The sequence below is a fragment of the Motacilla alba genome, chromosome 3, assembly GCF_015832195.1.
Source record: "Motacilla alba alba isolate MOTALB_02 chromosome 3, Motacilla_alba_V1.0_pri, whole genome shotgun sequence".
NCBI classification, from domain to species: domain Eukaryota; kingdom Metazoa; phylum Chordata; class Aves; order Passeriformes; family Motacillidae; genus Motacilla; species Motacilla alba.
Genome location: NC_052018.1, coordinates 96317679 through 96389767, shown reverse-complemented (window position 1 = coordinate 96389767; position 72089 = coordinate 96317679). Strand labels below are relative to the sequence as shown.

Below are 72089 nucleotides of genomic sequence, written 5' to 3'. Positions count from 1 at the left end.
CGTCAGCGCTCTGTCCACGGTGATCTGGCAAATGGTTGGGCTGTCCACCATGCCTTGGGGTAATACTTTCCACTGGAAACGCAAGTTAGGCCGCTTGCCGTTTGGGAAGACCACGGAAAAGGCGAATTGTTCTCTGTCCTCAGGATGCAAGGGTATTGAAAAGAAACAGTCTTTAATGTCCAACACTGCACATGGCTGTCCTTCAGGGATGGCTGAGTTCATGGGTAGCAACGTCTGAACTGGACCTATGGGTGGGATTGTTTTGTTCACTTCTCTCAGGTCGTGGACTAGGTGATAGACTAGGTGATAGCCTTCTCCAGACCTTTTGGGAATTACAAACACAGGGGTATTCCATGGGCTTATGGAGGGTTCTATGTGACCCTTTTGCAGTTCGAGTTCAACCAGTTCTAATAATGCTGCCACTTGAGGCTCTGACAGGGGCCACTGCTCGACCCATACAGGGTCTGATGATTTCCAAGTCAATTTGATTGGCAGCATAGGGTGTACGGCAGTGGCCCTCATTATAAATTTGTGATCCTGACTCCGAGCATGGCCAGGACATCCCTTCCTATTAGGGGTGGAGAATTTTGCAAAATGTAGGGGTAAATTGCTACTGTCTGTTCTGATCCCTTTTCCTGAATTGCTTTTACTACCGTCCGTACTTCTTTTGTATTTAGCGGGGTGTAAGTCTGCCTTTGATTACGCTGCGAGCCAGTAACTCGTACCGGGAACGCGTGGATTGTGGCTGCTGGTGTCCACTCCGCGCATGCAACCTTTATTTTACCCCAATCAGTGAGTTTGTACTGTGATTGTTTCCCTACATTGCTAAAAGCTTTGCTCGGTTTCGCTGAAAATCTCCTTAATTCTGTTTCTGAGTCCATGTCGGACTCAGAGTTCTCCGTAGAGCTAGCCGCGGAGCTATCACTCCACTCAGAGTCGGAAGCAGACTGCTGGTACACTTCTGGTTTGCTATGTCGTTTTGTTGGTCTCCGACTCCGCCCCGCCTTCCGGGGGTGGAGTCGCTCCTCCCCTCGAGTTCGGCCCCTCTCCGCCTCCCAGGTCTGGCCCTTCCCCTCCTCCCAGGGGTGGCGCCGTCCTGCCTCTCGGGGATGGTCCCATTCCCACCCCCTGGGCTCGCCCTGCCCCCCCCAGGGAGGAATCTCTCCCTTGTACGATAACATTGGGAGCGGTTCCCGATCGTGTGTCCGCCCCCTCTCGCTCCCCCGCGCGTGCGCGATCGCGGAGATCGGCAGGTCCGGACTGAGCATGTGCTCTCTGCCGGTCTCTCGCGCGTGCGCGTTCGCGCGGATTCGCACTTCCGCCATTTCCACGCCGCGTGGTTCCGGGCCCCGCCCCTCCCCTGGGTCGCTGGCGCCATTTTCAAACCCATACGGCGGCGGAAGGCCCGCTCCCGCCCACGCGTCCGCGCTGGCCGCTTTCTCGGCGTTCCTCGCGTCCTCCGCCAGCTCTCCCCAGAAGGACCGCGCGCGCCGCTCTGTCTCCCGCGTTGGCTCAGCGGTCGGGGAAGGGCGGCGGGCGGGCAGAGAAGCCGCGGTTTTTTCGGGAGGTTCCGCGGGGGGGCCAGGACTCGACGGGCTCCGCGGGAGGGTTTGGGGGTCCCCTGGGGGCTCTGGGGGGTTCAGGCACGGGTTTGGGGAGGGATGGAACGCGCCCGGTCCCCGCATGTCCCCGCTTTTGATCTGATTGTTCCTGGAGGTGGTTTGCGACGCGGTTCCCACCCCCGGCTGCGTAACGGTAAATAAACACGTACGCGCAGCATTCCAAGTTTCCTGCTCTTCTACTGCCTTGTGTAGGGCTTCCTCTACCTTCCCCCATGCTTTTAGGCTTTTTCCACTGCTGGAGGACTTAGTATCCTCTGCTAGAACGGCAGTACAGTTCTCCCACACCTCCGAGTTTAATATATCAACAGGATGCTGTATCGCGCCCAATTCCAGGAGCCTTGCAATAGCAAGATATAAATTCCTGGATTCACATTTAATTCCCCATTGTTCATGCATCAGACTTACGACCTTCGTTAGGGCGTTCATGCCTTTCACGGGTCCCAGGGGCGTCCCCCTTGTCTCACGGTAGTCGGTCCAGCCGCTGCCGCCGCTGTCCTCGTCCAGGCGAAACCCCGTCACCCGAGTTTTTTCTTTCCCTTTCCCGGGTTTCGGCACCACTTGTTGCCTTTCTGGTTGCAAAGGCGTGCAACCTGGTTCCGATTAAACAGCACGGCGACCTAATCCTCACGGTCGCTCGGGCCAGTAACAAGACGCTAACACCAATGTGGTGGACGGTTAAAGGCATTTATTGCTTCATCTCGTGGGGTTATATACTCTAGGGTACTTCACTACGTCAGGAGGGGGTCTTGCAACACTTCCTGGGTTAGTAGAGTGGAAAGTTACTGGCCATGTTAGTGGGGGCTACACATTCCAAGGGTGATGGCTTATCTTAGGGGATTAGGGAAGAGACATTCCTGTAACTTTCCGTAACAGCCCGAAATCTTCCGAGCGCCTTTCCCTACCTACTACAGGATATCAGCGGCCTGGATCATACAGCAGCCCAAAGAAAATATCTGGGTCACCCTCGCAAAATGTATACAACAGGACAGTTTCTGCATGGCCATGGGCAAAGTGGACGATCCCCTGTCCACATGCCTAGTGGGAATGCCCCTGTCCCCAAGAGACTACTCATATGCAGGTAAGGAACCCAACCCTGTAGACACCTGGGATGAATGGACAAGGATTCTCCCGCATGCACCACAAGAGCCCCAGGAAATGGACCTACTGGGCTCCTTCCCTGCCACCTATTGCGTTAACTTCTTTTACAAGCCTAAACAAGAACATTGGCAGATAATTGGACAGTCCCAAGGCAGCATGGGAAAAATAGAAAGGAAAGATGTTTCCCCTTTCTCTAGAAAGTACGTTAATTGGTGCAATTACACCAGCCACAAGATATCTGAGTCCACTTTTACTCCCAGGTTGCTCCCCAGAGGTGTGTTCCTTATCTGCGGGGACAGGGTGTGGGCTGGGATCCCATCCAAGATCCAAGGGGGTCCCTGCAGCCTTGGCCAGCTTACTATGCTCACCCCAAACAAAACACAGATTATTGATTGGAAAAAAGGTAAACAATTAGCAAGACAAAAACGTGCGTACACTGAATTTGACCCTAAATGTGACGACCAAATCTATGATTGGAATGAGGGCAAAAGAATTGCAGCATCCATCTTTCTGCCATGGTATGCCACTGCGAAAGCCCTCGGGGAGCTTTCCCATCTGGGGTGCTGGTTGAGTAAGCAGGCCAACGCTACTTCAGCCGCATTATCCGACCTGCTAGCTGATGAGGAAACCACCAGGCACGCGACCCTTCAAAACCGGGCCGCCATTGACTACCTTTTACTTGCCCATGGCCACGGGTGCAAGGACTTCAAAGGACTTTGCTGTTTTAATTTAACTTCAAGAAGCACATCGATTCACGAGAACATCAAGAAAATCCAAGACCAAGTCTCCAGCTTTCTGACGGAAACAAAAATTCATGACCCGATGGACCGAGTATTGGCGCAATGGGGTGTTCCTGGGTGGGCCGTTTCCATCATTAAAAGTCTGATTTGGGTAGCCGTCATCCTCATGATAGTTTTTACAGCTATCATGTGTTTTAAGAAGACCATAGATAAGACATTCAAAAATGTCTTTTTAATTAATAGAAAGGGGGGAGATGTGGGAGGTGGGCGGAGAGAGGCTTCGGGAATGCCTTGGGAAACAACATGTGTATAAAGTAGTCCCCACATGTCAATCATTGTGTCACTCACCCGCTCCCCACTCCCCCTTCCAGAAAGTTCTGTAGTTCTTTGTCTCCCATTGGTCCCCTGCCCAAAACCACTCCCTTCCCTTCCTCCCATTGGCCTGTGTTATGTCACCCCACCCTGACTCCTCCCCAAACTCCACCCCTTTCTCCTCTTGGTTATATACCCGAACCCCACCCGGGGTCGGGGCTTTTTTGCCTCTGCTGCCCTTCGGTGAGAGTTGTATCCCTGCGTTCTTCTACTTCTCCCCTTGAAATAAACTCCTCCGGATTTAGCAAGCAAGAAGCCCTCCTGCTTATTATTTTTGGTGAGGCATCAGCAATATCCAGGCTTGGGCGGAAGGTTGGCCGAGGGGCACCCAGCAAAGGGACCTAACAGGACCGGCCCAAGGACACGAAACCCCTGCAAGTTTTGGCCTCTTTTGGCCTTTTGCGCTGCACCTCATGTAATGGCAGACCAATTGCTTGTCGTCCCATCATGCCTGAAATTTCTGGGTTTTGGGTTCTATTTTTCAGTTGCACCACTTTTGATCATATCTCATTTCCTGAGTGTTTTGTGAGCCTTTCTCTTCTATTTTGCAATATTTTGTTTCCATTCCAGACAATATTTCCTTTTGGGAAGGGAATCGAAATCTTGCTTTTTCAAAGGGAATCTATTGGGCCAGCATTGCTCCATGCCCTTGCACTTCATGGCCTTCCATGCCATATAACGCCTTTCACTGCTGAGACGAAATATTTTTTTTTACTTTATCTCTGCCAAGTCCATCCTATCTTCTCCTCTGAGTTACGTCTTGCTCCTTGATTATTTCCCCCTGATTTTGCAGCATCTGACAGGTCAGTTCTGGCCTTGTTTGGCCCTCTGCACTGCACCTCCATTTATTGCAGACCAATTGCTTGTAGTCCTGACATGTCTGAAATGTCTGGCTTTTATTTTTCAGTTGCATTGCATTTGATCATATCTCCTTTCCTGACTGTTTTGTGAGCCTTTCTTTTTCCGTTCGCCAGATTTTCTTTCCCTTCCAGAAAAGTATTTCTACTGGGAAGGGAATCGAAATCTTGCGATTTCAAAGGGAATCAATTGGGCCAGATTTGCTCCATGACCCTGCACTTCATGGTGTCTCAAGCCTTTGGATGCCTTTCACTGTGGAGAAAAGTGTTTTTGTTTTCCTCTATCTAGGCCAAGTCCATTAGATCTTCCCCTTTACTTTGTGTTTAGCTCCATGATTATTTCCCCCTGATGTTGCAGCATCTCACAGGTCAGTTCTGGCCTTGTTTGGGCCTCTGCACTGCACCTCATGTAATGGCAGACCAATTGCTTGTCGTCCCATCATGCCTGAAATTTCTGGGTTCTATTTTTCAGTTGCATTGCATTTGATCATATCTCCTTTCCTGAGTGTTTTGCTAGTATCTTTTCACTTTCGCAAGTTTTTGTTTCCCTTCCAGACAAGATTTCCTTCTGGGAACGGAATTAAATCTTGCCATTTCAAAGGGAATCAATTGGGCCAGCTATGCTGCATGTCCCTGCACTTCATGGCATCTCATGCCTTTGGATTCCATTCCTTTGGGAGATGTTTCTTGTTCTTTTTTCCCAGTCTATGCCGTGTCTCTTATCTCTTACCCTCTCACTTTTTTCTTGCCCCTTGATGATTTCCCCTCCTTTTGCATTTTCTCTGAAGTCAGTTTTGGCCTCCTTTGGCCTTTTGCGCTGCACCTCATGTAATGGCAGACCAATTGCTTGTTGTCCCATCATGCCTGAAATGTCTGGGTTTTGGGTTTTATTTTTCAGTTGCTTTGCATTTGATCATATCTCATTTCCTGAGTGTTTTGCCTCTTTCATTTCCTTTTTGCAAGATTTTGTTCCCCTTCCAGACAATATTTCCTTTTGGGAAGGGAATCAAAATCTTGCTTTTTCAAAGGGAGTCAATTGGGCCAGCATTGCTCCATGTCCTTGCACTTCATGGCCTTCCATGCCATTTGATGCCTTTCACTGTGGAGAAGAAATATTTTTTTTCACTCTCTATGACAATGCCATCAGATCTTCTCCTCTGAGTTGTGTCTTACTCCTTGGTTATTTCCCCCTGATGTTGCAGCATCTCACAGGTCAGTTCTGGCCTTGTTTGGGCCTCTGCACTGCACCTCATGTAATGGCAGACCAATTGCTTGTCGTCCCATCATGCCTGAAATTTCTGGGTTTTATTTTTCAGTTGCATTGTATTTGATCATATCTCCTTTCCTGAGTGTTTTGCCTCTTTCATTTCCCTTTCGCAAGATTTTGTTTCCCTTCCAGAAAAGTTTTCTACTCGGAAGGGAATGGAAAACTTGCGATTTCAATGGGAATCAATTGGGCCAAGTATGCTGCCTGTCCCAGCACTTCGTGGTGTCCCAAGCCTTTGGTTGCCTTTCACTGTGGAGAAATAATTTTGGTTAATTTATTTTTTCACCATCTATGCTATGTCTCTCATGTCTTCCCCTCTAACTTGTGTCCGGCTCCTTGATTTTTCTCCCACTCATTGTTCAGACTCTGTGAGGTCAGTTTAATCTTCTTTTGGTCCTTTGACCTGCACCTCCATTACACGCAGACCGATTTCTTATCGTCACAATGTGTCCCAGATTTCTGGATTTTTTGGGGGTTATTTTCTAATTGCATTTAATTGGATCATATCTCCTTTCCAGAGTGTTTGTGAGTTTTCTTTTCTGCTTGGCAAGATTTTGTTTTCTTTCTGGAATGGATTTTTGTTTCGGAAGGGAAACCAAATCTTGCGATTTCACTGGGGATCTACTGGGCAAGCTTTGCTCCATGTCCCTGCTCTTTATGGCATCCCATGCCTTTTCATGCCCTTCAATTGAAAAAATATTTTTTTCCACCATCTCTGCCATGTCTCTCATATCTCCCCCTCTAACTTGTGTCCTGCTTCTTGATTTTTCTCCCCTGATTTTGTAGGATCTGTGAGGTAAATGTTGGCCTCTTTTGGTCCTTTGCACTGCAACACCTGTAATTGCAGACCGATTTCTTATTGTCACTACATGTCCCAGATTTCTGGGGTTTTTGGGGTTATTTTCAAATTGCATTTCATTGCATCATATCTCTTTTCCAGAGCATTTGTGAGTTTTTCTTTGCTGCTTGGCAAGGGTTTTATTCCATTCTGTATAGGATGTCCTTTTGGGAAGGGAAACGAAATCTTGCGAATTCAATGGGGATACACTGGGCAAGCTTTGTTCCATGTCCCTGCTCTTTATGGCATCCCATGCCTTTTGATACCTTTCACTTGGGAGAAGATTTTTTTTAGTTAATTTTTTTTCCACCATCTCTGCCATATCTCTCATATCTTCACCTCTAACTTATGACCTGCTCCTTGATTTTTTCCCCTCATTGTGCTGCATCTGTGAGGTCAGTTTAATCTTCTTTTGGTCCTTTGCACTATACTTCCAATATTCACAGACCAATTCCTTGTAGTCACTACATGTCCCAGATTTCTGGGGTTTGGGTTTTTTTTTCCAATTGCATTTCATTGGATCATATCTCTTTTCCAGAGTGTTTGTGAGTTTTTCTTTTCTGCTTGGCAAGATTTTGTTTTCTTTCTGGAATGGATTTCCGTTTGGGAAGGGAAACGAAATCTTGCGATTTCACTGGGGATCTACTGGGCAAGCTCTGCTCCATGTCCCTGCTCTTTATGGCATCCCATGCCTTTTCATGCCCTTCAATTGAAAAAAATATTTTTTTCCACCATCTCTGCCATGTCTCTCATATCTCCCCCTCTAACTTGTGTCCTGCTCTTGATTTCTCTCCCCTGATTTTGTAGGATCTGTGAGGTAAATGTTGGCCTCTTTTGATCCTGTGCTCTGCAACACCTGTAATTGCAGACCGATTTCTTATTGTCACTACATGTCCCAGATTTCTGGGGTTTTTGGGGTTATTTTCAAATTGCATTTCATTGCATCATATCTCTTTTCCAGAGCATTTGTGAGTTTTTCTTTGCTGCTTGGCAAAGGTTTTATTCCATTCTGTATTGGATGTCCTTTTGGGAAGGAAAACGAAATCTTGCGAATTCAATGGGGATACACTGGGCAAGCTTTGTTCCATGTCCCTGCTCTTTATGGCATCCCATGCCTTTTGATACCTTTCACTTGGGAGAAGATTTTTTTTAGTTAATTTTTTTTCCACCATCTCTGCCATATCTCTCATATCTTCACCTCTAACTTATGACCTGCTCCTTGATTTTTTCCCCTCATTGTGCTGCATCTGTGAGGTCAGTTTAATCTTCTTTTGGTCCTTTGACCTGCACCTCCATTACACGCAGACCAATTTCTTATCGTCACTACATGTCCCAGATTTCTGGGGTTTGGGGTTTTTTTCCAATTGCATTTCATTGGATCATATCTCTTTTCCAGAGTGTTTGTGAGTTTTTCTTTTCTGCTTGGCAAGATTTTGTTTTCTTTCTGGAATGGATTTCCATTTGGGAAGGGAAACGAAATCTTGCGATTTCACTGGGGATCTACTGGGCAAGCTCCGCTCCATGTCCCTGCTCTTTATGGCATCCCATGCCTTTTCATGCCCTTCAATTGAAAAAAATATTTTTTTCCACCATCTCTGCCATGTCTCTCATATCTCCCCCTCTAACTTGTGTCCTGCTCTTGATTTTTCTCCCCTGATTTTGTAGGATCTGTGAGGGCAGGTGTGGCCTCTATTCATCCTATGCACTGCACCTCCATTAATCACAGACCGATTTCTTGTAGTCACTACATGTCCCAGATTTCTGGGTTTTGGGGTTTTTTTCCAATTGCATTTCTTTGGATCATATCTCCTTTCCAGAAGTTTTCTGAGTCCTTCTTCTCTGCTTCGCAAAATTTCATCTCACTTCCTGAAAGAAAATGTTGTTGGGAAGGGAAACGAAATCTTGTGATTTAAGTCGGGATCAACTGGGCAAGCTTTGCTCCATGTCCCTGCTCTTTATGGCATCCCATGTCTTTTGATACCTTTCTCTTGGGAGAATTGGTCCTTTCCACCGTCTATGCCATGTCTCTCATACCTTTCCCTCTAGCTTGTGTCATGTGCCGTGATTTTTCCCCCTGATTGTGAAGCATTGTTGAGGGCAGTTTTGGACTGTTTTGGTCCATTGCACTGTACCTCCATTAATCACAGTCCAATTTCTTGTAGTCACTACGTTTCCCAAATTTCTGGGTTTTAGGCTCTATTTCCAATTGCATTTCATTGCATCATATCTCCTTTCCAGAATGTTTCTGAGTCTTTCTTTTCTGGTCAGCAATGTTTTGTTTCCCTTCTATAATGGAGTTGCTTTTGGAAAGGGAAAAGAAATGGTGCGATTTCTGTGAGGATCAGTTGGGCAGGCTTTGCTCCATGTCCCTGCTCTTTATGGCATCCCATGCTTTTTCATGCCTTTCTCTTAGGAGCAGACTTTTTTGGTTTTTTCCACTCTCTAAGCCTTGTCTCTCTTATCTTCCCCTCTACCTTGTGTCCTGCTCCTTGATTTTCTCCCCCTCACTGTGGAGCATCTGTGAGGTCAGTTGTGGCTTGTATTCCTCGTTTGCACTGGACCTCCATTAATCACGGACCAATTTCTTGTAGTCACTACATGTCCCAGATTTCTGGGTTATTGGGATTTTTTTCCCAATCGCATTTCATTGGATCATATCTCCTTTCCAGAAGGTTTGTGACTCCTTCATCTCTGTTTCGCAAGATTTCATCTCACTTCCTGAAAGAAGATCTTCTCGGGAAGGGAAACCAAATCTTGCAATTTCAGTGGGGATCGACTGGGCAAGCTTTGCTCCATGTCCCTGCTCTTTATGGCATCCCATGTCTTTTCATGCTTTTCACTTGGGTGAAGTTTTTTTTGGTTCTTTCCACTCTCTAAGCCACATCTCTCATATCTTCACTTCTAACTTGCGTCATGTCCTGTGATTTTTCCCCCTGATTGTGAAGCATCTGTGAGGTCAATTTTGGCCTGTGTTACTTGGTACATATCCAATAATTTCTTGTAAACTATATTTTACATTTTTTTCCAAATCCACTGAAATTAAACCTATAAATTACATTGATGAAAATTATTCCAGTTAAAGAGAAATAATTGGTCATGCTACTTTTATTTACATATCTTTTTTTTGTACAATTCACAGAAGCCTTTTTCACATATAAAGAAATATTTCCTGATGGTTTAGATTAGGAGCTCCAGCATGGCCATCCTGAGATTTTTTGTTTAGAAGGCTTTAAGCTGTTGTCAGTGTTTTGGGTATATTCTTTGCTGTGCCTTGCATATGTTTTGGATAGAAATCCAGTATAGATGATGTCCTTGCTGCAGTAGCGATGCTAAATAAAGCAGAGGGTCTCGCTGAAGTACTGGGGCTGTAGACTATTCAGCCCTCCCCCAGGGTGGTGAGGATCTCTAAAGGAATATAATATTGGCTATGCTCTGGAAGTTTTACAGAGAGAAAGATCCTCATAGCTGTAATGATTTGTCTCCTGGAGCTTTGAGGAATATGTTTTAAAGAGGAAGGCTGCTGTCTTTTCCAACAATCTTCCGTGCATTCAAGAGGATCATTTAACTTCTTGTCTGAGAATGAAAGAAATAATAGTAGTAATTAGTTTTTTTTCTCTGTCTGTGCATCAGTGATTGAGTTTGGATAGGTTATATTTTATTTCTTTTTTTTCTTTAAATATTACATCATTAGGTTTTCCAAATTCCCAAATTCTGCTTCACTTTATTTTGTAGGCCAGACTGGTTCATCTTCTCTCTGCTGTAATATTGCAGACCATATCTGAATGATTTTTTTTTTCATTTTGAACATTATTGCATTGAAACTGTATGAAGAGAACACTCCATTTTATCATTATTTTACGAGTTTGCGAGGAAATACACAATTTTGAAGACAAGTGGTGTGACTTCACTTGTGGTTTTAAATGGAAGAGCAGAATTACAATCTCCTACATTCACACCATTGTCTACAGTAATATTGCAGCTAGTTTCCAGCAACTTAGGTCAGGTTCTGGAAGCAGGCACCCATGATAGCATAGAAGTCTAAAGAGTTTCAGTTTGGCTGCTTTTTTTGAAAAATAGCTAATATGTCTCAACGTTGTAGTGAATCTTATTGTACAGATACTTTTTTTGACGTCTGAACTCCTTGCTGGACTTCTGTATCTCAGAATCAGACACAGTAAACCTGTGTTTCCTTATAGCTTTAAGAATTTGGTTCTAATCTATAAAAGCAAGAAAAGGTTGCCATATTAACACAAGATAAAGAATATGTTCAGAAAGCAGTTATTTGACTGCTTTTTTATACAAATTGGAACAGAGATTTAGTTGTTTGATGTGGGGTTTTTTTGCTTCTCAATAGAATTTTAGAAGAGGTGGGGTAAGAAAATGTGGATTTTTATAGATTTGCCTTAAAAGAAGAATTACAGGGGAAGCTGTTGAAAATAATTAATCCAGAACTCCATGCCTTTCATACACAGCTTCAGAACTAAAAACCAAGAGTCCAGACAAGATAATTTAATAGAATGAATTCAAAATAGCATTCTTTTGTCTCTGAATTACAGCTCTAAACCTCAGGGTATTAATAGGAAATACATAACAATCTCTAACGTTTAAAAATGGATGACGAAGTTTTATATCCAGTAAACTGTAAGGCTTCACATTTTAATCTGATTTGTATTTTGGTGAAAGCCTGGAATCTTTGCAAATTGCCAGATAACAAGAGATTTAGAACAGTAAGTATGCAAGTAATCTTTTGGACCCTTCATCTACGTTCTTATGACAATTAATACATTTATTATACTCCTATTTTTATTCCATCAGGAGATTTGATCATAAAAATGTCTAGTCATTCTTTTCTTGTTTTCAACCACTCAAAGAGCATTAATAAAAATTATTCAGAAGTTCTTGATCTGCAACAGTGACAAGCACTATACTGGTAAAGAGTCAGCAGATCTCCTATGACAGCAGATGGCGTGGGTGTACTGGCAGGACTGATGTTTGAGCGTTTCTAATTCTGTGAAATCTAACATTCTAGGGATGGGGAAAATGGAAACAGATTCTGAACTTTCAACCCAACACATGAAAAAGTAATAGGGCAGGTAATTTTCTGTGGAAATTTCTTTAGCCCCAGTGTTGTGGATGATGATTACTCGTCCTACCTCCTTTGGCCAGCTACCAATGCAGACACATGTTACTCTGCTTATGGACAGAAAACCAGAACAAGCAATTTTTGAACAAAAGACCTATCAGGACCTTAGAGTGTTTTTTGCTCCAAAATGTTTCAAGGGAGATAGAGAAACAATTCCATTTTAGAGAGTGTGTTGAGAAGACAAGGTTGAAAGTTAAAAACCATGGGTTCTGTTTCTATATATATGTTACTGATTTTGCTTATTATCTTAGTCATGTTATATATATATTTGGTGGTGTTGGTTTTGGGTTTTTTTTCTCTTTTTTTGCATGCTTCTTTGAGATTAAAGCATAACACAGAAAAGTACTGTAACGTTAAAATACTTTTGAGGTGCCTCGTGCTGAAAAACTTGTAGCTACTGCTAAGGCCCATTGGCTAATTCCTGTTTCACTTCTGAGAAGCTATAAAATTCCCACTGTATTTTAGTTCTAACGATCTGTTGTTATGGTGGAGATGCAAATTAATGACAACAATTTTTGAATCTGTAGGGGTGTATTTACCATTTTGTAGCATTTTCGGTCTCTGATCCATTAATGGAAAAAAGGAGAAGTATCTACACTGTTTTCAACTTGTGGACCGTACACTACTGTCCACATGCTCAGATTCAAAGGCAAATAATCCTCTCTGGCCTCATTGGAAGGAATTATTTGGATTCAAAATACTAAACTAGTATTTGATTTCCACCAGCACAGTCCATTTGGCAGCTTCAATCATCTGCATTTCAATATTTAACCCTCTCTATGTTTACTGTGCAAAGCTCTTTCTGAATTATGGTGTGCCCACAGTCTCACCAGCTGTGTTCTTTGCACCAAGTCTCCCACAGAAAGGAGCTGTAGAAAAGGCAAGCCATGGCAGTGATTTCTGTTGCTCACTTGCAATGCCCACAAATCAAAGATATTTAGCCTCATTTAAGTCTGAAAAACAAAATGCCTTCAAAGGATTCAAAAAAAATCATCATTCAATACTGCAGTTCAGTATTCAGGACTAGAGCACATCCCACAGGCTGAGAGAATTAGGGCTGTTTAGCCTGGTAAAGAGAAGGTTGCATGGAGACCTCACAACACCTTCTGGTATCTGAAGGAATGCAGGAGAGGGACTTTTCATTAGGTACTATGGAGACAGGACAATGGGGAATGGCTTCAAACTGAAAGAGGGAAGGTTTAAATTAGATACTAGGAAGAAATTCTTCCCTGTGAGGGTGGTGAGGCACTGGCACAGCTTGCCCAGAGAAGTTATGGATGCCCCAACCTGGTGTTCAAGACCAGGCTGGATGGTGCTCTGAGCAACCCAGGCAAATAAAAGGCATCCCTGCCCATGTCAGAGGGTTGGAACTTGATGTCTTTTAAGGTCTTTTTCAACTTGGGCCATTCTATGAGTCTATGATTCTGCTATGGTAATGTTCTGCATGTTGGCCATTTCCAATACACCATTGGTTCCAGGTGCCATACACTAGCTTGCTACCTGAAAATTCTGTCAGAATGAAGAACATCTATATCTATTACACACATAATAAATGAACAACTGGGTTTACTCATTTGTCCACTAAGTTTTTGATGAGATTGTTGAGAAGTTTCTTTTGGTTTTCTTGTTTGCTCATGAGGCCGACTGTCCTTGTGTCATCTGCCTCAAAGGCAGCTTGTGCCTCCTCCTCCCTCCTCCCACTTTCAATTTCTTTCTGTCAACAATTTAATGTCTTTTTCCCTTTCATATCTGAAAATCCCTGCATGCTTCTGGGTTTTCTCCCTTTTCATACAGATCTTCCATCCTTGACAATCCATACTTTTCATAACATAAGTGTATGTTTGCAGGCATAAAAGACTTTAATTCCTTATTATATCTATGGGAATTTAGTTATAGCTTCATGCCTTTTCATAGAAACAGTGGGGAATTGATAGCTTATTCTCTGAATAGAATGAAAAATTAATTATGTGGAGTGAAAAAGTTGCTATCTATTTTCTTCCAAGAACTACCCCAAAAGATGCAGGGGGTGATGAAGCCTGGCTAGATGAGTTTCTCTTCTAGTGGAAGGAAACTACCATGCAAATAAGGGCTCTTTGCTGAAGTCTCAGAAGAATAGGGAAGCTTATGTGTTTGTAAGTGGCATGTCTGTTAGGCACTTCCCTCTTCAAAGCATCATGGTCCATGCCAAGCACACAACAAAGAAAAAAAAGATGAGTGTGACTCTGCATTCAAATCATGCAACGTTCCCACAAGCTAATTTCTCTCTTCTATAGGACTGACTTGTATGAAGATACAGTGAAGTGTACCAAGCACCCACTTTTCATTTACATGTTTACCCTTTGTCTAATAATAACCTTAACTATAAAAATAATTATTGCTTTCTTCACTCAGACATCGACACTGCTGTGGTTTTAATCCAGCTGAAGCTACCCATCGTTGACAAGTTTGCTATTAGGTCTCTGACTACACAGATGCTTCTCATGCCAGTAACAAACCCATTGCAGTATCAGCTTCTAGATAACACCCTACCCATGCAAAGTCTTCTCTCTTCAACCATTCTACACTTGTTTCATTTGTGGAAAGATTAATACATAAAGCAAGAAACTGCTGTGCTATTGAAATGGGCCCTGTCAATACCTTTTCCTTCTCTCCAAGGCACTATAAATTTGTGGGAAAGGCAAAGTTATTCCAAAAAGGGGTTTGCCCCTATGAAGATTAATATTCTAATAAGGGTCCACTCTTTGCATAATCACAACTGTTCTGTTTCTTCCAAGAACTACCCCAAAAGATGCAGGGGTGATGAACTGCAGACTTTCCTTTTTTATGCGTCTCTGCCTTACTGAGGAAAACTTTTTATTCTTGGTTTTGATTGGTAGTTGCCATTACATTGCTCTGCATCAGTGGTTCCAGACTCTGCTCCGTGCCATTGGAGTCCCTGGGTTGATAGACAGGGACCTGCACCTATCACCTTCCAGCCTGGGCTGCAGGTATCTCATTAGTCAGGAGTTGGGCTGTGTGAGGGTCAGACCAAATGAGCTGTCTAGACCCAGGAGTTTTGAATTCCCTATGAAACTAAGTTCTGAACAATAAAACAGGCTGTTTGTCACAAGGACCTTTGGAGTGTGTGCCATCTCGGTCTCCAAGCCACACTCCTCACCATAACACCACTCTGCTCTCACTGCATATGTGTGTGAGCACACACATCTCATTGGTGACAGACAAACTTCTGTCTATATGTTCCATAGCTGGGACATTTGATTTTTCCTTAGACAGACAGTGTTTGCATGATCTAGCCAGAAAAAGCCCACTTATGAAGACACTGAAAAACACTGAGGTTGGAATTTCCTGAGACAGTTGGAAGACGTGTGGGAATCGGAAAGATAGAAATCTTCACAGACTCAAGAGGGTTTGATTAACAGCCTTAGAAGAAAGAAGCCTAGATTGATGTGAAAGCGAGGTACACAGACATTGAACAGAGAAATCATCAACTTATGTTTCTATAGTTACAAGTAAGAATAGGCCGTAAGTAAGAAACTGTATTAGATAAGATAATGAAGGGTTTTATAGTATAGTAATTTAGTCATGTGATTGTAATAGAATTAGCTGAGAGTTTAGATATTATAATAGAGACATATATGTGTACATGTAATGAGACCTTATAGGGCAAAAATATCCACTTTGCAGCAGAAAGAAGTAAAGGTGACAGGTTGGAAAAGCAAAACATACTGTCTGGCAACTGTCCATTGGATTAGAACGTTATGGCTACAAGTGTATTCTCACCTGACTCTGTGAATGAGCTCTTTCTCTACTTCTGCAATGAGGAACACTGAGCACAACATCCTGGTACTCTGCCACTTCATTCTGTGATCTGCACAGAACTGAAGCTCAAGGAAGGCATTCACCTTTGCCACTTTTCAGCGTCTGTGCTGCACGAATGCACTGTGACATCCCTCCGGATCTTTTGTCCTTGTGAGGCTGTAATGTGCGCATCAGTACTTCAAGTTAAGAAGGAATGGGCAAAGAGCACTGCCATCTGACAGTGGTTTGCAGGTTTTATAGGAAAGAGGACTGCCCCTTTAATGTGGTGAGAATACAAATTTCCACCAGTTTCAGGGGTACACTCCAGCCAAGCTGCTTGTCCTGGCACATTTTCTCTCTGTGAAATGCTTTCCAGTATGATTCAGATGTCAAGAGAGGCAGAATACAGGGCTACACAGTGCTGAGAATGTAAGTGCCTGGCTGAAGCATCTCTTGGCAGAAGCAGTGTGCTAGAGCCCTTTGCTGCTGCCACAATGATCTGTGAAAGAAATAGATGCCTATTCCTCTCCAGGAGATTAAAAGCAGGACAGGTTACAAGAGTCGAAGAACAAAGCCGCAGAGCACTAGGCTGGGGGCTGCAGCGTACCGGCTATAAAAGGAGCATGGCTAATTACTGGCCTACCAACCAAATTCACGGTGGCAGTCATAAGGATTAAAGTTCAGCGAGAGCTACTTGTGCTGCTCCCTATGCCTCTTCCAACCCCTCCGTGGAAACAACTGTGCCTACCTTTTTGTTCCGAGATCCAGAGAACACAATGGTAGACGCAGCGGAGAAGGGAAGGACAGAGTACACTGGTGAGTTTGATGTGGCTTATGTGGGGCACACAGAAGGTGCAGCCCAAGGCTCGCTTTTCTTTCTAGAGCCTTTTTCTATGCAAACAGCTGCTGGACGTTTTGCAACAAAGATGTGAGAGTAAAAAAGTGACAGCAGGTCTATCTGGGAAAGAAGACACAGAGCATTGTGCACAGTTTAAAAGCTGTTAAGAAGAGGAGGTACTTTAAGAACATCTTCTGTCTTGACAGTTCCACCATGTGTGACCGCTAGCTGCTTGGACACAGCGGCAATGAAAGAATGTGAAAATATTTGCACTGTGAATGTCAGTTTGCACAGGAAAGAGGGTAGGTGGGAAAATGCCTGTCTTGGCACATCTGTCAGTCAAAACTGCAGCTGAAAACACTTCACTATAACTATAGTCTGTGGCACTTTGAGAGAATGTGCTGATGCTATATATATTGTTGAGAAGGAACATGCGAATCACTAGTGTGTTTTGTTTAGTTGACAGACTGCAAAGGGACTGTTATGGCCAGCACTGCCTTTTTGTTGTAGGATTTTTTCTTTGAGAGCAGCTGCTGGACATTTTGAAGGGGTTTGGGATCTTCAAGAGTTAGAATACAAGATGGTACCTAGATCTTCAGGGAAAGTGCATATCTCCAGTGAGCTGGATGCAGTTCAGTGGGTACGAGTTACATGTTGAGCAGCTGATGGCGCAGAAAACATTCTAAAAGGAAGAGGCCCGTGCTGCAATTGCCTTTTATTTTGAAGCTTATAAACTGCACAGCCAACAATGAAATGATTCCTCTTCCTTCTCTGCTACATGCAGGATCACATTCTGTCACTGCCCAAGAGCCAGGATCCACAGCGAAGCTCTTGCCCCCACACTGCTCCCACACAAATAGGGCTGGGCTAGAAAAGCACTTGTCTTTTTCCTAGGCACTGATAGCGCTCATCAAAATAACCACACCATGGCATTGTCGACTCACAAAACAAGGACACGCACCAAGCCCAGCTCGATTATGAGCCATTCAGAAGCAGGAGGTGGAGCTTCCTTGTTCCTGAGTGACTCATTATAAAAGTGCTGCGCAAGTGAGGGGCTTGCATTGTGAGCCATTCAAGAGCAGGAGGTGGAAGTTCCTTGCTCCTGAGTGACTCATTATAAGAGGCCTCTACGGAGCATGGCGACCCAGAGCGAGCAAACAGGATCACAGCAGTTCGTGCAGGCAGGGCAAGCAGGCAGGGTTGCAGGTTCTTGCTAGTTAGGTGAGGTGTTTCTATTGGTTTCTTGATTTTGGGCTTTTTTCCTAGCAATGGTTTTGACCCGGTCGAAATCTGTGGTTGGTACAAGTGTACGTGACCAAGTGGTGCCCTCCAAAAAGGATGTGTCTATACAGACCCATTCCTGCCTGGAGTGTTTGAGCTTACCCATGGTTTCAGGGGGTGTTGTGGAGGAGGCCTGCCTACAGTGTGAACAAGTGAACGACCTCCTTTCGCTGGTGGCTGAGCTTAGGGAGGAAGTTGAAAGATTAAGGAGTACCAGGGATAGTGAAAGGGAAATAGACAGGTGGAGTTCAGCTCTTACATCTTTAAGGGAGGCCCCCCAAGAGCCAGAGGACTCATACACCTCTCACTCTCAGTCAATAGAGGGGCACCCAGTAGAGGAAGGGGAGTGGAAATGCATCCCTGCTTGGGGAGGTAATAACAAAAATCCCTCCTGCCCCCCGTTCCCTAGCCTGGTGCCACTTCAGAATAGATATGGTGCCCTGGATCTAGAGAGCCAGCCATATGATTTACAAGAAAATTATCTGCCCAGTGAGCCTCCCAGTTATGACTCGTCCAAAAAATGGATTACCACCTCGAACATCAAGAAGAAAAGAAGGGTAATTGTAGTGGGTGATTCCCTTCTGAGGGGGACAGAGGGCCCCACATGTAGACCAGACCCATCCCACAGGGAAGTCTGCTGCCTCCCTGGGGCCCAGGTATGAAATATCACTGAGAGACTTCCTAGGCTGATTCAGTCTTCTGATTATTACCCACTGCTGATATTCCATGCTGGCAGTGATGAGATTGAAAAGAGGAGTGTCAAGGCGAGTTTAGGGCACTGGGTCAAGCGGAAGGACAGGTGCTCAGGTAGTGTTTTGCTCCATCCCTTTGGTGGCAGAAAAAAATAATGAAAGAAAAAGGAGAACTCACATCATTAACAAGTGGCTCAAGGGTTGGTGTCATCAGCAAAATTTCAGATTCTTTGATCATGGGGCAACCTTTACAGCACCTGCTCTACTGGAATCAGACAGGATACATCTCTCTGTTAAGGGCAGGAGGGTTTTAGCTCATGAACTGGCAGACCTTGTTGAGAGGGTTAAACTAGGTCTGAAGGGGGAAGGGGATTCATCTGGGCTGTCTGGAAGCAGGCCCAAGAATGGTAAGACTGTGTTAGGGAAGAAATCGGTAGCCCAGCTGAGGTGCATGTACACCAATGCAGTGTGCATGGGTTACAAACAGGACGAGCTGGAGGCCATGGTGCAACAGCAGAACTATGATGTAGTCGCCATCACAGAAATGTGGTGGGATGACTCACATAGTTGGAGCACTGCACTGGATGGCTACAAGCTCTTCAGAAGAGACAGAAAAGGGAGAAGAGGTGGAGGGGTAGCCCTCTATATTAGGGGGGTTTTGGATGTCATAGGTATTGAAACTAATGACGATGAAGTTGAGTCCCTATGGGTAAGAATTAAGGGGAAGGCCAACAAGGCTGACATCCTACTGGGAGTCTGCTATCGTCCACCCAACCAGGATGGACGACTTATTCTATAAGCAACTGAACAAGGTTTCAGGATCATTAGCCCTTGTTCTTATAGGCGACTTCAACCTACCAGACATCTGCTGGGAACTTAATACAGCAAAAAAACAGCAGTCTAGAAAAGTGTGTGAAGGATAACTTTTTGTCACAACTGGTGGGCAAGCCTACCAGGGGAGGGACTATGTTAGACCTGTTGTTCACAAATAGAGATGGACTGGTGGGTGATGTGGAGGTTGGAGGCCACTTGGGGCACTGTGATCATGAAATTATAGAATTCTTGATAATTGGTGAAATAAGGAAGAATATAAATAAGATCTCTATGTTGGACTTCCAGAGGGCAGACTTTGGCCTATTTAAGAGACTTATTCAGAGAGTCCCCTGGGAAATAGTTCTTGAAAACAAAGGAGTCCAGGAGAGATGGGTGTGCTTCAAAGCAGAGATCTTGAGGGCACAAGAGCAGACTGTCGCTGTGTGCCGAAAGATGAGTCGACGAGGCAAACGTCCAGTCTGGATGAGCAACGAGACTTTGAAGGAACTTAGAAATAAAAAAAAAAAAAGTATCTTTTTTTAAGGAGGGACTGATTTCTCAGGAAGTATTTAAGGAAGCTGCTAGGGCATGTAGAAAAAAAATTAGGGAGGCCAAAACTCAGTTTGAACTTAACCTGGTAACTTCTGTTAAAAAAAAATAAAAAAAGCTTTTACAAATATATTAATTGTAAAAGGAAAGGTATAACATGTAATGAATGAATGAGGCCAGATTTTGAAGAAAAATGAAAAAGGGTCTTGTTTATTTAAAAATATGCCGTAAGGAACAGAGGGTCCAAGATAAGCTTGAACGTCCTCACAACAGCTCAAAGATATCAACGTGTTACGAACATGCTGGGTTCTCTCTCGCGCGAACTGATCCCACCGCCCACAAAATAGAAAGAACCCTGCCCATCTGAAAACTCCCCTTTTTATAACACCCCTTAGGTCCAGTATTGATGGGATTTGGATCCGTGCACTGATTGGTGGAATCTCGGTGCTCCAATTGGCCCTTAGCAATATTCATTCTGGGCCAATCATTTCTTCAGGGTGTCGAATGATTGGTTGGTGTCTTGGTCCAATCACCCTTTGCCTCGTCTGTCCATTGCCTCCACCAAATCCTGGACCCCCTCCCCTCTTACAACAAACAAATCCCTATTTTTCCAAAACCTATTGGACCAAATTCATAACATAACTGACCTCTGTTCCTTATTGGATGAGGCAGGCAACCTAGTAACTAAAGATGAGGAAAAAGCAGAAATGCTTAATGCCTTCTTTGCCTCAGTCTTTAGTGGTAAGACAGCTTGTCCTCAAGACAACTGTCCTCAGGGGTTGGTAGGTGGTGCCAGGGAGCAGAACGGTCCTCTTGTTATCCAAGAAGAGGCAGTCAGAGAACTGCTGGACACCTGGATATTTGTAAATCAATTGGACCAGAGGGGATCCACCCTAGGGTGATGAGGGAGCTGGCAGATGAGCTTGCGAAGCCACTCTCCATCATTTATCAAGATTCATGGCTCACTGGTGAGGTTCCAGACTATTGGAAACTGGCCATTGTGACACCCATTTACAAAAAAGGTAGGAAGGAGGATCCTGGTAATTACAGGCCACTTAGCCTGACCTCAGTACCAGGAAAAATAATGGAACAGTTCATACTGAGTGCTATCACACAACACTTAACGGGATGGCCAGGATATCAGACCCAGTCAGCATGGGTTTATGAAGGGTAGGTCATGTCTGACCAACCTGGTCTCCTTCTATGACCAGGTGACCCTCCTGGTGGATGCAGGAAAGGCTGTAGATGATGTCTGTTTAGACTTCAGCAAGGCCTTTGACATTGTCTCCCACAGCATACTCCTGGAGAAGCTGGCAGCCCACGTCTTGGACAGGAGCACTCTTCGCTGGGTTAGGAACTGGCTGGATGGCCAGGCCCAGAGAGTGGTGGTAAATAGTGCTGCATCCAGCTGGCAGCCAGTCATCAGTGGTGTCCCTCAGGGGTCTGTACTTGGACCAGTTCTATTTAATATATTTATAGATGACATGGATGAGGGCATCGAGTCCTTCATTAGTAAATTTGCAGACAACACTAAGCTGGGATCTTGTGTTGATCAATTGGAAGGAAGGAGGGCTCTGCAGAGAGACTTAGATCGGTTGGATGGATGGGCAGAGTCCAACAGCATGAAGTTTAATAAGTCTAAGTGCCGAGTTCTACATTTTGGCCACAAATATCCCCTACAACATTACAAGCTGGGGACAGTGTGGCTTGACAGTGTTCAGGTGGAAAGGGACCTGGGGGCACTGGTCGACAGCTGGTTGAATATGAGCCAGCAATGTGCCCTGGTGGCCAAGAAGGCCAATGGCATCCTGGCCTGCATTAGGAATTGTGTGACCAGCAGGAGCAGGAAGGTAATTCTTCCCCTGTACTCGGTGCTGGTGAGACCGCATCTTGAGTACTGTGTCCAGTTCTGGGCCCCTCAGTTTAGGAAGGATGTTGAGATGCTTGAGCATGTCCAGAGGAGGGCAACAAGGCTGGTGAGGGGCTTGGAACACAAGCCCTATGAGGAACGTTTAAAAGAGCAGGGGTTGTTTAGCCTGGAGAAGAGAGGAGGCTTAGAGGTGACCTTATTGCTCTCTACAACTTCCTGAAGGGAGGTTGTAGACAGGTGGAGGTCGGTCTCTTCCACCGGGCAGCAAGTGACAGAACACAAGGACACAGTCTCAAGCTAGCTAGGTCAGGGAAGGTACAGATTGGATATTAGGAAAAATTTTTCACTGAAAGAATAATAAAATACTGGAATTGTCTTCCCAGAGAGGTGGTAGAATCACCATCTCTGGATGTGTTTAAAAAAAGACTGGACATGGCACTTGGCGCTATAGTCTAGTTGAGGTGTGAGGGCATAGGTTGGACTTGATGATCTTAGAGGTCTCTTCCAAACTCATTATTCTGTGATTCTGTGAATCTATGAAACCACCTCCAGGACACAACCAAATCCAGAAACATCCCTGCTTTCAGATCAGATATGTCAGGACAAAAAGTTTTCGCCGATCTTCCCGTTACAAGTGGATGCTCTTCTTTGCACCACACTCAAAGGCCAACACCAACTCCTCTGCCCTAATAAACTTTTTTACTCTTGTAGAGTCTTGTAACAAACTTAAAAACATCTGCCAAAAACAGAGTTCACAAAACTGTTAGTGGAGAAAGCTCTTTGCTGCCTACAATTTCAATTGCACCCACCGAACTACAAACACACCCCCTGCTATCGCCACTTTCCTTCTCAGCTCTAGGTATCACTGTAAGCCTTCAATCTCACAGAGTCAGTATCCAAATGGGATGGCACCAGGGACTGGTCAAAAACTAAAGCTACAAAAGCCTCTCCTGCAGAGGCTTGGCCTCTGCATTCCCACTGAAAGTTCAACAACTCTAACCCAGAGAACTGCCTATTGGGAAAAGCCTTTAAATTCACTGAGACCACCCAAAGTGCCCATCCAAACTTGCTTTCTTTGCCAAAGAGAGGAACTAGGAACTGCCCATCTCAAAAGAAGCCATGGCCTCCTCCAAAATCCAAAACATCCAGGAACTGATCCTATACAAAGGTGTCAGAACACTGGTATTGGGCATTACCTGTGCAGGGCACTAGATCCACTGCACACCAAGACCCAGTGCAGCTGTTTATGTTGTCCAAAAGAAGTGTGCTGGCAGAATTTCAAGAAGGCTGCCTTGAGGAAGTGGAAAACACATGCCAAATGGATTCTTTCGGGAGGGAGACCACCTTCCAAAGATGGATACCAACTCCATGATTGTACAAATTGAGTCAGTGCTTCCAAACCAAATATGCCAAGATAGAAAGTTGCCGCTGCCCTTAAGCTGCAGGACACAGCTTCTTATCTGCACCTTCAACACTGGGGCTAAGTTCTTTCCTTCCCATGAGAAAGCATTGCTGTTCTTGTTCAGCAACTTACCAAGCAAAAGTTGCACACTACATCTGGTACTGACTTTGTCCAACAATGGTTCCTACACAGAATGGGCCAGGACAGAAATGTCTTGTTGGACTATACCTCCCCACGGTACCTTATCAGCTGCCCTACCAATATTGCCACCATATCTTTTACTTCCCAAGGAAAGGCACTCCAAGTCACTTGGCTTTGCGATGCATGCAGTACCATCCCTAGCTTTCCTAGCCTACCCTCACTTTGCATGATTACCTATATCTGCCTTGCCTAGCCCTACTAATAACTACCTGGCCTTGCCTACCGCTCTTTGCCTTGCCTTCCATGCAGGTAAGGCAATGCAAAGCAAGTGTAGGCAGTTGTAGGCAATTCAAGGGAGAGGTTGACAAGGCTGGAGCCGTAAAGGGAAAGCAAATGGAGTGGTAGGTGAGAGAAGGCCCAGAAGTTAAAAGCAAGGCTGGGCATAGGAAGTAATGGCAACAGGAAGGGCTAGGCAAGGCAAAGCCCTGGAGGAAAACTGTAGGCAGGTCAAATGTGGGGCATGAGCATGCAAGGGAATGCAAAGCAATGAAGGAGCAGCAGGTCAAGGCAAGGAAATTATTGGGTTGCCAAAGGAAGGCAAGTGGCAGGTACATTCAAAGATTGCTGGTACGCAAAAGCGGCCAGGACAGACCGCTCTGTCCAGCCTTGATCTTGCATCGGCCATCTCTGATCTGCACCTAAGACACTTGAGTTGCCTGCTTTCCTTTGTATCCAAAAGAACTGTCATTCTGGTCCTGAAGCCCAAGAGTGAAACATGAATTTTGTGTCCAAAATTCAACACATGTAAGGATAGATGTCAGAAGAAAGCTGTCAGGGCAGATAGGTGTGCTTGCACATGACCTCCTCCAGGCTTCCTCTCACATGCTTCTGAAACACTGGGGTCTTGTGAAGAAAAAGCCAATGAAAGCCAGTAGAGTCCTAGGAGAAGCAGACAGGGCAATGCAAGTTGAATAAATTCCACAAAAAGAGAGGTGTTGAATTCCAGGTGGGGGATGGATGAGCAAGGTGAAGCAAGGCAAGGAAGGGGTTCAAGGGCAAGGCAAAACAAGTGGTGGCTTTGCAAGGCAACGCAAAGGAGAGGGAGGCAAGGCAATAAGAGTCCTAGAAGGAGAAGGAAATGAAGGATTGGAGCTGGACAAATGGGAAGGAAAAGCAGGATAGGTGAGCACATCAATGCAAGGTACTGGGTTGGTACGAAGGGCAAGGGAAGGATGTGCATGGGTCAGGAAGGCAAAGGAAAGGAAAGGAATGGTCAGGAATGACAAGGAAATGCAAGGTTGGGTAGGAAAGGCAAGGCAAGGCAATGTAGGGGACAGATAGGCAACACAATGGGTATCTTAAGAGGAAATGTCCATGCACGGCAAGGCCAAGAGAAAAGTGGTAGAGAAGTCAAGGTGAGGAATAGGTTAGTGAAGCTGAGAAAGAAAGAAAGTGCATAGCTCTCTAGTGTGTGTATGTGTGTGTGTGTGTGTGTGAAGTTTGCAGGATATAAAGCAAAGAAAGCTGTCTCTTGATTGTGGAGTGAACGAATGTTTTCGAATGTAAGTGGCAAGGTCCAAGCAACCTTTTCATCCTGGCACATCTGTATGTGTGAGACATAGCCAGAAACTTCTCCGTTTAGATTCAGACTGCAAGCGGGACACAGAATGTGACAGTGTGAATAGCTGAGCAGGAAAGCACATAACATCAGCATGTTTCAACAGAAGCAGTTTGTGCAAGAAAGAGATGGATGTGTGGGACAATACACCCAGCTGAGAAGCAAAGTGCAATGCCTCAGTGCGTGCTCTGAAAGTAAAAGGCTGCAAGGAAAAGGCAAGGGGAAAGGACAGTGAAAGCTTTCTGTCCTGGAGCTGTTTGAAGGTGAACCGCTGTGCAGTTTCACTAAGGACTCGGTGACACTGAGAGGGTGTGCTTTTCCATGGAGCTGAGAAGGAAAGTTAGAATCACCAGTATGTTTGGAAGAGTTTGTAGGCTGCGAGGAGGAGGTGTCAGCCAGGCCTGGCTTTTGGCCGTGGCACTTGCTGCATGGAAGAAGCTGCTGGATGTTTTAAGCTTTTGGGGATCTGTGAGAGTGAAAGATTACACTGGTACCTCATTGAACTAATGATTGTTGATCATCTGGCTGAATCTATGACATAAACCAGAAGTGAGATTTTCCCCCATTCACCCCAGTTTTTTCACCTTTTCATCGAGCAGCCTGAGCCGTTTTGAGGATACTGTCAAATGCCTTGCCTTGAAAGCTAGATGTGTCTCAGTTCACCCACTTAGAAACATGGAAAACAGCTAAAGTCAATTGCAGAATTGCCCTGAGCAGAGCTAGTGTTTCAGTACCTGAAATTACCATTGCAAATATTTGCAAGAATCACCATTTTATTACACAAACATTTGAAATACAGCAGCAGCTTCATCTTCCTGTCATTGGAGTCCTTGGAAGTTTTGCTATTTACTGAAACAGGAAACAGATCAAACATGAGAAGCTTAATAATCCAAGCTCACTGGCCTTTGTGCAAATAGCACTTGATTAATTCTAGGTACCATTGTAACATACAGAATGGCTCTGTGCAGGAAAATGGAAGTGTCCTTCTTCACGGGGGCAGAAAACCTTTCTACCCCATGAACTCTGGGAGTAATCCATCATGCCTCTGTGTGCTGCGGCTGGTCAGAGAGCTACACGATGGGTCTCTGTGTCCATGGCACTCTCAGGGCTCAAGGCCCCACATAAACTCCCCACCTTACAGACACACAAGTAAAGCCCACGAAAATGCAGTTCTCCACATATCTTACTGAAACCAGCCTAGGAGTTTCCAGCATCATGCTGGGCAATTCTGTCCACAGATAGCTTTTGTTTTAATGAATCCAGAACAAAGTTGCATTTTCCTAGTCTTTAGCTCTACTAAGGTATGTTATGTAACATGGTAAGAATAAATTTGTTTAGACAATGATAAATAAGAGAGGGGGTCATGTATGTTTTGCTGCTATCTTCTTTTGCTGCTACATTTTGCCTAATTTGCTATCACTTTCTGTCGAATAAATACTAGTGAAATACCTCATCATGTCTTGCTGTGAAGACAGACTGCCAGAAAGGTAGAGAAACTTTGAACCTTTACAAGACCCTTGCAGCATATGTCTTGGTCAATTTGTATGCACATGTTTTCTTCCAGCAGGACTTTTTTGCACTGTTAATGCACATTGAACTGAATCCAGTACAAAAGCAGTGAATATAGGAACTGTTCTCTTTTAATTTGAATGGTGATAAAAATGCACATCAAATAAAAGCATTTTAGAGCAGCAGGAAGATTTTATATGTAGCTAGCAAATCATAAAAAGATGCATGTTTACAGGTTGGGTTCCTTTTAAATTTTACAAGAATTCCAGACAAAAAACGTAGCTTATTAAACTGCAAATCTAAATCACGGTATCTAGAAAGGTGACATGAAAAAGAGCAAGAGGAAGAAAACCGAAAAGAAAACCAAAGGAAGCCAGAAATAAGGCACAACCTCTCCTCCTTTTCTGCTTACTACAGTACCTTAGAAGTGCCTTCGAGTGTCCTAACAGTCATGTAAGTCGAAAACTGTGCCAAAAACAATTGTGGAAAACTGTGGATAACTGTGCTATCCGAACAGAAAGATTCAGTTTGCTTTCATGACTATTAAATCTGCATGCAATGCGTAAGGTAAGGGTATGTTTTGTATATTCAAAATATTTCCAAATTGAAGAGACTACTTTTTATTTGTTTTGAATTACTTGGCTAAATATGGTGCACGTTAAAATACTGCAGACATGTCATTCGTTTTAGAGTTGCCAAGTACAAAGGAGGGAAGCATTTTGTGTGCTTAAAAAGTAAAGTTTTTTAGAGTACTTTTGTTACTTGTTTAGAAGTTTAGAATATGCATAAAAGATGCTATCTGGGGACTTACAATTAATGAATTATTTGCTGTAAGTAGGTCAAATTACATTAGCTTTCAAAAAGAAAAAGTAGTGTTATTCCACGTGCCAATTCTGAAGTAGATTAATAATCCTTAAGCACAATATGGATATGAAGAGGGATATGACATAAAAGGTTAGGCAACACCCGTGACAGCAAAAGGCTTACCTACTTCACACAAATACAGGAGATAAAATACTATTTTTACACAAACATTGCTATTTAGAACTTTCCTTGGAAAGTTTCAATGACAATCATGACAGTACAATTCTGAGTGACGGTAAAATTTACTCAATCATGACAGTACAATTTACTCAGTCATGAGTAAAGTTCTTACTGTGAGCTAAGTACCTTAAGCAAAGAGTAGCTCAAGCATGACTTGTATTTGATGTAAAAGAAGGCAACTTGTGATATGAGCTCTTGGAGATCTATATCACACCCAAGATAGCTCAGCTACCTTAAAAGGCATAAAATCAGCAGAATGGCTTCTGTGGTAGTTTTGGAAACAAAAAAGTTTTAAAGAAAGGCAAAATAACAAAACTCTTCACAATAAAAAACCGAGCCAAGAGGTTCTTGCTCCTGGTAAAATACCTCATGAAAGCTATGAGTTTCTTTGTTCTCTTCTTTCTCTAGTAAATTGCTTAGGTGGGACTTTTTGGCTTCTGTCCAATTGGCTATCCTTAAGTTTGAAGTAAAGTCCCCCAGGTCCTATGAGGTGTCTTTTTCGCTAATTGAGGAAAGAAACTTCTGGGCTTTTTTCCTTTTTAAGGAGAGAAAGAATAGTTTTGTCACTCCGTCAACAGGGGGCACATTGCTACAAACTTGGCCTGCCTTTGTCACATCTACTCCATTAAAAAGCTTACTCTGTCTCAGATTCCTTTTCAGAGATACCAACTCAAGCCATGAAACTGCATGAAAATGATGATTTAAAGAAGGATGTAGTAGAAGGATGGAATAATGGTTAATGTTCTTTTCCTTCCAACTGCTTTGTTTGTCCTTATTAATATTTTAATACCTTTCTGTTATCACCATGGTAACACTGCAGCAAGTGTTCAGTTCTAAGCTGTCCATATTGCCAGCTTCTGGACTACCTTCAGAAAATTTCCCACTGGTTTCTTATAGAAATCATAAGCAGTAGAGATGAGTAAGACTGCAAAAATCTTCTTATCTTGTTCTAGAGCAGGACCACATCTTCGACCCACTCTTAACTAGACAACTTTCATCAGTCATGAGGGAGTCTCATGTTCAAGAGCTAAGTAATGACAGCCATAAATGACAAAAGGCACACTGAAATTCTCTTTGGACCCCAGCGCAGAGGAATGAAGGAGCTTGAATTCACCTTATTGGGAAGTTTTAAAATGGACATTAACTTTAGGATGGGAGCTAAGCCATTGTAACCTTTGTTGAGTATGTCTGCGTAGACAGAGTTTCCATCACTGTAGAAAGAATGTCATTTAACCCACGTTATCATCACAAGTTGCTAAGCTGCAGTTACTGCAGAGTATCACCAACATATTTTACAGGGGGGCTTTTATGTGTAAACCCTGAGTAACATTTCAGAGAGAAATATTTTGGGGGGGGGCAAAACACCCAACTCTTAAATATTTCAAATAATGGTTACGTTTAAAAGTAAAAAAATATCTAAACCCTTGTATTGCTAGATGCATTACCAGCAGAAATTGTACATTTCCTTTCAGGAAAGGAAATAAAATCTTGCAGTTTCAGTGAGGACCAATTTTGGCAAGCTTTGGTCCATATCCCTGCACTTCATGGCATCCCATGTCTTTTGATGGTTTTCATTTTGGCGAAGGTTTTTTTTTCAGTATTGTAATAAATATTAGGATAAATTTGTGCTTATAAAAAGGGTATGTATGAAATAAATTATATTTGTAGAATGCCTGTCAGAAATAGCACCAGGGTTTAGCAATCACACACAGGGGCTGGAAAGAAGATTTTCTCACTACATTGTGAAATCTCAGGTGGTCACTGAATAGAGTTTCAAATTAGCAAGTGAAGGAACTAGCGCTGGGGAAATGTTGGGCGATCTCGGAACACCCAAACCATCAATGGCCAATAACGACTCAAGATCGAGATAACCCAGAACTTGTATCCCAATGTCTAGTTCCCCACAACTTGAAATTTAACATTCATCTTTTCCCGGAGACTATTTTGCCCACCCAGAAACTGCTTTGTCCACCTGGAAACAGGTTTCCTCTAACTCCTGTCATAGAAAAGAGACTGCATGAATATTCGAAGGAGAAGAAAAGAACAAGAACTTTGCTCTAGGCAACAACAATAGTTCACCAGACGGACTTCGTGAACATTGGGAGTTCCGATGCAATAGAGGTTGGAATGAGGTTCACCCAGCGCTGAGACCCGGGCTCAACACTGTCCTTTTGATTGTGGCTGTCGGAAATTGTATTTCAATTTGCGAAATAAATTCTGTTTCTTTAATTTTAATTTGGCTCTCTCAATTACCAATCTGGACTTATCATTTACTACCTATAACTATAAAAATCAGGGAAAACATCAAGGAGGAAGACAGAACATTAAGGGGAAGATATGAATGAAATGGCATGGATATTGAAAAAAATATTTTAAATTTCACTGAAATGAAAACCATCAAAAGGCATGGGATGCCACGAAGTGCAGGGATAAGGACCAAAGCTTGCCAAAACTGATCCTCATTGAAGTCTTGGAAACAGAAAAGAAGGACTTACAAACACTCTGGAAAGAAGATATGATCAAATGAAACGCAATTGAAAAAAAAAAAAAAAAGAAAACTGGGAAATTTAGTGACTACAAGGAATTGGTGTGGGAGGAAATGAGGTGCAGTAGAAAGGACCAAAACATGCCAAAACTAACCTCACAGACTTTGCAAAATCAGGGGGAAAAAAATCAATGAGGAAGACAGAATATTGAGGGGAAGATATGAATTAAATGGCATGGATACTGGAAAAAAAAATCTTTGCCAAAGTGAAAGTTATCAAAAGGCATGGGATACCACGAAGTGCAGGAATAAGGACCAAAGCTTGCCAAATTGATCCTCACTGAAATCACAAGATATCATTTCCTTTCCTGAAAGGGGCATCTGGAGTTACAGATCACACAGCATATCAAGTGTATGTCTCAAAAAGTGCATGGAACACAGAATATTCCATTTGTTCAAAATGACCTTTTCCAGTTGCTGGGGCACCATTCTTTTCCATGAACAACGTTGCCAAACTTGCAGCTTACAGCAATCAAAGCAAAGTGAAAGCATTCCTCCAGACAACAGGAAGAGTGGACATTTCAGCACAAGACATTGATGGGGGGTGGGGGAAGAAAGCAGTATTCTGCATCATGAGCAAGGAAAGTGGGTACCCCTAAATGGATCTTTTTGACAGGAAAACAAATCCACTACGGAAAGAAAAAACCCTCCCCTCAACCTTTTGTTATTCCATTCCTCACTTTGTTTTAGTACACACACATGCCCGGAAGTAATGAAATGCAACAGGGATAAAATGCTGGCCACTCTTTTTCTTTACTCAATTTCAACAGAATTAGTTTTATTTTGGGGTACTGATATATTAATCTCCTCAGCCCAGCCTTCACTGCCTGGAACTGACCAAGTAATCCTCTGTATTCATTCTCTTCAAATATTTGCAGACAAGCAACCCGGCTAGCCTCTATTTGGATTCCTTATCTCACCAGTTTCATTCCTTAAAAATTTGCTCTTCCCTTCCCCACATCTTCTGTCTAAATTTACCTAGAGGTAGTCATCAAACATGCTGCCTGGCAAACAAAGTTACTGTTTACCCAGCTTTCAGCTGGACACATGGTGGCTTTGCTGGGGAATCCCAGCCATTACACAGGATGACAGCAGAGAGCAGCTGTGTACCATGGAAAATATTTCCTCTTTCAGTTCCTAAACCTACAAAGGCAGCCACCTTGCCAGGGAGGTATGGACTCCTGTGTCAGTACAAAATGGGGTTGCTGGGTAGAAATGGAACTTTTCTCCTACAAGAACAGGAATCACTATTTCCTAAGGTCTACAAAACCTTTTGCACCCAAGGCTTTCCTTGTTTTCTGTCTGTAAACTTTTTATACGCAGGAAAGACCACCAGAAGACTGTAAATATGATGGGCAATCTCTCACTAGCTGAGACTACGCCATGTTTTTATAGATTTGGACATTTTAGTGACTTCTGCCCAAGGTGACACCGCAGAGGGGTAGCAGGGCTTAGCAGCTTCACTCCTATCTGGTGAAAAAATTTCCCGTTTTTGGCCTAGGTCATGCTCCTGGGTTGTATCCTTGCCCTCTGCAAGTGGCCAGCTCTAGCTCTCTCAACGTCAAATCTCTTGTTGCTTATATATGAAATCATAAATTCATACTGCTTTGAGAGTACAAAAGAGAGAGTCTTTTTAAGAAAACTTATCATTAAAGCCAGAAGTGGGTTTCATTTTCCCTAGCTTTAAAACTCCATGGCATCTCCATAGCCATGTAAACTGTAGCAACAGATATCCAGCTCCAGGTTTTGTGGCTGTACGACCCTCCAACAGCATAGAGTCTGATTTCAGAAGGAGGAAAGGAGTTTTGAACCATCTTCACCTGAATTTTTAAAGGGCTGATCCTTAAACCTCACTTTCAGCCCTCAGAATGCACACAGTCTCTTTCCATCTATTAACAGGTGTGCCTGCAAAAAGTTCTCCCTGGCTTCTTGCTAATAAAGTATTTTAAAAAGGGATAGCAAAATGAGCAAATACCATGGGAGTAGCAGCAGCAGTGCCCATGATCCCAGCCTTTGTGGGGTGGCTGTGGCTTCCATCTTCCATCTCCATGGTACATATTTGCTCTGCTGGTGCCTCCTCCCACCACGGCTGCCAGAGTACTTGGGGAAGTCCTTGGCTCCACCTGAGCCTGCTGCCTGCCCATATTCACCTCCTTTCTTTGCCCTGGGGGCAAAGACAGAGCTGCAGGCCACGCTGGGAGGGTCGGCAGCATGTCCAGGGTCACGGTGAGACTCTGCCAAAAACAAGCGGCAGCAGATAGGCTCGGATCCAACAGGAATGCTGTCAGGTATTTGAAGCAGGACTATGAAGCCCTGAAGCAGCAATGCCTGCAGACTGGAATACTGTTCAAGGATGAAGAGTTCCCAGCCTGCCCTTCTGCTCTGAGCTACCAGGACCTGGGACCATATTCCTTCAAAACTCGGGGGATAATCTGGAAGCCCCCCACAGTAAGAGTGCTCTCTTATTTCATTGGGTTCAAACCTAACCAAAGCCCAGCTATACATCCAGGTTAAATCACTGGTGAGCTGAATATCCACTGTACCTTTAAGTCTTTTTCTTGTTGTGTTGTGTTTTTGCATTGTGTTTTTATAGATTTTTGATCAACTAAGTTGTATTTTGGACTGTTCTGTTACACCCTTGTTTTGATGGTTCTGTCCTGGTTGTCTCCTCCTTCCCTGGCAATGTCAATCTTCTAACCCCCTCGCCTGTTCCCGTGGAAACTATTATATGTGTCCCCGGTCCCTCGCTGGTACCCTGTCTGTCACTTGGCGACCCATACCGTCTCTCCAGAAACTTCTACACAGGCCGTCAAGTGATTGATTCCAGGGCCAGGGCCCCGCCCCTAAGTTATCCCTACTGGTCTCTCCATTGTCAATCTTTCTCTTTCCCCACGCCCCTCTGTTTCACTATTGGCCAGTGATCAACCCCCTCCTCTGTTTCCTCCCCTCCTTATAATCCTCTCCACGCCCCAGATTGTGGTCTTTCGTTGGTTGGCCTCCCTGTGTCAACAGTGTCATTGTTGGATTCTAATAAACCTGGATTTGCCCCCCCCCGGAGTCCGCTCTCTTTCCTTCTGCCGGTGCTGCTTCAGAGTCTCGGCTAGTTAAGGCAAAAGCCTTAGATAGCTCTCCTGATCCTGTGTGGACTAGGAGGGTGTGCCTCTGCTGCTAGTAGTGTTGGCGCTAGCTGGCACACACCACAAAGAGGTGTGGACAGACACCACTTCATTTCTCTTAATTCTATCTTGCTTTGCTTACACGGCAGAAACAAAGTTGGACAGGGAGTGGGAAAAGGAATGACTGTCTTCTAAGCCCATTATAAAGCAGGGAATCCATAACTCCTTCATGGGCATCTGCTTCTTGGCAACCTGCTTTCTTACTGTACATCCCAACTCCAGAGAGCTACAAGTCCAGGTATAAATCCAGAGGTGGATGCAAAAGCTCCAACAGACCATGGGCCACCCCAGGAGCCACTGACTATCATTTGTAACAGCACCTACACTGAGGTCTTGCCACTACTGTGCCCCTCAGGAAATCAGGCTAATACCTAAATAAAATCCTCTGCCTCTCTTCAAGCTGCCTGTAACAGTTAAATAGCAAGTGACTGGAAATGTTATTACCTAAAAACATATATCCTAGAAATGCCCTGTGAATCTAAGAAAGTAATTTTCATCGGTAAAGATTGGATGATTTTTTTTTTAAGTTACAAAATCATGATTTCAGAGATTTTTCTGCACTCTCATTTTTCAGTCATTTATTTCTGTCCCCTTTTACTTCTCCTTTGTCATTTTGCAACATCAAGAATATTTTTTTTTCAATGGGGATTCCTCTCCCCCAAATTAATTACCTTCATCTGGTGGAGGAAGGGAGAATGAGAAGAACAGAAAATTTCAAGGCTTTGAACTTTATTATTTTTTCACCTGATAAGTGAGAAACAGAAACCTGCAGTTTTAGTAACTCCAGGTTTAATAACCCTGGCAACCCCATTTATCCGTCAGCACCTCAGTCTGGCACCTGGATGTTACCTCAACTAATACCATGGATGTGTTTTTTGGCTTTGCCTGTCCTTGGGGAAGATTAACCTTAGAAAACTCATTAAATTAGACTTTGGTTTCTCATACAAGAGCAATGTTGAGCCTGCTGCAGGCAGACACACAGCCTCAAGCATTGCAGGGTAAGGAATAACTGAGAGCTGAGATCCAACAGGGTTAAATGTTCCACCCCTGCCTGCAAGAGACCAGCCTGTGGGACCCCTGAGGGGAAACTCAGCTGTGTGAAAGCTGCATGTAACACTTGGGACTGGCTCAGGAAGGACAGGTGTCTGGGTGAATAGTAAATCATATGCAGCTGACTGACACCAGGTGCAGCACTTTGGAAGGAGAAGAGAAAAAATTACACAGAATTACACAAAACCTTCTTCTGTGCAGGGGTAAGCTGCTGCTGGGACCTTCTCCACTGGACAGAAGCAAAAGGATGTAGCTGAGATGATTCCTATTGGAGGGAAGATTCACAAACTGGCTCTCCATCATACGTAAGAAGTCCTGGGTTGTCTCTGTCTCTCCAATGGATGCTCAGACCTCACAACTGCTGCTCTCAAGGAGAGCCAGTGACTGCCTAAATTGTCTTCAATTTTGCTTGCCAAGTGAGGCTTCCTATAAACTGTTCCTTGCTGCCATCCAGAAGCTCATGGAAAATTCTCAGAAAAACAGGAAACGCTTTTGTCTCTAGAGAGACAATAATGACTTACTAATATAGGCCTTGAGTTGTTGGAAAGCTCAGAGCTGGGATAGGAGTGACAGTCATTGCCTTAACCCACTTGACTGGCCCCAAAGGGCCAAGAAGAAAGGGGGGCTGTTGATAATAAAAGCATTTGTGTGGTTGGCCTCCCAAGAAGCAGGGTCAGGGCATGGGAACATCCTCCACACTGTTGGCACTGGAAACTCAGCACAGTTCCAGTGGCACAAGCAGCAGCTAGAGTCACAAACTCATTTGTGCTGCTTGAACCAAAGTCTCAGCAAGATGAAATAAGATGTAAACACGAGGTGAATTTTCACCTCTGTCTCCATTGTAGCAAAAATTCTCAGTAGTATCAGTGACAGTGCCTAGTAGCAAAGGGTGTCAGGATTTGACTCAAAAAAAAAAATACATGCAGCCCTCAATTTAAAAAAGAAATTTTGTCCTGGGACCATGTTAATCAGACACAGGAGAAAGGATATATTTTTAAAGAAATGTTCAAAGTGTTTAACAGTTTTTGAATATTGAAACAAGGAACAAAAGAAGGGAACTTTTCAGACCAAAAAGGGTGATGCAAACTTTGAAATCATGTCTTTTCAGGAGTTATATGCCAACTCTCACTTTGTAATTGGAGGAGCTACCCAAAAAGATGTCTGCCAAGGAGAGCTGAGTATGTATTGTGCTTCTGAATTTTGCTTTGGAAGAAGGAAAAGAAAGGAAGCTTCATTTAAAAACTCCTGATACCATTTTATTTGCTATCTCCCAGACATAGTATGGAGGGACAGATACCCAAGAGAGGACTCACATACCAGCACTGCTGCCTGAGACAGGGTATATGTGGGCTTGTAAGAGCTATGTCAAAATTGGAAGACACCAAACTGTCTCCTGTAGGAAGGAAGTAATTATGTAGAACAGAAAACTGGTTTGCTTTTGACCTCTTAAAACAGAGATTGATGCCAGCCTAATCATGGGAGCACTTGCCCTGAGGCAAGAGAGTGAGATTTGTGCCTATATGAGCAAGAGCAGCTCCAAAGACTCAGGGACAAGGGACACCAGGGAAGTTTTCTGCTGTAGCCTAATCCTTAGGTGTTTATTGGGAAGCAGAGCAAGTTCCTGCCTCAGTTTCACACAAAACAAATACACAACTACCCTGGAACAGAGCAGGAACTGGTTTAGTAGAGGGGCTGGATCTGTGATGTGCCATTTTATGTGAAGCAGGATGGTCCAAGTATGAGTTAGAAACAAGGACCACATCAGAAAGAAATGAAGAGAGAATGTCAACTTTGTAATACCATCCACAGCAAACAAATTGTTCTGAGCCCTTCATGCTGAACCCTCCTTTCTTGAACTGCATTCATGTAGAGCTGTGAGCAGGGACAGGAGCAACCAGGAACCAGCCACACAGACAAAAAGGCAGTGCTGCTCAGCTCCCTGAATCAGGGCCTGATGCCAAGGAAGTATCTCTCAGGCATCCTCTCCCAGACATCCATCATAAAAAACCTTCTTTACCCATTTTTCTGCAGTTTTTGCCTTTGGCTAAACAGAACTGCTGTGCAAGTGGCCAGAAGGGATCTGTAGGGGGACTTTATTCCCCCTCGGAGTAGCTGCTGATGCAACTGCCTTCCCTGCCTCCTCGCTGAAAAAATCCAGCTGCAGAGGACAGCCGCAGCAAACCCTTGACTGCATAGAGAGGCGAGAAGGCTGAAACTCTTGTAATGAGAATTTAATAGATTAGACACACAGAAATCAGCCTTTTTCTCTCCTGTGCTGCTAACTGTGGTACTCCTGACCTCACTGGTCTTCCAGCACATCCATTGTGCAAATGAGATTGAAACAATTTCTGCAAGTCATTGGCGATAAATAACACCAGTGCTACTCTTGTAAACACAGCACTATTACAGCAATTGCCAAAAAATTCCCTGGTGTGTGGGCTTGTGCTCCAAATGCTAAAAATAAGATGCCCAATACTTGCTCCAGGATATTTATTTGGCAGATGCTAGAGCAGAGTATGGGGAAATCACTTACTGTATTTCAGGAGAATGACTCAAACAAGTAGTAAAAGCGACATTTCTTGTCACCTCCTATTTGGAAAGTTTCTATAATGGCATAAAAAAATTTAAGAAGACACTCCTGAAGTAAAACCTCATTTTCCCAGACAGTTTACAAGCTATAGGACTGAAAAATATTATCTATTCTTAAACTAGAAGAGGCCAGTGCATTGTGTTAACCTAGAAACTGAATACAAATACTCTCAGTTCTTTTCTGTTTCTGTCAACTGCTGAATATTTCTGTGGAGTCCCAGTCCCTTGTGCTAAATGGGCTTTCATTAGAGATCAGTGTCAAAATTCATCACATAGTGGTAACAGCAGAACTGGACCCCAAAACCTGGACCCCACCATCTGGGGATGGTGCCTTGCTCTGGGTTTTCTCAAGACTTCTTTTGGCAGGCAGTAACCCAAAGGCTGGTTCTGAAAACTATCCCAAACCTAGGAAAAAAGCCCCAAAATCTGATTCTCTTGTTATTAGGAGCTTCATTTTCTCTCTTTCTCTCTCTATCTCTCCCTCTCTCTCACAAACACACACACACACACACACACACAGACTAAAAACAAAAAAAAAAAAAAAAAAAAAAGAGAAAAAGAGAAAATAATGAAAGGTAATCAAATTTGTTTCTTCAAGGCTGCTTACAATTGCCTCTACACAAACTGACCCTTCACAGAAATAAACTGCAGGCATGGGACTTTCTTTCTACCTTACAGGTATTTGCTTTACATTTTTGAGGCACACTAAGCTTTTTTAGTATTTGATCCAATACCTTGAATATCAAAGTCCTCATTACTAAAACCCTAATGTAAAACACTTCTATTGAAACAGACCCTGATTACATATTTACACAAGCTACATATGTGACTGGGTAACACATCCTTTAGGGAAATAGAGTCTATTTTAATAATATTCTCTGACGTGTCTCTTTTCTTTTAAAAATTACACTGCAGGTCTGGATTAATGTGAACAAAAGGAGCAAGAAAATCCAGAGTTGATCTCAGTCCATTAAACTTATTTCTTTGACAACAGTGTAAGCTAGATGAATATCAGCTTGGGAAGTTTGATGGGGACTTGAAAGTCTTGAAATGTTTTAAATGTTCTTTGAACCATGTCTTTTTGATACCCTAGTAACAACTGGAAATGTAGTCACACAGTCTTAGTTATCAAATGTGACTTATGAAGTTTTCTTGCTGCTATCTGAATAAGTGAACCTGAGGACTGTTTGCAGAAGTTCTCAAGAAGTAAGTGGCATAAATGTATCTAAATAATATAAAACACACTGAAACCCCTTCAGTTTAATATTAGCTTTCCAGATCCATACTATTTGTATTCATGAGTTGCCTTTTGTTCTGAATGCCCAGAGGCCACTTCAGGCACAACAGCTCCCTGGGCCTGGGCTGGCAACTGGAGGAGCTCCCTGAAGCCAAGGCAAATGCACCAGTTCACAATGAGCCCGCCCCACATGTGCATGCCTTGTGCTACAGGCAGGTTTGGAGAGATTAGTGGTATCCTGGAGAACAAACCAAAGCCTGACAGCTCTGAGATAAATCTGCTGAGGGAGCTGATAGATCAGATGCCTGCTGAGGGAGCCTTTGAAGTGGTTGTAGGCATGAGAGAACTTAATAGTACTGGGCTTGTTCACTTATTTTGCTGTAGACATTAATACATGGCCCTTCTGACATTCAATCCCATGGGCTCAGGGATATTGGAGATCCTGGTTCTAGCAAATATATCACATTGATATTAAAAAAAATACATTCACTAACAACTCAGAGACCCCCAAGGAGAAGAAAGCCTTTTCCTTTGCTGGATTCTTCTTCGCCTTTCTGTACACATCTACAGCACAAAATTAATTTCCATACAAAACCTAAGAAAGTCTTTAGAACTCTCAAAGCAGAGGTAACCTGCACTGCCATAAATTATAAGCTAGTGGGTCAGTGCTTCCTTGTTGTCTGGTGTGATGCCGCAGGTACTACAAGCTCTGAACAAGGGCTTCTAGCAGAGACTAAAGCTGAGAATCAGAACTGCTTGGCAAGTCAGGAAGCCACAGCAATTGTTTTTGGATCCTTTCTGAACACCAGGCATTGCTGAAACAGCAACAAGCCAGAACAGACTCAGGACAGAAATGCCTCTGTGCTGTCCAGTTGCATCCTGGAACCAGACACTTGGACATTTGGCTGAAACTCACCATCTCTAGGTCAGAGGAGTGTTTAGATGCTTTGTGTCTAGACACTTTGATGGCAGCTAAACAGAAAGTGAGAACAGCTCTGGAGCAACTGAAACGAATAATTTTTCATTTGTTTTATGTCCTCTGCCAGTGGAGCATGCTTGGGTAAACATCAATACAGAAGAGTTGCTGAGCTGCCAGGTCACAAGGATTCATTATTCGCTGCAGCAATTTGATTATCTCTCTAAACCCCAGGAGCTGCCTGGGTAGCATGGAGAACACAAGCCAACTCAGGACATCTCTGAGCAGCAAGGGATTCTATTTCAAGTGCACTAACAGTCAAATTATCTAATCACATATGTCTATCTATCTATCTATCTATCTATCTATATGTATGTGTGTGTGTGTATATATATATATATATATATATATATATATACACACACATACACACACGCAGGAGATAGGCATCCTAAAAGTTTTAAAAAACCAAAAAAAAAACAACAGCAAAAAACCCCTCAATTAATATTTCACTTTACTACCATTTCAAATTACTTCAGATCCAGAAATCAAGCTGGCTTCTTTATAGGACATTCTGCATCAGCAATAAATGCTGTCATGGGCATTTGTCTGAAACTTTTGTTAATGAAATATGAGACTGAACAGAAGAAGTGATATATGTCCATAGGTGATTGCAGGGCTACTATTGAGAAGGCTTTAAAAAAAAAAAGTTATTTTTAAAAGCTATATTGCTGCAACTTTAAACCCATATGGTGAGCAGAAATGCTTTTTGATATTGTCATTTTTTCTGACTGTGAGCCTATTTGAAATACATTCTAATTAATTGGTCAATTGGCCTTTTTTTCTCTCCCTTGAAAAAATTCCCTTTTTAGGACTGGAATAAAATAGTTTCCTCACAGTGTGAAAGATGACTCATAACCTGCAGCTGAATCAGAACAAGTCTGATGCCCTACATAAGGTGCCTTTCTGGGAAGCTTGTGCTCTTGTGCTGTCCTGTAGACACAACGACAAACTAAACTGTGAAACTAGCTACTGGCAAAATGATGTTGAACTTTGAAAAAGGGAAACTTTGAAAAAGGGAACAGGAAATGCCAATTTGTACTCTTTTAGAACAAGTCATATATTATCCAGTAGGGCTGAGAATGCTTATTAATAGGCCAGGATCCAATTACGGTGTACAAGAAGGTAAGAGGTCAACTGCACAGTTTAGGCCCTGTCATGGAAGCTCCTTGATATGGACAGATTCCTGCATCCTCTGAAAGTCAATATCACAGGAGCCTGCATGTCGTGCATCTCTGCTATCCAAAGATGCCCCCAAACCATCAACATTCAGAAACACTTCCATATTATCAAGTTACTAACCAATTCCCAGCTGGTTCCTTTTGGTTAGCACAAGCTTAGTCAAAGATATTAGGCGCCAGAAAGTAAGGTTTGGAAATGGGACTCTGAAGTGCTCTAGGGAGGCATGGCTGCTTTTAAGGCCAAGTCCACCACTGCAATTCGTCCAACACAGTTCTTCCCAGGCGTGCTTTGAGCAGGCATGCCCTGAAATGCTTCCTTGGGAGGTTAGACTGCATTGGTGTGTTGGAGACAGGCAGCAGCACCCACCTTGCTCACTCTCCCATGTGCTAAGAAATTAATTCACATTGTAAGAGAGGTGCCTTGAAGGATTTCACACTGCATTTGGCATCCTCTGGGCTGAGATTCTGAAAATGTTTAGTTCTGAGACAGGAAGTAAACAATGTATTTAAGGAACCCCCCCTCATTTCACCAAATCTTCTGCCTAATTGTTCATCCAACATAACACCATCCTCAGCAAAACCTGGAGTAGTTTCTCACTTACTGGCTTTAAAACCCTGGCCAAGATTTTAGGGGAAACCGTTCCAGATGTTGCACATTGAGAGAGCAGCAATTTTTTACTGCTGCAGACCTTCTTTGGTCTCATGGGGTAGAGGGACACAACAGGAACACCAGGGACACCCACCCACCTTGCCGCCTTCTCAGAAACAATCTTCTGCACTTCACAGCACACCAGGGACAGCCAGAGCATCAGAAAAATGTGATTTCAGTTCTGATTTGATATGGCTTTTCATCTTCCTCCTCTGAAAATCCATTCCCCAGACTTATTATCATTATTTCTACCTCTTCAAGGAAAACAGAAATTATAACAGCTTAAGGCATACACTGTACCAAGGAAAGCCTCCAAGAAATAGCTACAAAGCAGATCTGAGTGTTCTCAGCCTGATATTTTTCCTGCATCTACATTTCCTGGGGAGAGAAGGTTCTTAAAGCCTTTTTTTCCCCCACACCTTGTGCTCTTATAATTTTGCTTATTTTATATGTAAGTACCTAAGGCTGGGAGGAAACTTCCAGGCCAGCAAGTTGATTCCTTCTTGAGAAGGTTTTTGCTCATAGATGTTCTATAGTCTATGGCTTATGGACTTTATTTTCTATATGCAGAGCATCAACTTTTCCCTATTTCCACTTCAAACATGTCACAATCCTTTTATTTTATTTTCTTCTCTGCAAAGAAAATATTATCTTTCAACTAAGAGCTCTTGCCTCAAACAGCTTTTCTGCAAAGTAGCATTTAACCTGCCTCACACTTTCTCTTCAAAATTCCCTTGTATAGGATGAGCACGACAAAATTTTTCAACCTCTTCTCATAAAAATGCAGGTGCATGGGGAGAAGCTGGTAATCCAACCATTTGTCTGTCCCCTTCCAGCTTGAATGCTCTTCTCTGAATGTGGCAGCCAAGATATGGCAGAGAATCCTGGGGGAAGGCTCAAGCAGTACTTCACATACTAAGAATGGATTTTTCCTCCTCTTTAGAAAGGCATGAACTTCCACAACAGGTAGAAATATATCATATTGCATATCATGGGTTTGGACCCATAGTGTGATCAGCCAGCTCAGGTGGTTACGCCAGGGAACACTCCTTTATAGAGGTTTCTCAAAGCAGAGCTCGCAGGAGCCATCTGGGTACCTCCCTGTGGGGTATAGGCAGCAGAGAGTACCTGGAAAGTCCCTTCATCCTACTTTTACACTTGGATTCACCATGGCATTAAATCATAAATCTCAAGTCAATATAAAGAGTTAACTGCTGCTCTAGGATGTTCAGTCTTGCTGCAGATTAAACTCTTTCCATGGTTTCTCAATTCACTTATTTCCTCTGAAGCAAGAGCTGCAATGCCAATTCCTTCTGCAGAATATGCACCTGCCAAAGGAACTGTGTCTTGGCACAGATGATCCTCTGGAAACCAGGAAAATGTTAGTACCTTCAGAGCAGTTTTGTTTTGCTAGGCTTTCTGCCCACCTCAGAAATAAAGCAGAATCACACAAGTTCTTCCTACTGTTTGCAGTGTGCAAACACCATGAGTCACCGTGTTTCTCAGGGCCACCGCCTTTGGTGTGACAGAGGCTTCTGCTTACCCAGTCCAATCCTCAATAAACTGGTAACCAACCCAGCAAACAGCTCCAGCTGCAAGGCACACAGCCTCCAGGGAGGGCTGGGCAAGCCCAGTCTTTCAAGAATAAGGAATGGGCCAAAGAAAGGACTCGCCTCCTCACAAAGGTCCCAGGAGACTTCATCTTCCATGAGACTGCTGGGCAAATCTCTGACAATAGCTCTAAGTTCAAGCTCAGACCTTCAAAGAAAGGGCTGAGGAGGAATAGGCCCACTAATGTTCCGGCTGTCGATTGAATCTTCTCCAAAAGATAGGAAGTCCCACCATCCTTCTATCAACCCAGAGCTTTTGCCCTCTACTGGACATCTCCTGAGCCCTTGTCTGCCCCAGATGTGGTGGCTTGAGTCTACTTAAAGTACCACAGTTCATTAACTCTGTCCTGCCAAGCAACTTTGCAACCAACAAACCTCAAATGCCTTCTTCTGGCTGTGTTCTTGATCTCCTGAGGGCATTAACCAGCTTAGGTGAAGCAGCCTGTTTTCACAGTTTCATTACAAAATCAAAGCACAAACTGGACCATTGGAATTACTACCATGGTCAGCCTCAGAGGCCCCAGGACACCTGTGTGGTTTGGGTAGTGGAAAATGAGCAAAAGAGAGAAATAACAGAACAAGAATGGATTGCTGAACCAAGACTGAGTCTGGCATAGCTTTTACTGCTGGCATTTTAGTCCAGGTGAGAGTGTGATTTAATGGAGTTATTAAAGAACTTTTCTGCCTTGTAATGTGTTTTTAGGTGATTGATGGCTCCTAGTTGACACTGCATCTCTCACTTTGAATCCAGATATTCTGTTCCGTGTTGTTTCCAAGCTCAGAGTTTCCAGATGGACCATGCTAGAATCTTTTATTTCCAGGTACCCTATGATGAGGGGATTGAGAATAAAAAGGGTAAGTGCTAGTGTTTAACTGGAAGTAGCTTTTTTTTCCTGTGGGTTTTTGTTTTTGTTTTGTTTTGTTTGGAACACGTGACATAATCAACAGTTACTGTGTGTATGTGAAATTGATGGAGAAGAGAGAAAGAAAATAAGAACAGAGTTAAATAATGTTGAATGAGACCTGCTCACTGGTGAGGTTCTGCTGATGGGGCTCTGGGAGTTACACAGATTTTGTAAACTGAGCTGAACCATCAGGTCGCATGAGCCCAAACCAAGCTCTGCTGCTGCCAGCTACTGAGAGTGAATTCAGGGTGGTGTGGTTCCTTCTGCTTCCTCCCTTTCCCTCCCTGCTTTGCCTTTATTTCCTTCCCTGTGGAGCCAGTGTTGGGATTTAGCCAACCTGCTTTGACTGGAGGTTAGGCTCAGGTGAGTGCAGTGTGGATTCACCCTGCTAAAGGAGCTGTTCTGGTGAGGAGAGAAGTTTTAGAACACATACCTAGCCTTTCCACTAGCTCAGCTTTGAGTGTTTTGGTGTGAATTATCATCTCTCCTTTCAGGAATGCAGCAAATCCTGGAGTAAACATTTCCAGCTTTGAGGCCAAAATTTAGCACTAGCACATTTCACACATTTCCTAGTATTTGCAGAAGGGATTAGCACTATTGAGTGCTTCCCCTTTAGATGACCTCTACTTACAGGCATTTTTACTGGCATATTGTTTTGGGTTTTTTTTCTTAAGGTTTGAATCTAGAGATATTTCAGAGTATCCTATCTCCATGCTGGCTTTCTGGGCTGTCCACCATGTAAACTCAGTTTACATGTTCAGTTTTTGATGCTATGTACAACAAGATGCTGTTAATATTTCCTATCAGCAAAATTTAATAGAGCATGAAGAAGCCTGCTGAATGATCCACAGAGCTGGGAGGAGTTTGTCTTTATTAGAAAGGAGAGTGATCCAGCACGGAAGTAACCCTACAGTGGCTTATGCAGGGGGAAGTGATGACAGGTGAAGGGGTAGGAGGATGGTAGTGTGGAGCTTTTTTGGGCTCCACACCACCAGCCTCCATCATCTTTTCTCTTTCTTCTTTCCCTCAGTTCTGGCAGTATGGGGAGTGGGTGGACATGGTGGTGGATGACAGGCTGCCCACCAAGAATGGGAAGATGCTCTTCGTGCACTCCAAGGAAGGCAACAAGTTCTGGAGCGCACTGCTGGAGAAGGCCTACGCCAAGTACGGGGCTGGGCAGGAGCTGTACCCCTGGCTGTGCCCCTGGTGGTGGCCCAGACCAGGGATGTCAGTCACAACACACTTCATTCTAAGGCAGCCTCCCTCCCACTCAGCATCTACAGTTCCCTCTGGATCCATAAAGGGTGTTGCCAACTGTATTTCAAGGGGCTTGAATTTTCTTGCCCCAGGTCACATTGATGACCAAGCAACTTAAGAGATACTAAATGACAACCCGTTCTTTCTGTGGTACCTTGTGCTTGCCGGTGGAGATGAACCCTTGTATAGCTCTTATCCTTTCTCCCCCCAGGTTGAATGGCTCTTATGAAGCTCTAGCAGGAGGCTCCACTGTGGAGGGCTTCAAGGATTTTACTGGAGGCATCTCTGAGTCCTATGAGCTGTGGAGGGCTCCTTCAAACCTCTACTAAATCATCCAGAAGGCCCTGAGAGCTTGGTCAGTGCTTGGCTGCTGCATCAATGTAAGAGGCTGACAAGGCTTTACTCTCCCTGCTCCTCTTCTCAGGGCTCTGTCCCACACTGTGACAAAAGCCCAGACCAATGTAAGATATAGGTAGGAAGGTCTGATACAAGAGCAAACTGAATTAATGTGAGATCTTTATTGATTTCAGTATCAAAAAAATTGGACAAGGTTCTAAATTACCAATGCTTATCATGTCTCCCTATTTACATGACAGCATGTGATAATACTTAGAGCTGTGAACAACCTGCTGGTCTTCAGGAACTCCATTCTCTGAATATAATTTCTTACTCAAATTTTGTGTAATTTCAGCTCCAGACACTTGACTGCCTGAGACATATTCGCTGAGACACTTTGTTTTAGCCTGTAGTCTGATTCTGGCTTTGGTTTTCATTCCTAAAGATTACTGACACCTGTAATATAAACACTCTAAAGTTACAGATGTTTGAACAAGTTTTGAAAACTTCACACATTTCACATTCTGTTTCATTATCTCATTTGCATTGTAGCATACAGAATTACCAGAGTTCCAATTTTGCTGTACTGGGTCTCGTCTGAGACAGGCTAGAGCTAAGTTCATGTGAACATGTCTTAGCAGGTGGCTGGGTCTGTCACCTGAGCTGGGAAATGGATTTAGATTTAGATTTCACTGTACATTCTTGAATTTCTTCTGTGCTTGGACTGCATATTGAGGGGCGTGAAACTGCAACTTTTGCTGTGGATCTCACCTTAATTTATTATACTCTGCATCAAGAATATTGGTATTCGTTGTGCACACCACTTTGCATATCTTCCCCTGTATTAATTTGCTTGTGAAAGCTCGGTTCATACACAATATATAATCATAAATGTGCATACTTTATTGCTCCAGATAACTGCTGCAGCTGAAATAGGAGCAATCACAAGTTTGAAGCTGGTAAATGGACATGCTTATTCTATCACTGGAGCAGAGGAAGTAAGCCAGCCTCTCTGGGGCCAGCATGTAAACTGGCTTGGGGCTGCAACACTGCAGTGCCTTCAACTTTCTGATATCTTTCAGTGACTGACCATAAAAATGTTCTGAACTTACATACATTGATACAGAAAAAGGAAGTACCTGTAGCACTCAGCCAGGTCAGAAGCTCTGTCTGTACAGGTAGTGGTGGGGAGCATACCGCAGTCTGCCACTTGTATGGTACCAACAGGCTGGAGTGCAAAGTGTAAAGGTGGGCCAAGCTGTTACTAAAATTCAGGGTACAAGGGAAGAGCAGGAGAGGAGGCAGCCATTCCCCACATGTTTATATTGTGTGAGGTGGGAACGAGCACTTTCTCAGTCAGAGCTGATAGGAAAAGAGTAAAAGCCTCTTTGATGAACTCTGCTGTGAGTCTCATCTTCAGACTGAGCCCCAGATATTCCTGCTCCTCTGAAGCTAGAATCATTACACAGATGTCCGTGCCAGATAACCTCCTTCCAACTTTGCTGTGTTGTGCAATGCTTCCTGCTTTTGAGGATATATATATTTTGCTGGTTTGTAGGTGAGGATTTTCCCTGCAGGTTGCTGTTTTTATATGAAATGGTGAGTGCTGCAGCCAATGACTCACTTGGTGGTGCAGGATAATGTAAAAGAAGGGTGGAATGCATCTAGGTGTTTTTTAACTATTGCAAATTGTAATGGACTGCATCAATCAAGTACAAATCATGTTTTATCCTATCTGAAAAGCAATTGGCCTCTCATGATTGGAATAATGGAAATGCTCTGGCTCTGTTTGTTGTGGATCTTTCAGGTATATTGCTGAGCATGGCCAGAGAAACTACTGAGGCTTAGGAATCCCTGCGTGAAGTAGAATGAACTGGATCTTGAAGTGATAAGTAGGTTTTTATATGCCCCTGATTCTCTCTCTTTGGTGTATTTTAGAATCTATTAAAAATTAAACTGGGACAATGCAGTTAATCCAATCACAAAATGTATTTAGGAGAGATACTAAATCAGTTGGAAAAAAACATTATTCATTTATTACCAAGGTTGAATATTCTTTCCAGTGGGCATTAGTATCTGCCTCAGGAGGAGCTTTCTCATCAGAGACAACAGCCCTTGGTTTGACTCTGAGCAGCCCAATGTAAGCCACATCCACATCATTCTGCAAGACAGTTTTTCTCAAACTGATCCTACCAATGAGTTCCAGGACCTAAGTAAAATATACAAACCAGTCCTGTTCCTGGGAGTTAAAGCAGAGATAAACCATTATACCTCTGCTTTGACTCTGAGGTTGCTCAGCTCTAAATCACACCAGAATTTGGTACCTATCTGAGAATCTTGAAAAAATTGGGATGCTGACTAAGATAAGGACACAAAAGTTTCAAAATCTCTCAGAAACTGTCTGGGCTTCAAGTATCTTGGGAGCATGGTAGTGACAACATCTCTTTTATTTTTATATTTAGAATGGCATAAATATTACTGTCATTTGGGCCACAATATATTTTTTCATGCAGCACTTAGAGATTTCAGTTTCCTGTCCTGACTGACTGTAGCCTGGGTGCTGATGTGTTATAATTAAGGATAGAGATAACCTTACAAATAATTTTACTTTTATCAGAGCTGCTTTGCTGCTGAGGCCCCAAGGTAAGGGGCCTCAGGCACACACATATGCCATATCCTGGTTTTGTCACACCTGTTTTACCATGGGACAACCTTGCTGAGGCAGGTGCAGCACTGCATTGTCACATGGGAGTAGATCAGAGCAGAATCCATTCTGAGCACATTAATATCAGAATGGCAAAGGAGCAATGCTGTTTTCTGCAGTAAATTTTCTGATTTCACCTTTTTGCTTTCCTGTTCCTTCAGGATCCCCAATGATGGAGGTTGTACCATTTCCCTAGGGAGGATATCAGGCACCCCAATAAATCTTAAAATGCAGAAGCTCTGACTGACTTTCAGACTGTGAATTTCCTAATCCAACCAGTCTGTTTGTACCTTCTGGCACCTGGCAGGGGAGATTCAATTCAAGGCTTAGTTGCAAATACTGTTACAGTCTAATTCCATCTTGGTACAGTGAGGTTGCAGGTTGTGCTGTCATTTGGAGGGGCACAAGATCTATTTGTTGAAGAAATATGTACTCCTTTATCAGCTCAAGATAGAAACTAACTCAGATCTCACTGTAGAATAAAATGCAAGAGCTGAGCAGTGTGCCTTTGTGCTTTGTCTGCAGTGCTCCTGAGTGGAATTATGTTGATCCCAAATAAAAATAGGCTCTGGATAAGCAAGTAGATGATGGAGAATTTTGGTGAGAATTGTTCATTTAGCTTACTCTTTTGGACATTTTATGTGCCTTAAGCAATCCTTTCAATTCGATAGAGAAAAACTGCCATCACCGAGGTGGTTAATAATGGCATGCATGCATGCATGCATTGTTAGACTCTTATTTATCTCCTTTCCTATTCAAATATTACCTTTTATTAGAGCTTGCGTAACTCGGCACTAATCCAAAATATAGAGACCAGATGGTAATAAAATTAATGATGTGGCAAGAATGAACCTCAGCTGCTCTACATTTTGAGATTTGTTTTTTTGCCTAAATGCTACACACTAATGAATAAGTTCAGATTACCATCTTGGGAAGAGTCTGTTTACTCAGACCTAATACAAACCCTGTCCTAACCCTGATATGATTATATATGAATCAGTGCTGAACTGATGTCGCTCTGTCCTAGCCTGGAAAGATAAACAGCCACTCTCCTCCAGTGCAATCAGCTGCATGGGCCAGCAGGGACTAGGAAATGGGAGCAGACCTTGCTAGCAGCACGGAGCAATCATGGTCTGTCACTCAGGCAAACATACCAGGAATGGTAAAACCAAACATCAATGATAGGAATGAAGAATACACCAAACTGAGACTGTTTCCCTACAGAGTGATGCTTTCACAAGAGCCAGATCTTACTCCCTTTAAATGGGATGTCCTCACACATATTGTTTCACCAGTTCCAGTGAATTTGCTTGTGAAGCATGAACCATGGAGGATTGCCCATAGCTGGGGATGACAGAAAATGGTTTGACTGAGCTCAAAATGTGTAACAGCCATTGACAGAGGCTGTCTCCAGAAAATACAGCTCATTCAGGCAGTGGGCAATTTTGTTTCCCAAAAAGGCAGTTCCAAGTTTCAGAATTCAATTAAATGCAGCTTTGGACAGCTCTGCAACACCATTGGGAGAAGTATCCAGCCTCAGCCACCTCATCTGTTGCAGGCTGATGGATTAACCTGTCTCTTTGTGTGCCAGGATGGCATTTTCAGATTTCCAAAGGCAGTGTAGCCGCCTTGAGATCTGCAATTTGACTTCTGACACACTGACAAGCCACAAGGTCAACAAATGGGACATGACCCGACCCTGTTTAATGGACAGTGGAGACGGGGTTCATCTTCTGGGGGCTGCCAGAACTACCAAGGTAAGGACCTAACCAAATGGACCTCTAGTGAAATACCAAACAAAACATTCAAGAACTGCTTGTGGACTGGAGGGGGCTTTGGTGGGAAAAAAAGAGCTTGGAGGTGCAACAATATCTGTGGAGTTTAGACAGTAAGCAAAAGCCTGTGAGTTTAAATGAAGATCTAATTCACACTTATTTCCTTGTGGGGGATTACCAGCCCACCAAGCAGTTAATTTGTGGCAATATTATTTTTTTCTCTCTCTCTGCTTTTCCTGCTTACATGGCTTTTGCTACTGGCTGGAGTAATCCTCTGAAGGGTTGGGTAGGCCAGGAAACTGTCACAGTTCAGTGGCACTGTTATTTTCAATTTGTTTTCAGGGTAGACCTCTAGAGAGGCTGTCTGGCCTTTGGTCCTCTTGCAACAATAACAGCCTCATTTACCTAAGGACATTTCCTGGAGGTACATGACTGGCTGGAATTAACAGTATCAGCTCCTCCCTGTTGGTATTTAGTCCCAGGAAACACTCTGGTGCTTTGGTTTCTCATGACTCCAGTTGATACTCAGCATAGCTGTGAAAACATAAACCCATACAACTCAATGGAAAGAACTGGAAAAACTCCAGGCAAAAGTCCTTCCAGGGAGATAGTCTCTGTAGATCTGGTGACAGCCATCTTGATTGCAATGACAAATGCAATGACAGCAAAGCCTCCTCCTTTTTGTCTCCTGTTGGACATTTTTAGCAACATACTGGACCAATCCCCAGTTTAAAATCCGATAGGATGAACCAGACAATGACCATGAAGGGAGTTTTGAATGAGCCATGCTGTACCATTCTGGTGGGCTTGGTGCAGAAGGACTTCAGGAGACAGAAGAGAATGGGAGAAGGTCTGCTTAGTATTGGTTATTCACTCTATCAGGTAAACTTTTTTCCTCATTTTAAAGACTGTTTTCCTTGTCCTGTTAAGCTGGAAAAAATTAGCCATGTGCTACATCTTGACATTCAGCACTACACTTCAATAAGATCTGGATTTTGCAAAATGATTCAATTACTTCTCTCGTTTCTTCCTGACCTCCATAATATGGGAAGACTCAGATAAATTGAGGCTCAGATTTTTCCCACTTCAACAGGATGGCAGTGTAAATGATTGAGCCAGTAATTTAGTAACAGTCTCATTGAGAATCATCTTTTACAAAATCTGAATAGAGGCAGGCTTGTGGTACCTGGCAATTCCAGATAAGTGTTTCCGATTACAGCCTATCATTAACTCTCAGTTTTCACTTTCTTTTTTGTTATTATTTCTCCCTTGTATTTTAAACTTTTTTTTTTAATCCATTGTCTGCCATATGCTCCTGTTCTGATTCAGTAAATTTGGGGCTTTGTTTTCCCTGTTTTTCCTAGTGTTTCCAAAAATATAATGTAAGGAAAAACCCTACAGTGTAATCTCTAATTTCTGTGGTGTGAGGGGACAGAAGCAAATGTAAAAATTTCCAACCATTATCATCATGACCAATATCATATATGAAGAAAAACAATTAAATGCTGTACAGACTCCACTGGATGAAGATCATTAGCCAGCACAGGTAGAGCAGATGGGAACAGATGACTTCTGCTAATAGATCTTGTGTGGTTTGGCTCGAAATTACAGGTGGTTTTCCTGAGTGCCCAAGTGTGTGCATGCACACACTGAGCGCATTTCTGAGCTGCCTTCTCTGTGGTACCAGACACCCTCACCTATCAGCATCCCAAATTCATGCATTATGGACATCTGTCTGCTCCCATCATTGAGTACAACAGTGGAGAACTACTTGTGCTTTACATCTATTCCATCCCATCTGTGTCCTCTGTGGCCTTACCGACAGTAGGGTAGACTTGGTGACTCTTAAGTCACTTAAGTGACTTATAAGGTGTTAATTTTTTGGAAAAACCTGGCTGCTAAGTCATCTCAGGTACGCTATGACCCAGCTATGATCCCAGCTCCCTTGGATCACACACTGTAGTAGGTTTACTTCATCGCAGCTGATGCTGTGGCTGGGGGGCTCCAGTTAGGACTGCGGAGATGATGACGTAAAGCAGATCTCTCTGCAGGAGAAGGTGAAAAGATGTGTGTTCAAGTCTGTCTACCTGCTCTGCAGAGCTTTTGTAAGTCATGTAGCTGCCTGCTGACAACAACTGTGTGTCCATCACCCAGCTCTTGTCCTTGCTGCCCCAGTGTGCTGGTTATAGGCAATCACAGACCCTGAAGTCTCAAGGGGCCACTCAGGCTCCAGAAATGTTGTATGGGTGATGTTTGTAAAAGCTCTTTTGGGAATTGGGAGAACACTCTCTTTGGCTCTCACTGGAATCTGTGGTCTCATGACAACTCATTGCTTTTGGAAAATTTGTCTTGTATTTGGAGGTACAAGTTACCATAGTAATTCAGTTAATTTAGGAAGAGCCAAATATTGAAACTTTCTACTTGTTCTAGTTGCCTCACAACAATCTCATCATCCCCAGGCTGACTGCTAGTGACAGTAACCTTATATTTTCATCATATTCAGTAGCAGTAAACTAGTGGAGTTTGGGTCTGCTGTAATAAATTCTCTGGTTTCAGTTAGCAAAGTAGGACTAACTTGTTGACTTTTCCTGACTGGGCATTTAAAGACTTACTCAAATGTTTCCAGCCAACAGTATCGTTTGCAATACCACATCGGGGAAAAGCAATTCGATATGCCACGGATTTCTCTGGATGAAGATACAGTTTTTTCTTTGGAACAGCTCCAGGACAAGACAGAATTTCATGTGTATTTGATACTATTACATGTGGTTGTAAGTGATTTTTTTTTCAAAAAGTGTCTGAAGGAGGCTTTGTCTGATTTTTTTTTCCTACTGGTAGGTGCAGGTATATAGCAGCACTTTAACATTATCTCTTTCTCTTCCTTCCAGATTCCTCAGGAGGTATGTAGTCTCTGCTGAAGACTTCCAGCCACTATATGGGCACCTTCTCTTGCACTGCAGAATTTAGCTGCCACAATGACTTCTTTCTTATGAATGATAATCTCTTATGGAGAGCTTTGCCCTTGAATCACTGGACCAAAATCTCAAGTTCTGAATAATCATTTTCAAGGGACTGGGGCACAAGGATTTATTACAAATGTCTGACTCCTAGTCTTGATCTCATTTATACTTGTTGAAATTTGGCTTCCAGGAAGTTTGTTACAACCGAGGTCAGAATTTGTCTGTTTAGTTCAGGTGAAGGCAGAACAGGATCTCTGCACTCTAAAACTGCAAAAATGTAGCTAATATTGTTTAGAAGAAATGCCAAGCTCTGTGGATCTGTTCCTTTTACAGTTCTGAGCTGAGGCTCCTGTAAATGAACGAGCCCTGCTCAACCTACCCTAATCCTCCCAAATGTCAATACTGGGGCAAAGAGACTTTTTATTGCTGAAGAGAGAGACCCCAATGGTATCTGGCAGTAGGAATATTCTATACTCATTACTGAGGTCCAGCAGCCTATGCTGCTAATTTTTCCTTGGTTTTTCAATCCTTTTCCTCTCTCAGTAAATGAACATGTGGCCACGTAGATATTAACTGTGCTCTTTTAGCAGCCTTGCAAATGCAAAGGGAAAATTACCTTTATATATTGGGGAAGATATGGATTTGTCTTCTTAACCTTTGAAGTCCCACTTAGCTTAATATTGAGTGAGGGGAAAGGATGGGGCTTTTGAATAAATACCAAATTCAATCTTATCTCAGAACAAAATAGGAAAAACATGCATATGCATATTTTTCTACAGTTTACAACAGAAAACCTGAATTATTATACAATGTTTGGTAAGATTTTTTTGTGTGCTCCGGTCTTAGACAGACAGAAGCCTTATCCCTAAATGATGCTTCCCATCCTGCATCAGCCACACAGCATTTTTTGTGTGTCACTGAATCATACTTTTTGAAAGACATCTGTGTGGACCAAAAGTCATGAATAGGGGTTTTATAGCAGGGATGTTGTTCTTACAGTACTGTTCCTTCTTGTGTGTTTTATTTTATGAAATAAAATGTGCAATGTTTAACTTCCTAAGAGTATAAGTATTAAGGAAAATTTAAGTACTGTTTTCTACAAAATCCAAATTAATATCCTTAGTATTATTAATAGAAGTTAGGTAAATCACCTCATGTGGCCCCAAAAGTCTCACCCTTGTGACTACTACTTTGTTCTGTTTACTATTTTTTTCTGTCTATTTAAAGAAATCAGAGACTACAATTCCTATGCAATTAGGATATTTATTTGATACCGTAAATTGCTCCAAAATATTCTGAAAATTAAATTTGTCCACAAGCTAGCAAAAAAATGCTCAATGCACAGAAAATTTACAGTGTGGTAATTTGATCGGGTATGAGCACACATGATGATACTTTATTTATTTTATGGTACCAAGTGTAAAGAGGCATGTGAAAAGATAATCTTTATAGATGAAGATCCTTGCCCCTTTGTTATGGTTTGGTGCTGGCGCAACGCCAGTGCCCCCATGAAAACACACTCTCCCTTGGTATCTGCTGTGAGATGTGACCAGAAATAGAGCAAAGCAGGCCTCAACTTAGGAATAAAGGAGAAAAAAAACTTTATTAACTTACAACTATATGAACACACAGAATTCAAAATGGAAACCTTTCAAAAACATTTCTCCTCTCCCCACTCAATTTCCATCACAGCATAAAATAAAACTTTAGATTTTCATCCAGTCACCACGCCTCAGATATTCAATTCTCAGTCCATCAAGGAGAGAGGAGTCCCTCTTGCACCACAGGCTTCCCCTGGGAACATAGTTGAAACCTCTTGTGTTTCCATGTCACTCATGGCACTGCCTGGAGAATATCTGCCTTCGTGACCTCTTCCTCTCATGTCCAGTGCTCTCACCACTGCACATGGACCAGAGCTGCTTCTTGGGTTCCCCTTTCAAAGATGCTTTGCCCAGTTCCAAAAAAGTAACAGTCTCTCACTTTCGGGACACCAGTCCCCCCCAAATTCACCCCCTGGAGCTGAGGGGTCTCGAGAACAAAGATCTTCCTCTTCACTGAAGATCGAGGGCACCACCACCCTCCTCACCCATTGTCTCTGTTCACACCACTCCTTCACTGCTCTCTCTTGGCTCCAAGCTATGGCCTCCCTCTAAATGCAGTCTCTGTATCACAGGAAAAATGGTTCTGTCCATGGCTATACAAGAAAAGTCCAGCCAAAGGCCACTCCATCATCTCCTCCCACCTAGGATTCTTCTCAACTTCTCTCGGTCATCCTTCACTTGTACAACTTTACATCACACTTGTCCATTTCCTCCTATTTCATCCCTATCTCTCTTCTCATTCAGCTCTAGGAGGATAAGCATTTGTAAGGTTTCCATCATCCCAGAAAAGGGTTAAAATCACAGGCTCTGTCTGCCCAGAACTCCCACAGCTTCCAGCTGCAGCACCCGTCTTGCTGCACCACCCCCCCCCCCCCCCCCCCCCCCTTTCCTTTGGCCTTGTTGCCAGCACAGGATATTAAGTTTCAAGGTGGCACAGGCATGCTCTCTCTCTCTCTCTCTCCCGGGGTGGGGCGCTGCCTGATGTCTCTCAATGCTCCTCCACCCTTCCATCTTGCAGGGGTCTTCACCCCCCCTTCTCTGTGCATCTGTCCAAGGCTCCAGCCTACCTCACCCAGACCTCGTGGCTTCCCCTTCCCACCCAGCCCACAGCTGGGCAGGGGAGGTCTAACCTCTTTCACTGCCCAGAACCAAAAGGGCGTTCCCCTGAGAGTCCTCTGCTTTTAACCCCTGTGTTCTCGGAAGCGTATTCATATCCTCAGTGGCCACTCCAGGTGCCAATATTCACATCTGAGCACCCATTGGTTTGACCACTGCCTCTCAAAAAACTCCCTTCCTCTTCAAACCACAACACCCTTCTAATCATCTGCCTGTTTCCCATTACAGAACTGTGGTGGTTGTCTTTTGTGCCATCCCTCACGGATTTATTATGTTACGAAATGAAAAGCTTGAGATGGCTTTGAAGCACTGAAATTGAAATCAGGTGGCTGGTTTACCAGGGAACTGCCAAAGGGTTTCTGACAAAACCACGTGCACAGCTGTAAAGCAGCTGTGAACCTGCATGAGGCCTCCAGCCACATGACGCTGCCCCAGGGACAGTACCTCATTGTACCCTCCACCTTTGAGCCCTACAAGAATGGGGAGTTCTGCCTTAGAGTTTTTGCTAAGAATCAGGCTAAATCACAATGAGTACCTTCCCTGAAAAGCCCCCCTTCTGCTGGGGAGGCAAGCAAAGGAGAAGGTCGCATGCTGCATCCATACCCTGGTCTTGATCTTTTGTCTTAACCAGCAAAATAGGCCCATTTCCACAATGAATTTTTTCCACAGTCTACCATAGTGACCATACATCCATGGCAGATGGTTCTTCAGAGTCATGGCTCTTCTGAGGGGTCCCCTAAGCACTCAGCTTGGAACAAGGTCCCTCAGCTCTGTGAAGGAGAAGTTCCCACAATGAAAGTGTGCAGGATTTGAGACTATGATGATGATGAGATGGTTTTAAAAGGGGTAGTATCAATAGCATCCATTGGATGAAAAAGCCGGAGTCTGGATGGAAGACAAGAACAGCAAGGCTGCATTTCCCATGGGAAATATCTTCAAAGAGTTGGGGCAGGCAGAGGTGGGATGCGGAGCATGGGAAGCAGGAAACATGGGGGCTTGTTTTGCTAGTTATTAACACCTTATAGTTAAACAGCTTTTTTTTCCCCTGCAATTATTTTAAAGGCAAGACTTTAAAGTAGAGTCATAATTTCTGGTTTAACAGTTTTCTTTTTTTTTCTTTTTTTTTTTTTTAGCATGATGGGTGATAAGGTGTCTGCAAAGCCATATGAGGTTAGACAACCTAACTGGGCAGAGTTTTCCTTCATAATGTGGAACTAAAACAGGGGCATGATTTTTATTTCTCATTCTAGCTGGGATTATAGAATGTTTTTGTGCTGAGGAGAAATATTTTTTGCCTGTGGGGATTTTTTACATATGTCCATGTCTTAGTTTCACATTCATTTTTAGGTACCTGGGCCATGTGGCACAGAGACTTCACCCTTGTAGACTGAACTGGAACATGTTTGGTTGTCTTTACCTCCTGCATGGGTAGGAGAAGGTGGAAAAGGCACATTTCCATAGAAATAAATAGTCTTCCTGAAGCCTGGGAGAAGCTGCAAAAGGCTTTCAATGAGCTGCTGAATTGCTCTGGCCAAGTGCAGCAACATTTTCACTGTGGCTATTTTCTAATGCTGTCTTGGTAACAGAAGAAAACTTTCTCAACAGCCTTAGAAAGTACTTGCTCTCAAACTGAGCCAGCCCCTGGCTGGTCATGACTAAGGTAGTGCCTCTGTTTTGCCATTGCTGGAGAGCACATGCTCATTTTCTGTTGCTGTAAATAAGCCTCTGTACATCATCTTTACAATATCCACAGCTCACTTCTTAGAACCTTGTTGTTATAAACGTGTCAAAATTCATAGGCAAATAAAGTGATATACTGAATGTAATATCGTTATAAATATGAATATACTGTAATAAGCTAAGGTTGGTTATGAGAAGATTGAGGGGTTTTTACTATTAAAGGAGGTTTGCCCAGGCAAGTTCCCAAAGCTAAAGAAAAGTGGCTTTCAGGAGTTGGGAAACCCACTGTCATACACATACCACACATGGTCTTGCTGCATTTACATGTGAAGGAGAGGAAAGCAGCACATGATCTCAGAAATTTTAACTAAGTAAAGAATAAGCCATTAGTGGCACACCTGGCTACAGATAGCCAGGGGAGATGACATATCCGATGGTAATCCATTCAAGCCTATAGTCCGTTTCTGGGAAATCCCTTAACATGTAAAGGACTACCAGTAAGGGACTGTTTAGCTTGTATATCTTCCTGGACGCGGGTTTTGTGTATTGTAAACGCGGCTCTTAGGTTCTGTCTAGCAAGAGTCAAGAAGCCTATGAATTATTCCCAAGACATCGAGAGCTGGACCGTCCGTCTTCCATCTGATAGCATTATCCTGGGACCGGAGAAGCTTTGGGACTTACTTGATTAAGAAAAGGACAAAGGACATCCTCACCTGTGGCAAGAAAAAGAGTATAAGAACTGGACTCAGACATGGCTATGGTGTGCCACTACCACTCTGACGCATACAGGGGCTCAGAGCTGTGCACGTGTGTCACCCAGAGCCTAAGTCCTGGGCTAGACTCTGTCCGATCGATTCATGGCTGACCCAGATTTTGTCATTCGAATATGAAATAAATTTTATACTTTGTTATTTTATCATAATTTGGGTCTCGCAAATTATTTATTCAATTTAATTGGTAATTACATTTATAACATTGTTGACTGTTCTCTTGGCCATCCCTTTCCTCTAGCCTCATGTTGATAACAAAGATATATGATGAGTTCAAGACTCTATTCCAAAAGCTTTCTGGAGAGATAAGTGGATTAAAGTGAACAAAAAAACCTGAGACCTCTCTGTTATGATTATACAAATATTTGACTTGCCAATTCCTTTTACTGTCTGTTCAAAAAAACAAGTATTTATCCCCTTTTTTAACTCATAGCTTCAGTTCCATTTATTTTACAATAGAGAAGATTTTCTACATTGTTCCTCTCATTGGAACAAAGTGTGATTTTTTTTTCCCCTTGGTAATGCAAGGCAGGGAATAACTGAAAATATGGCAATAGGAGTGAGGACTGTGACAATATTATCCCAGGGTGAAATAAATTACCTGTGGAGTTATCATATAATTCTGTCAATTGCTTGGCTGGCCAATTCCTTTCTTTTTGTTTAGCTCCAGGAATCAAAAAACTGTTGGCTGGGCTTTTTCTCTACTTAATATTTGAAAAACAGTATATATAAAGTCCTGCTGCGTTACCCTGTGGCTGTCATATCACGTTTCCTCTTAATGAACAGGTGGACACTACTGCTGGAGAGGAAAAACATCTTTTTAGTTAGGAAGACCAATTCTGAGTTTTGAGATAGCAATTTTAGGATTGTTTGGTTGTAGTTTCCGTAAGCCCTGAAAATCTCAAATGTTTTCCTGAAACTTTTTATTCAGTCAAGCATTTTAAAAAGTTTCCATTTACTTGGTCACGTCATCATAGCACCTAACAAACCACTTATTTCCTGGTTGAATGTCTAGAAAATATGATTGGTTTTGAAGATCTTCTCCCTCTGATAGCTGAGGGTAAATGTGAAAGGTTTGAAAAAAATTAAGGGTTTACATGTCTTAGATTTGGAAAGAAAATAGTCTCTGGATGTCTGATAGCAAATCAATAGAGCTTGCTTGAAATAATTTTTGTGTTAACACCTACAGTATGTTTTGTTTTCTGTCCAGGACTGTGAAGTGACGGCAAGTGAACTTCAAAGGATCCTAAACCGGGTTTTGGTGAAGAGTGAGTGATATTATGTACTTCCCATTGGATAGAGCTGAGAACAGGGTCTGTGCTAACAAAACCCAGCTCTGTCAGCTAGGGGTGATGAAAAACAGAGTTTTTGTCTGATCCCAGCTGAATTTCTCCTGGCTTGTTGAACTTCTAAATATGGGGTGGAGTGGAAATAGTGCCTGATGCTTCCCTTCCAAATGCTGTCAGCAGATGTTCTGCAGAGACACAACATTCCCTGTACTTTTCTGGGAGGACCACCATGGGCAGTGTATTTATGCTGCCGCTGCATGACTTCTGTGGACAAATAGAGGCTTATCACCACCAAAACCAATAACATCCCCTCCCACTGTGGGGGAAAAAAAAAAAAAAAAAAAGCCATATTAATCAACTGAAAGGACATAGTGGAAGAAATGGCAGAGCATTGGCTTTGCTACCAAGATTTTAAGGTGGTTGGTATCTTCAGCATCGTCTGCATAAAAATATTTATCTTAAACTATTTCTCACTTAGTCTTTTATAGTTCCTTTTTTGTACTGGAAAGGATGTGAAAAGTCATAGATTCAACATTAACACTTGCAGGGAGATGATCCGCCTTTTAGCTGTATCCTTTGAATGTAATTTCATCACCTTTAAAGTTTCTGGATCTCTTTTGCAAAACTTCCTGACAAGCTGGGCTAAGTTTACACTTCAGTTGTCCTGGCACATGGATGGGGGCAAAAAATTCAATCAGGCATCTCTATCAGCTCATGGTGGCAGAAACTATTTAATCATCAGCTTCTTCTCTCACCACCATATCTCATTGCTTAAACATTTTCCTAAATATAGTGGGGAGAAGTAGGGCCTTTCTGCCTGGCTGCGCCTGTACAGTTCCAGGTGCATACTCTGCATGCTTGGCAGGATGTAGGTTTTGTGTACATCCACAGCTGCTGTTTCTGAGTCAGGTCCTGCTAACAGAGCCCTAAGCTCACAGTAGCAGAGACAGGCTGAGTCTCTTCCCAGGGGGAAGGCTGCAAGCACAGGCAGTGCCTGCCTACCCTCTGCATAACTTGAGGGACACTTGGGGGCTTATAAGGTTTCTGTAGTCAAGGGAAAAGGAGAGGTCAACACCTCTGCCCAGTGCTCCTTTGCACTGGGAAGGTGATGATTTATACTGCCAGGAGCTTGCTGGTGTTGGTGTCATGGCATGGCCATATTGAGGCCAGCAGAGATTCACTGTGGATCTTGTGGATAACTGGCTGTTAGGGGAAGTGATGCCATTGCCCTACACTCCATAGGCTCCCAAACTTAATGGGGTCACTCACTAAGTACAATTCATAGTGTCCAAATCCCTGTTTCTGCTCAATTTTACATTGGAAGGGATGTTCAAAGCCCTGAAGGACATGGGAGAGGACTCTGTAGACAGCTACTGACTCTTTTCACTTGGAGGTCCTGCCCCTGGTTCTTAACAATTTTCTGCTGCAATGCCAGGCACTTTTCCCCCTAAGGCAAAATCTAATCTACTGTTAAGTGTCCAAAATGTGAGTGCTTTTAATCTTGCTTATATATTTAGCAATCCCATATATCATTTCTTGAGAGTGAAGATAGCCTAGAAATTCTTGGCATGCCTTTAGCCAAGCAAATGTGGAGCTGTGGTCATGTCTGTGGGAGATGGAGATGCATTTCAAATGAGAACTAAACTGGCATTAAGATGACACTGTGATGGGTGATTTGTTTTTATCAGAACTGCTCTCCAGATTGCTTTCCAGTGTTGCACCATCCAACCCTTATTTTTACACTCCAGTTTTGTTAAGGATAAAGGAATCCTGATTTTTGAACCATGCCTTAACATGCTCCAGACTGATGGGACCGGCATCTTGGGACTTGTAGAATACAAGACACTTTGGATGAAGATTCAAAAGTATTTGGTAACAACACTTCTGACTCTATCCCCTTCCCTCCCCTCTTAGCTCTGAAGTACAGATCCAGAACTGAGATAGAGTTAAACCCTCACAGGCAGATATAATTGGAAGCCTTCCTTCTCAGGGCTCAAATTTGTTCCAGGGCTCTGAAACACCTCTCACTTGACAGGGCACAAGCAAATCCTCTTTCACCTTGGCCCCATCATTCTCCATGATTTGCAATACCTTACAGAAAGACAGATTAACTCTCTTTGATTATTAGCAAAGACAGCTCTTTCTGCTGCCTGGTCTATTAACGCTCATATGAACATTTCAGCTGTTGCAATACATTGCATTGCTGCCTGAGCATAAGTAAACACAAGAAACATATTTTTAGGACCTACAAAAAACTGCCTTTGTATTTTTGAAATCTTGTAGAACTGTTGAATTAATTTTTTTCTGGTACAGGATTTAATATCCCAAGAAGTTCACCCAGAATGAAGCAGTCTAAAGGAAGGTCAGAGTTGGACTTTCCTGGTGTGACCACCTCCTTTTCAGGCAAGCCTGCTGCCACCATACTTGATGTTGCTCATCACAGAACATTTGCCCTGGAGTTTCATGAAGAAGTGTTGGGTTCATGAAGACACAGCTCTGTCCTAAGCCTTGTCAGGAAAGCAAGTCTTGAGGCCCAAATCCACTATTAACTCTAGGTCTGGGTGGCTTCTAATTCTGAATAATAAACCTGCTGGCAGTAGTAGGCATCTGTCATCTTGTCTGAAACATTAAGCAAGACAGACTTGGTCTGTTGCAGTGTTTGCCAAATGATAGGATATTTTCCTCAATGGCTTGTCTGCCACCATGTAATGTGAAGGCAGGCATGCTGCCAGCCCATGGGAACATGTTTTCCACTCTGCCTGGCTTGCCACTTGCTGCTTGAAATGTTTCTCTCACTCATTAATGTTTCAAAGAGTAGGAACTTGTGGTGGTAGGGACAGTCCCTGTCCCAGCCATCAGTGGGCATAGCAGTGACAATGTAAACATGGCAGAGGTAGGAATGATTGTCCTGGCACTGATTAGCTATACATGAGCAGGGAGGATGGCAGGGCATGGGCGGCATGCTGTGTAGCAGGCACAGACCCTGCAAACCTGCCTTGGTGTTCGGCAGCCTAAGATAGGCAAAATGCTGAGTCATGATGACTGGACCTTAGGAGCCCCTCTCTCTCGCTCTTGGACCCTTGCTTATCTCTCTGTAAGGCTATAGGTCACTTTCCTTTAACCCTTACCATTGGACAATTCTCAATTCCCCTTTTGCCCTATATAAACCCCTGTTTCTGCTTCTGCACAGCTCATTAGAGAAGAGCTGTCACTGGACCCCTTTGCAGAAAAGAAGACCAATAAAAGACACTGCTGTGGAATATTTCACACAGCATCTCTCCTCTCTTCTCTTGCCACATCTACTGAATGCCTGCTGCATGCCCCAGCCGAGCCTAGCAAGCCCAAGAGCTGAAATCACTAGTGAGCTGAAAATCACAAAAGCTGAATATCACTAAAAGGCTTGCTAAGGCGAAGGTTGGAAGGTGCTGCTAGAGCTTGGGCAGGCAGCGCTTATCAGAGCTGAGCTATCCAGCTTTTAATGCAGCTATCTGGGAAGACCCCCGCAACCCAGCAAGCGGCATTTAAATTTGACACACCGAACAGGGAGTAATACCCTGGAGAGCAGCATTTCTTCCTGAAATAGTACTGCCTTTGGATCGTCAAACCCTAGAAGAAGTAAGACCTCCATTTTAGAAGGACTGCTTCAGAGGGGCTCTCAGTCGACCCTCACTTTGACAGCTGGACAAGTGCCCGAGGAGACTGAAATGGCAAGACCACCTACCAGCAGTCCTTTGACCCACATCTGGCTGAAGAAGTGTAAGTTTTAAAAACAGCATTTCTTGCATGCAAAAAAAAAAAAAAAAAATTCTTGGGTCCCTTTTTAGTTTTTTTTTCTTTTTTTTTTTTCTCTTTTTTCTGCTGGTGGGGAATGGGAAAAATGGGATCAAAACTTAGTACAAGATCCCAGGATAAAAAGAGAGAAATATATTTACTAATCCTAGAAATCCTATCTGCTAACAATTTTTCTTTTTCTGAAGGTAACCTTTCAAAATCTGAGAAAATTTATAACGTGGATAATCCTCCAGTTCCCTGACATTACTATAGATACCATAACTCTAGACTCTTTTTGGGACCAGATTGGTTTTAAACTTTTTCATTTCCAGTCCAAACAAGAATAATACGTAGCCCATTTCATCCCTTTTTTTCATATTATAACAAAAGCTGTGGAGAAAGCTAACAAAAACCCCTCTCTCATTAGCCCCTCAGGGAAAGACAGAGACACAACCTTATCTCTCTCACCAGACCCTATTCCTTCAAATGCAAATTGTGCTGATAAGCTCTCCCTTGCAGCCTCTCTTTCCCTAGGTTCTAATGCCGTCTCTGGTCCCAACTTACAACCAACCCCTCTATTAGAAACTAGAAATACAAACCTCCTGCCGCGCCTGCAGGGTCCTGGTAGTCCACCCTCCCCCCGCCTTCCCCTCCAGACGCGGCAAGCACAAATCCCGTTCTGTCGATTGTGCAGCCCGCGGCACCCTGTGTGCACCCCACCCCCCCTGCGGTCCCCTCTACCTCTGCAGCTGCTTCCTCCTCCCCTGCCATGGCTCCCCTTATCTCTGCTGCTGCCGTCCTTTCCCCCACCCCTGCTGGCCCCTCAGTCCCAGCCCCCAGCCTCACCGCCATCCCTGCCGTCCCTGCTGGCCCCTCAAACACAGCCCCCACCCCTGCTGCCACCCCCCCCCCCCACCCCCGCGTGCATCCCTGCCTCCAGACCTGCCGCAGCAGGAGGTCTCCCGGCCTGCCTAGTTGCCGCAGCCCCAGCAAACCACGCTGTACCCATGGCAGCACCGCCAAGGCCAATGCCCCCCCCGCACTTCCCTTGCCCCCATTCCCCGGCTTTCCAACCACCCACCCACCCTCAGTGTCCCTCGCATGGAACCTCTGAAGCCCCCCACTGTACCACCCCACTTCCCCATGTGCCTCAATCCTGTGAGGATTGAGCTGTGCTACCCGAGTTGCTGCCATTGCAGCACCACTGCCACCCCTTGTAGCCAAGCCTTGCTGTGTGCTTCCTCAAATCACCCCCAGTCCCAAAAAGCTCTGCCAAAACCCGCTCCAACATGACATAAAAAGCATAGGGGTTGCTCTCGCTCTCACTCCTCTTCCTCCTCCTCCTCGGACAGCAGTGACAGTGATTCTGATTCTGATACACAGCACATTGATGCATGGGCTCTGATCAAATTGGAAGCTACAAAGGCAGGGGATTGGGAAATGGCACAGAAAATTTCTGCCTTCCCAGTAGATTATAAAAAGGGAAAAATAGGTGGAGCTACTACTAGAAAGATGTGGGAACCTAACTCAAATATGGAACGCATACAACTAAATAACATAGCTAAAGAACATGGTAGAAGCTCACATATTTTTAGCAATTTCCTAGAAGCCACGTTCTCAGCACATATCTTGGTACCCCACAACATTAAGAATATAGCCCACTGCCTCCTTTCCCCAGCAGAATATATGTTATGGGAAAGGCATTGGAAAAAACAATTGAAAACATTATCAGATTCATATGCTACAAATGCTGATAGGCCAGATTTTACAGTCTAATAGCTAGCTGGTGAAGGGGATTTACAGAAACCTAATGATCAGACTGACACCTTACCTAAGGAAGCATTGCAAGACTTGGCTATGGCAGCAAAAACCTCCTTACTTCTCACCCCAGATGACTCTGTCCTTCCCAACATTTTTCTAATATTAAACAAGGAATAGATGAAAGCTTTATCAAATTTGTGGATAGAGTTAAAGATACTCTAGAAAAACAGATAGAGAGCACAGAGGCAAGAAAAGAACTGTTGTGTAAACTTGTACTGAGTAATGCTGATGAAAAATGTAAAACAGTTCTGAGGGCTCTACCCCTGGACACAGAACCTACCATAGAGCAAATGCTGGAAAGCTGCACACGTCATTTGTCCAGTGAAAATACAGTGGCAGAAGCAGTTGCTAAGGGTATTGCTGAAGGAGTTTCTGATGCATATGCAGTTATGGTTTCTAAAGACCAGGCTTGCTGCCTGTACTGTGGAGATTTGACACACTTTATGAGGGACTGTCCAGACAGGCCACCTGCCCGATACCTTGGCAACACCTACCAAAGGCCCCAGCACCAGCCACGCTACCAGTTGTATTCGGGAAACGGCTCGCACAGCACAGTGGAGCCTCGTGCTATGACAACAAATCAAAGGCCATCCAGACCCATCCACACACCACCCCAGGAGATTCCAGAACACCTGAAGAGGGTCCAACACACGGAGCGATACCGATGGGAACCTGGCGCCAGCTGGTAACTGCTCTGTACATTAACTTTAAAAATAAAGATGTTTATCGTGTTCCCACAGGCAAACGTGGGCCAAAAGGCAGTCCTTCTAACATCTTAATTGTAGGTGACACTCTCCATAGCCCAAAGGAGATCTTTGTTGTTCCAGAGGTACAAACAGTGCACTCAGGACAAGAAATCTTTGTCCAGGTGTACTGCACAGACTAACCATATTTTCTTTCAAAGGGAACTCCAATTGCACAGGCCTTTCTACTCCCAAAGAATCACAGGGAGCAGCTTCCTCTGAACCCTACAGCAATGTGGGCACAATTTGTGGGACCAAGTAAACCTACCATTGAATGTGGTCTCACCTGCAGAGCAGGAAAGATCCATCTGCCAGGGATGCTGGACACCGGTGCTGATGTGACCATCATCACTGGCTCAGAATGGCCAGCACACTGGGAACTACAGCCACTACCAGGCATGATTTCAGGGATTGGTAGAGCCACAGTGTCTACGCAGAGCAAGAACAACGTCCTCGTCGAAGGGCCTGAAGGCAAGCTGGCAACCATCCGCCCATTCGTGGTAAGGGTCACCATCACCCTTTGAGGAAGGGACTATCTTCTATCCCAATGGGGGGCTTCCCTACGTATTCCCAGTCGGGATTTCTAATTGGGGCCACTGAGGAGCACGCACTGCCAGATACTCCTCGGCTCACCTGGAAATGCCATGACCCGATCTGGATCGAGCAGTGGCCCCTTTCTGAAGTAAAGCTGCGTGCACTACAAGCTCTCATGGAAGAACAGCTAACCAAAGGCCACATCATTGAGACCACCAGCCCTTGGAACTCTCCAGTCTTTGTACTGAAAAAGCCTGGAACGGACAGGTGGAGGCTCCTCCATGACCTTCACAAAATCAACAAAGTCGTCGAGGACATGGGCCCCTTACAGCCTGGCCTGCCCTCCCCCTCGATGCTGGCTAGAGACTGGACACTTGCTATCATAGACATTAAAGACTGTTTCTTCAGCATACCTTTGCATCCTCTGGACGCTCCGCGGTTTGCCTTCTCCGTTCTCTCTCTTAACAGAGAGGCTCCACTTAAAAGGTATCATTGGTGTTTTCTACCTCAAGGACTAAAAAACAGCCCAACTATATGGCAGTGGTATGTTGCTCATATCCTGTCTCCCATTCGGAACCTATTCCAAGATGCAATCATCCACCACTATATGGATGATATCCTGGTTTGTGCATCAGAAAAAGCTTACCTGGACAAAGCAGTTAAAAAGACTATTGAAACCATAGAAAAGGCAGGATCCGAGATCCCTGAGGACAAAATACAGTACACCAACCCATGGACTTAAATTGGATTCCAGATCCGGGAAAGGACCATCGTACCCCAGCAGCTCTCCATCCGAGACGACCCAAAAACCCTGAGAGATTTACACAGTCTGTGTGGATCCATTAACTGGGTGAGTCCTCTGCTAGGAATCACAACAGAGGACCTCGCTCCCCTGTTCAACCTTCTCCGTGGCCACGAGGATCTGGACTCTACATGCACTCTCACAACAGAGGCCCAAGATGCCATCACCAAGGTCCAAGAAGCCCTGTCTTCACACAAAGCTCATCGCTTCAAGCCCAGCCTGCCCTTCCAGTTCGTCATTTTGGGAAAAGCACCTCAGTTCTATGGACTGATTTTCCAGTGTGTCACTCAATTTCAAGACCCTTTGCTGATCCTAGAGTGGATCTTTACAAATAACCAACCTAAAAAGACAATTACCACCTTCTAAGAAACCACGGCACATCTCATAAAAAAGGCTAGATCTCGCCTCCGGTCTCTTGCAGGGTGTGAGTTCACATGCATATACTTGCCACTGACCACTGGGGACCTGGAGCATTTGCTTCAGACCAATGAGAGTCTCCAGTTTGCCCTAGATAGCTATACAGGCCAAATTTCAGTTCATATCCCAAAACACAAACTTTTTAATCGGGATGTGACCTTTCATCTGACCCCAAAATTAGACCAAAGTAGGACACCTCTCAAAGCTCTAACCATCTTTACAGATGGCTCAGGGTCATCCCACAAGTCGGTAATGACATGGAAAGACCCTATTACCCAAAAATGGGAATCTAATAGTGAAATAGTGGAGGGATCTCCACAGATTGCAGAGTTAGCAGCTGTTGTCCGAGCCTTTGAGAAATTCAAAGATAAACCCTTTAATTTGGTCACAGATTCAGCTTATGTTGCTGGTATAGCTATGAGAGCAGAACATGCTCTTCTCAAAGATCTTCCTAACCAAAAGTTACACCAATTGATTTCTGCATTAACACGCCTAATTTCCAACAGAAAGCGACCCTATCATATAATGCATGTGAGGTCACACACCAACCTCCCAGGTATCATCACAGAAGGTAACAGGAAAGCAGATGCATTAGCCATGGCAGTAGAAATTGCTAATGTCCCTAACATCTTTGCCCAGGCAAAGTTGTCACATTCATTTTTTCATCAAAATGTACCTTCCCTTATCAGAATGTTCAAGCTTTCAAAAGAACAGACGAAAGCTATTGTTGCCACATGCCCGAGCTGTCAAAACTACCAGATACCATCTGTGGGGACGGGAGTCAATCCCCGAGGTCTGAACAGCTGCCAGCTGCGGCAGACAGATGTAACTCACTTCACACCCTTTGGAAGGTCAAAATACGTGCTTGTATCGGTCAACACATTTTCAGGAGCAGTGTTTGCATCATGACATACAGGAGAAACTGCACAGCACACCATAAAGCACTTCCTCCTTGCCTTCGCTACCCTGGGAGTACTAAAGGAGATCAAAACAGACAATGGACCTGCCTATACCTCTCGTAAGCTAAAAGAGTTCTTCAGTGAGTGGGGAATAGAATGCAAGACAGGCATACCTGCAAACCCTACAGGACAATCCATCGTAGAACAGACACATCAAACCCTCAAAAGAGTCCTCAACTAGCAGCGAGGAGAAACAATGCCATATCTCCAGCTGAAAGACTTTGCAAGGCTCTCTATGTCATCATCTTCCTAAACTGTACAACATCTGAGCCTGACCCGCCAATACTTCAGCACTTTGCAAATACCACCCAAGCAAAGCTCACTGAGAAACCATTCCTGGGCACTGCGAACACTACCTCTACTAACACTGACAAGAATTCAGTGTTAGTAGAGTCAAACTGAGTCAAACACAAGTCCTCCTCAAAATCAAACAAGTTCTGCCTGGAGATGAAGACGTCGCCGAATCTCCACAGACATAGGGAAAGACCGTCCCATCATGCGAGAGCAGACAATATAGAAAGCTGAATAACATTCTGCTGCATTAAGCCAGAAGTTAGAGGTAGTCTGAACACAAAATTGTTCTCTGAATTTTATGTTTTTACCCCTCTATACCCTAAAAAACCTTATTATTCCATTTTCTTGTCTCTTATCAAAAAACCTATACCCACTCCCCCATCCTTAGCTTATTAGAAAAAAAAAAAAAATAAAAGGGGGCGGGAAAGGAACAAGGGAGAAAACCCTAACCCTCTCACCACAAAGATAACGAATTTTGCTTATATTCCCTATCAGAAGCCCCATTCCTGTCCAAAGATGAAAAATATCTCCGTTGGTGCTGTCCTTACTGCTGCCTGGATGCTCTTCACCATACCGTATGCTATCTATTAGATTAGCCCACAGCCTAGCCATAATGTTTGGGTAACCTTAGCAAAAACATTAAAATAGGATAACATGTGTTTATCCATGGGAAGTGTTGATAACCCACTTTCCACGTCTAGTAGGAATTCCCTTCGCAGCCGATGACTAGCCCATCTATAACACAGAGCTCCTCTGCACCACAGGTAAGAGACCCAACCTGGTAGATACTTGGGATGAGTGGACAAAAATGTTGCCCAATGCTCTAGAGGAACCCCAAGAATTGGACTTGTTGGGGTCCTCCAAGGCAATGTACTGTGTCAAATTTTACTTCAGACGCCCGAAAAATAATTGGCCAGAAACTGACCAGACCAAAAACACATACCGAAAAGACATATAACCCATTAACAAAGCCTACAACCCTCCCGATTGGTGTAATTACACTGCTCGTGTGATGTCTGTGTCCTCTCTCAATCCCAAAGTATTACCCAAGGGAACGTTTCTCATCTGTGGTGACAGAGTGTGGGCTGGGATTCCCTCTCGACTCCAGGGAGGTCCCTGTACCCTCGGGAGACTTTCTACCCTCACTCTAAATATCACCTTGTTACATAATTGGAAAAAAGAAAATGAATTAAAATGCCACAAAAGATCCTACACAGAATTTGATGAAAATTGCGATCCCAGATTATACGATTGGAACAAACCAAAAGATTGCTGTCTCCCTATTCCTACCATGGGTAGCTGCAGCCAAGGCCCTAGGTGAAATAAATCACCTCAGGTGCTGGCTCAGTAAGCAGGCCAATGCTGCATCTGCAGCCCTGAGCGATATCTTAAAGGAAGAAGAAACCACAAGACATGCATCACTCAAAAATCGAGCAGCAATTGACTTCCTGTTGCTGGCCCACGGACACAGCTGCGAAGACTTCGAAGGGATGTGCTGCTTCAACCTCTCTTCACGCTCGGAATCCATCCACGCGAACGTCCAGAAACTGAAGGATCTTGTGAAGGACTTAAAAGTAGAAAACAACCCAGACTGGGTTATTGACCTGTTCGGTCAATGGGGATTAACAGGATGGGTTGCATCTTTGGTTAAGGGAATGTTGTGGATTTTCCTTGTGCTTATCATTGTATTAGCCATGTTCTCATGCCTTGTTCATTGTTTCAAAAGAGCTATAGGGAACGCCTTTTTTCTAAATACAGAAAGTGGAGTTGTAGCAGGCACAGACCCTGCAAACCTGCCTTGGTGTTCGGCAGCCTAAGATAGGCAAAATGCTGAGTCATGATGACTGGACCTTAGGAGCCCCTCTCTCTCGCTCTTGGACCCTTGCTTATCTCTCTGTAAGGCTATAGGTCACTTTCCTTTAACCCTTACCATTGGACGATTCTCAATCCCCTTTTGCCCTATATAAACCCCTGTTTCTGCACAGCTCATTAGAGAAGAGCTGTCACTGGACCCCTTTGCAGAAAAGAAGATAATAAAAGACATCGCTGTGGAATATTTCACATAGCATCTCTCCTCTCTTCTCTTGCCACATCTACCAAATGCCTGCTGCATGCCCCAGCCAAACCTAGCAAGCCCAAGAGCTTAGAAATTATTTGTAAGAAGAAAGAAGAACTGCTATAATATTATCTTACAGAACCAGTCTAAATTTCCAGTAGATTATGGCAAACAGCCAGACCTTTACACTTTGTCAGGCAGTGATTCTCTACATGCCAAACTCTGTGGTTTATATCCAGGTTTTTTTCCCCACTCTTCTACATTTCAGAAGTGTTCCATCTCCTGGACAAAGACAAGAATGGAGTCATCCAGATCTCTCTGCCTGAGGTAAGGCTGGTCAGATTGAAATACCACCTGATCTAACTGCAGCAGTAGACCACACTAAAATACACTTATTTTAAATCACTATTGTAAGTGATTTAATCATTGTTATAAGAGAAACATGGTAGTGATTCAAAGGGCAAGTTTGTTTATGTGAAAATGTTCTTCAGCCTACAAGGACTGTCTGAATTATTATAATGAACTTTTACATTTATATGAGCAAAAAAATAAGGATACTTTCAAAACTCCCAAGGCTGATGGAGAAGGTGCTTACACGGTGCATTTCACTATCTCTTTTTAGAGGGCAGTGGTCAAATCATTAGAAAACATACAGCAGGGAACTCTTCTTTCTGGCAGAGAATGTACTGATCAACCTGCCAGAATTAGAAGAAACCTTTTAAGATGCCAGGTCTTTTTTTTTTCCACATTGTTTTTTATGCAAATTTTTCCTGTTGAAGCTGTTGTAAAAGCAATCAGCTTGAGCCTTCCCTTTGCAGAATACAAATATATCTCAGGAAACAGCTGGAAGGAGCCCTGACTGGCTTGAAGGGAGGAGGATGTCTAGGAAGCGCTGTGACCCTCAGTCACAGTTAGTTAAATCTAGCTGAAATTGTACATTGTGTACTCCCACCCTAGAGTTTTTCTAGGTTGAAAGTTGAAGCTTTCTCCAGCTTGCCCTGCAGAACTCATCTTCCTTTGGAAGAGACCCCACTTGCAATGTTTGAGGCTGATCCTGGCAGTAGATTTCCCTGAAGTTCAAGAACAGATGGATCCTACACATATAAAAGATTAAAATGCAGCTCCAGCCTTTCCCAGCTTGTTCTCCCAGAGGCACTGAAGAGTGCCCCAGTGGCATACTGTAGACCTTCCTGATGCCCTGACTCCTTGTTCTGTTTCTCCCTCAGTGGCTGTGCTGCACACTGGTTTGAACCATGGTCAATCAATTCAGCAGAGACCTCTGAGGCTCTTCTGAGCATGAAACCACTTGTTTGGCATCTCCTTGTTATGAAAAAAAGAAAGAGAAACTTCTTTTTATTCCTGGCAAGTTACTTTAGGCCAATAAAAATGATCACCTGTCAGTTATAAAATAAATGAAGTCTTAAACAAACAAACGCATGACTGACCTCCTTTACTTTTCCTGCCCAAAGAGTATTGCTCTGTGCCATGCTGAAATCTCATCAGTTCTGACTTAGCATGGATGTACCCAGATGGCTGTGGTTTGACTTCTGACTGTGCAGCAAAGTTCAGCAGTGTTCAAAATCCTGGAAGGGGTCTCCATTGCTGCAAAATCCAGCATATGTTTTGCTCCATGCTCAAGAGTGTGAGCAAAATTTATGTTGCTGTCTTGGCAACCTCCCTTTGCAGACAATTGTTTGCTTTGGCTATGCCAAATGTCTGCAGAAGCTGGGGGTAAGGAGCTTGGAGGCAGATGCTGAGCTGCTGGGAGCACAGAGGATTTGGGCACAGACAGAG

General features: G+C 43.6%; 1 long non-coding RNA gene and 1 pseudogene across 1 annotated transcript; both read left to right on the top strand.

Moving 5' to 3' along the window:
• The first annotated feature begins 32248 nt into the window (after positions 1 to 32248).
• Positions 32249 to 60812, top strand: LOC119699136 (annotated as a pseudogene).
• Positions 60813 to 62078: 1266 nt separating this feature from the next.
• On the top strand, positions 62079 to 71728 carry LOC119699884. Its single transcript, XR_005256578.1, has 3 exons — positions 62079 to 62654; positions 65395 to 70622; positions 71522 to 71728. It is a non-coding gene; the product is annotated as an uncharacterized LOC119699884 (long non-coding RNA).
• The last annotated feature ends 361 nt before the right edge of the window (positions 71729 to 72089 follow it).